Raw genomic sequence first — 60948 nt, forward strand, 5'->3', positions numbered from 1 at the left:
ATATCGTTCTGGAGTTTTATGCAGATAAAATGATTCCTTAGTTGGAGAACTCAAGAGAATCTGTTGAAAAAGTACTATGAAGAGTGAAAGAATCCCGTATGGAACAAAACATAATATGGAAAAATCAATAGTCTTCATGCATAAACAAAATAACCAGAAGATATAACAGAAGGAATCACTCTATTTACCAAAAACAAAAAGATAAAAATTCCTTGAGATAAACATAACAGTTATTTTTAAAAAGACCAAAATGGGGGCCAGCCTGGTGGCGCAGCGGTTAAGTGTGCATGTTCTGCTTCTCAGCGGCCGGGGGTTCACCAGTTTGGATCCCAGGTGCAGACATGGTGCTGCTTGGCATGCCATGCTGTGGTAGGCGTCCCGCGTATAAAGTAGAGGAAGATGGGCATGGATGTTAGCTCAGGGCCAGTCTTCCTCAGCAAAAAGAGGAAGATTAGCAGTAGTTAGCTCAGGGCTAATCTTCCTCAAAAAAAAAGACAAAAACAAATGGAAAGGTGTATTATGTTTTTGGTTTAAAAGACTCAGCATCTTGAGATATCAATTCTTTCAAAGTTAATTTATAAATATTGGGTATCCCACTCACAAACTTATTATAGGATTTTTTTTTTCAAACTAGACAAGTTAATTTTAAAGTTTTCATATAAAATTAAAGAAGCAATAAGATCCAGGAAAAAGCATTTCGGGAAAAACAAAAAGAAGAATGAAGAAGGACTGACTATACTAACTACTAAAACTGGAGGGAGAGAAGGGAGGGAAGGAGGGAGAGAGGAAATGTAAACCTATCTAATTGCTTGTGTCTGCGCTGAACATCTCAGAAGAAACTGGCTGTATTGGTCGGCTCTGTGGAACAGAATTAGACGCCTTTTGTACCATTTAAAAATTTGATATCACATGTGTGTATAATCTATTCAAAAATAAATAAAATAATTTTAACATATAGACATTAATTGGATAAATGAAGAGTGTAATTATTTTCTGCTCTATGAAACTCAGGGAAGCATACCAACTGCATCTGAATGTGAGTACCCATTTCTGTGCGCCGGCTTACAGTCTCAACCAGGGGTTCGTGATACCCCTGTGATAGCAAATAGCTTCTACTGTGGTATATTTTGAAAACCTCATCCTAGAATGTAGGACAGTCAAGGCTTCCAAAACCATTTAACATTAAGCCATAACATTCAGTCCAGTCATTATAAAGAAGAAGAAGAAGAAGAAGAAGAAGAAGAAAGAAAAGGAAAGGAACCAGTTTCTATAACTGCTACCTAGGAAATATATTTAAATACAGTTTTTTGTTTTGTTTTGTGGAAGATTAGCCCTGAGCTAACTACTGCCAATCCTCTTTTTGCTGAGGAAGACTGGCCCTGAGCTAACATCCATACCCATCTTCCTCTACTTTATATGTGGGACGCCTACCACAGCATGGCTTTTGCCAAGAGGTGCCATGTCCATACCTGGGATCCAAACCGGTGAACCCCAGACCGCTGAGAAGCGGAACGTGTGAACTTAACCAGTGCGCCACCGGGCCGGCCCCTAAATACAGTTTTAATACAAACATATTTATTATCTTTCCCCTGCTCTCCATCTCACTTTATACAAATGTCTTGTTATAACTTTAATGTAATAAATGAGCAATTATCTAATGAATAGTTCCTAGTATTAAATTTCAGCAGAATTTCAATGATACGAGGAGGCATAAAATCTACTAAAACTCCTAATATTATCCCTGGTACATAGAGGAACTCCAGAAATATTTGTTGAGTAAACACTAACTACTAGAGATATTTGGCAAGTTATCTTTTCAGATCCTAATGCCATTAAATGGATTTTAAAACTATGCTAATTGGGATTTTTTTAAAGGGTAATTGAAATTATTTTTTAAACTCAATTTTGAAAGGTTAAAATTATAGGAATTGGGACTGAAATGGTTTCATTACAAAAGTAACCAGAAAAGAAAACAAAACCATATTTTTCATAAATACAGCGAAAGTATTCTCATTGTTCTCCTTACAGCCACTTGGTCATGCAAGGTCCCCAAAATGTATTATTATAAAAAGACACATCATTCCTTGCAGCATTATAACAGTGGTAGCAATCTGAAAACAATCTAACTCTTTCTCATAGAGGACTGGTTTTGAACGAACTCTAGTCCACTTATGTAATGAAATACTATGTAGCTATTTAAAAGAATAAAGCTGATGTCTCTATGTTGGTGTAGAACAACCAAGATATCTTGTTAACTTTTTTAAAAGCATGAAACAGAACGAGGAGCAGTGGAGCCCACCTTCCATGCGGTTCTCAAGTCAGTGTGTGAGGCTGGAGCTGCACCCAGCCCAACGGCCCTCGTAGATGCCTTGGAGCAATGCCGGCATGGAGGCTCACAAACCCTCTCTCGGCGAATCCTGCACAGTGCCGGCGTTTCCTCTGCCACTGAAGGCATTTCTAGTTCTTGAGTTGCACATCAGATGAAGCTGGCTTCCATTTGGAGGCCATGTTGTATGATACATAGTCTTTAAAAGCTAGCCTCTCTTCAGCCATAAAAGAAAAGGAAATCCTGCCACATGTGACAATATGGATGAACCTTGAGGACATTATACTAAGTGAAAGAAGCCAGTCACAGAGGAACGAATACTGCATGATTCCACTTATATGAGGTATCTAAAATAGCCAAATTCCTAGAAGCAAAGAATAGAAAGGTGGTTGCCAGAGCGGCCGGCAGGACAGGGCAAGGGGGAGTTGCTAATCAATAGGTTAAAATTTCAGTTATACAGGATGAGTAAGTTCTGGAGACCTGCTGTTCACCACTGTGGCTGTGGTTAACAACATTGAACTGTACACTCTAAAGCCTGTGGAGACAGTAGACCTCATGTTAATTGTTCTTACCACAATAAAATAAAAAGAAAAAGCCAGGCTTACCCTCGACCCACACGCTGAGAGCAGGTCCCAGTGAAGGAACAGGGGGTTGGTGTGCCCATCTCCTTGCTCGCGCAGTGACCACCAGCACTGATTCTCTTTTGCTTTTGGTTTCTTTTGTTTTGTCTTTTTGCTATTTTTGTTTTGCCGGTATATGTAGTTGTTTTTTTTTATCATTTCGGGTACTTGCAGTTGATTCGAGTCTAATTCACTTATGGCACACTTCCTCTGCAAAACTCTCCTACTTGTGTAAACCAATTCAATAAAACTACACAGACGCACATATATACTTACCAGGACCTAGACTATCTGGAGACATACTCAAGAAACTGGGAATGCAGGTTACTTTTGCCAAGGACAGGGGACCTGGAGAAGTAGAGTCAGAAGGACGCTTTTTGTCCTGTAATATTTTTGTATTATTTGAATGTTTTACCATGTATATGTGCTACTTAAAAAAAAAAAACCTACAAGTGAAAGTACTATATTTAAAAATGCACAAAATATTTAATGGTTTAAGAAGACCTTAAGAGTAGACCAAATACCTATTAACCTGCTCTAATAATGACTTCCCCCTTCTCTACCTCAATTCTTAATGTTTGGGGCTCACAGAATCTTTGGCAATTTGATAAAAACTAAAAAGCCTCCCCCCAGTAGAATACAGACACACACACACACACACACATAAACCCATGAAGATCATGAACCCTAGATTTTAAGCTGTTATACTACAACATCTGGTTGTGGGATTCTTGCCAAGATGTTTAACCTGAATCTATTCACGAAGATATAATCAAATAAATCCAACATATGGGTAATTCTTCAATATAACCAACCTAAACTCTTCAAAAATTCAATGTCATGAAACAAAGCAAAACAAAAACATAAATCCAAAGAGACTAAGAGACACAACAACTAAATGCAACACTGGAATCTTGATCAAATTATGAATTGGGGAGAAAAAATCTATAAAAGGCATATGTAGGACATCTAAGGAATTTGAATATAGATTCTATATGAGATGATATTATGGAATTATTGTTTATTTTAAGGGTGTGATCATGCCAGTGAAATGACTGAGGGTAAAATGTCATGAGGTCTGCAACTTTTATAGTTCAAAAAAATACACACACAGTGCAAACGAATGTGTCAAAATGTTAACAGTTGGTAAGTCTATGTAAAGGGGATATGGGTACTCATTGTACAATTTTCCAACTTTTCTCTAAGTCTCAAATTTTTCAGTATAAAAAATTGAAGGGGAAAAATTTTCTTCACTCTCCTATAATTCTAACACAGCACCCCCACCAAATTTCCCCCTCCCTCCTACTTACCCATTTGGCTTTCCCTCGCCATCTTTCTTGCAGAAATGGATTGTTAGTATTGTTCAAGAAATCTAGCACTTGATTCGTTTCTTCCAAAAATATCATGCAGCATAGACAGTGTCTCAGCCTGAGCCCATGTTTCCTTTGCCTCTCTCTCTCTTGGCCAACATGTGAGCTTGGAGAGGTCAGCAATTGTGCTTTTATCATCTTTATAACCCCAGAGTTGAAATACAATAAAGGCAGGCCATAAAAATGAACTGAACTGAGCCTTTGGACCAGTTCACTGATCTTTACTACCTATTGTGTTACTCTTTAGCAAAGCAGGTAACAGATTACACGAGAGGATGAAAAAAACGCTGAAACCAAATCACTAAAATGAAATTCCAGGGTTGCCTCTCCCACAAGATGGATAAAAAGAGCCTTGCTTATAGTAGCTTTGTGCCACATTAGCAAGAGTATGGAAATACAAAGCATGCCCCAAGAAGAAAAAAGTTAAGGTTTTTGCACTGCCATCTGTGCATTATGCTGGCTTCATCCGACTTCCACCTGTTTGCTTTTTATTCTCTAATACTATGCTGACAGCATTTTCGGTGATGATGCAGAGCCTGTCACTGGCAACATAGCACCATCTTCCTTTAGAGTAAATAAAACTATTTCAAGTAAATTGGGAACTAAATGAGAGAAAGTGCTACAGATGGAACACACTGGGAAGCGGAGGGGATGCTTCATTGCTCATCGGCCCCACAGTCCAGGAAAGGAGGTGACTCTGAAACGCTGGCAGTAGACCCGGGCTGACTATTACCATGTGTATGCAGAACAAGCCAACTGAATTGTACTTATCTTTGGGAATAAGGAGCAGCTCTTGTACTCTCCTTTACAACAAAAATCAAATCTATCCATTGCAATCAGTGTTTCACTTTCTAAAAAATGTTTCCTCTTAACTCTACTCATTGCCAATTATTTTTCCTTCTCTCTTTTCCTGTACCTTCTTTTCTCTTCAGAGATGTCTCTAGAAAGGAAACAGGAGGCCCTCAACCAGCTGACACTTCAATTCTGAAGAACTCTCTGAAATAAAGTTATCCTATTTACAGTAAGGTTTAGGAGAACCAATGCGGTCTCTTTACTAAAGTTACAATGATTAGTAAAAACAGAATTAAATTTAAATAAAAGCATTGTTAAAAGTATCATGAATGGCAAAAGTCGGTCTCATGACTTTTTCTTTCTAGAATGAAAGAACTTAGAATTAACACTATGTTGCCTGCCTTTAGGAAATGGTTATTCTTTTCACAACCAAGTATTCCTTTATTTCTTGTTCTCCTTCTTTCTTTCTACTAGTTCAGGAAGACATCAGAGTAAAATGAAAGAAGAAAGGTTTATGAAAACAGAAAATGCAAAGCCATTTCTTACAAAGTGGAGCCCAGGCGAGAGCCCATCTTGTTGAAATCACTGGGAGATTATATGTAGCTGTGCAGTAGGTCTACCCCAGCCTGCTCTGGATAAAATATGGAAATCCCTCCAAACTGAAGTAGGACCTGTTGCATAATGACCCCTCATTCCCCTCTCTCCTGCCAGCCTCTCCCAACCACCACTATCAGCTGTTCTGTGTCTGAGAGATCAGATATACAGATGTACCATCTCCAGCTTCCTCTAGTACCGAAACTCTTGACCTGACTAAAGGAAGAAAAATAGTGACACACTTTTCACTGCCTAATAGTTTCAGTCTCCACCTCTTTCTGATTTGAGAGCCCCGTAAAATCCATTCTCTTGATTAAGTGTTAAAAAAAAAATTAAATGAAAATGTCTGTAGCTGGGGTAATGACAGAGCACACGGGCCCGAGACAGGGTTGGGCACTGGGAGAAATAACTGATGATGCAAAGGACATTTCCTATCTTAGCTCCCTCTTTTTTATCTTCAGGTCCTTTCTTCTGCATCTTTCTGCCCTCTGCCTCTTGTTCTCTCTCTTTTGATCCCTTCTGCACCCTATATTGGTGTCAACTAGTGACTGCCAAAGGTGCTCAACTTGCCAACATTATTTCTGTCTCCTGGAGTCAAGACTATGAGCTTTCTTCTCCTTTTCATTCATTTGTCACATTAGTGGCCAGCAAGAGGTTTAGCCCAAATTAATACACAGAGCTCCACCAGCTCTACATGTTTACTGAGCAGTGCTCTGTCCTGGGTGCAGAAGGGAGGAAAAGGAAGCCTGCTCCAACAGAGGAAAACAAACATGCAAACAACTAAATCTAATGTAAGGGGGAATCACAGAGATGGAAACACGGAAGCAAAAGAGATTAAATACCATGAATGGTGATTTCACTAATCCCTACCAGGTCATACTGCAGAGAAACTTTTTTCTAAAAACACTTAAAAAGTCAAGAATGCAACATCAAGATTTATTGGATGTCACGCAAAGAAACATTCAACTTCAAACAGCATCTCTGCTCCCAAATTTTTGCAAGGGGTGGGGAGTTGCACAGCACAATTGCTTATTCTTTAGCAGAAAAGGAGCTGAATAGATGGAAGACCAGAGAAACGGCTTGTAAGTGTTAAGTTTCTGCCGTTGGTGACTCACACTCAAGAATAGCACTTATTTTGCCTCTCCCACAAGATGCTACAAATGAAGCTGCGTCAACTGACTAGGGTTGTGCAGACAAGCTAAGCATCCAGGTCTATACAACATGAAAGGAGCAAGAGGCAGGGATATCTGACTGGCAGGTTATCCCCCTTCCCCTCTTTTAGTTATCCAGGGAATTGAGTTCACAGAAACTGGATATCGGCGAGTGACCTAACTGAACATTTTTCTAGAGTTGGGCAGCCATGACCCATGGAAAGGGCAACCCCATTGGGAGAAGGCAGGAATGCAGTAGGGAGAAGAGAGCCAATTAGAGGCAGCATCTGAGGCCCCGACTATAAATAACTGCTTATCCCCACGTCCCTGTCACCTCCTCTCAAAGTTAGAGTTAGATTCCTGGCCAAAGGCTAAACCTGAATCCACACCCTCCTTTCCCACAAAGCAACCCTGAATGCAGCAGAGGAGCGGGCTGTCCATGCCCAGAGGGGTTTAAAGTCAGGGGCCTCTTTGTTTGATTCCTGCCTTCTATCTTCTATTTCCCAGCTTTTTGGATCTTTGAGCCCTCACTTCTTCATCTGAAAAATAGGGACAATGACGATGATGCTAATAACTACCAATCATAAAATAGGCCCTGTGCTAAGGGCCTTACATGTATTCCATTTTTTTTTGCTAAGGAAGATTTTCCCTGCGTTACATCCATGCCAATCTTCCTCTATTTTTTTTCCTTTTTTTCTTTTGTACTGTGTGGGCCGCCAGCGTAGCATGGCTGCTAAGAGTGGTGTAGGTTCACGCCCAGGATCTGAACCCAGGGCGCCAAAGTGCAGCGTGCCAAACTTAACCACTAGGCCACTGGGGCTGCCCCTTTACATGCATTCTTCATTTCATCTTCAGAAGAAAACTTCAAGGCAGTATTAATAATAATTATTATTATAAGTAATAATACTTCCTCTTTTACAGATGAAGAAATTGTAATTCCTAGAAGAGTTACCCATGGTCTAACCTCACTGTCTGAACTCTTGACCCCTTATACTATTGTAATAATATCTGTCTGAATGGGGTATTGAAAGGGTTAACATTAATAGATCTGGACACTAATTAATGCTATTGTCATTATTTTTGGTGCTGTTGTTTTTGTTGCTTTTCTCTCTTCCCAGATGCTGGGAGTTCTGAGGTCTATTAAGCACAAATCATCAGCCTGTACACTGGCAAGTCAGAACCCATGCTTTGGGGACATGTTTGAGCACCAAATACCAAAACTAGTAGACCTCTTAGATGTTTCATTGTTAAAATATAGCTGCTGAGGATCAATGAGAGATCAAGAGATAAGGAAATGGGATTCAGTAGCAGTATTTCAACTTGCTACCTAAAATGATCCCCAAAGCTTATGTTTTAAAAGTTCAGAATAACAAACTATAAGGTACGTTGTTCTTACATGTTTCACTTAGATTCCCTAAGTTAAAATTAGGTATCATGTGCTAACTTTTGACTATTCAAACTGCACTTTTGCTCCATTCTTATTTTCTAATTCACTTTTCATTGTCATGAAATAACTATGGTCAGTGTTTAAATCTCTGACATGCTAAGATGCCAACCAGATTAAACACAGTAAGCATTTGACATACACCTGGAGATTTTCCTGAGTAAAATAAAATTATTATTGCATTTCATCACTTCCTTCCCATTGCCAACTAATGTCCCCATGTCTGGACGGGTCATTTTCAAGCTACACATCTATTTATAATGGTGTGTTCACTGTCTTCCTTCCTCTGGCACATTGTCTGTGACCTTGACTGTTTCAGGACTGATAAAATAGTGCCATCAACATATGTTTATGAAGCTCTAGACATCTTGTAAGAGATTTCATAGTTATTAAAAGCAATAAAGAGTGACAAGGACAGTTCTACACTATAATAGTGCTTGTCAAGAGAAAAATGTCACCCTTACCATAAAGTACCCAGAGGCGTACTTAGGAGGTGGAAAAGGGAATGATTTCCTGGGCACGGTGATGCGAGGGCTGGGGTAAAACACGGCAGCAATGGAAGCTGCCTTCTCTCCAATATGCCTGAGGGGAACCTCGGTCCACACAAAAGGGTCCAGGTAATAGTGACGACCCCACGTCTAAACGTGGAGCACCGAAGAATGCCAGGTTAGTGGCGCTCATGAAGAGATGCCAGCAGGAATTTCTGTGAGGACTTGAGATAGCTGAATTTTCTGACTTTTCCTAATAGCATCAGTATGAAAACTAAAATAATGAATCCTCCCAGGCACCGACGAGAACATTAAAGGAATTTAAACTTTCCAGTTCCTGAGTGCTCACACCCGTAAACACAAATCCATACACTCCACACAGCTATAAATAAGTCCCGCCTGAAGGTCTCCTTCCTGTTCACGTTTCTCCATAAAATCTGGTCGGATCGCCTCCCTTTTGTACTAACTTTTGTCCTTGTCATATCTGTCTGTCAGGAACAGGAGGTGAAGAAAGATACAAATAAACTGGGCTCCAGATGCCCGCTCAGTTAACTGCCTCCCTGGAAAAGTCCGCTTTCCTAGGACCAAAGAAAAGATGACCCCGTAACCCAACAGTAGGTCTATGTGGCACTTCAGGGCCCTCTCAGTAGACTGGGGGAGTCTACTGTCCTCCAGCCATCCCTTCAAACATTTTATGATTCTGGGATGTACGGCCACAGACGAGGAGAATCTCAGCGGTGGCCCCATACAGCCTCTGACCAGGTCCTTGGCCCTTGTCGTGGTGGGGCAGAGCCTGAGCAGCTGCAAAGCCCTGGAGCTGGGCAGGCGACCTCACTCTCTCTCCTCAGGGTTAGCGGTGGCTTCAAAGATGGAGCAGCTTTTTCCTAAGTGCCTTTTTTCACTTTACAGAAAAATCTTATCTTCCTCACTTCTTTTTTTCCTCACTGTTACTACTACTATCATTCACCTATCAGCACTAACTCTGTCCCAGCTCCCGAACTTCTCAGTGTGCGAGCTCTCTGAGCCTCAGTTTCCTCATCTGTAAAAGGAGGGTAGTAATGATATCGATTGCTGTTGTGCAGATTAAATTGGTTAATGAATGGAAGGTGCTTAAAACAGTCCCTAGAACATAGTAAGTACCAGGTCATTGCTATTGTTTGTATTATTATTACTGGTAGTAGTAGGGCGAGTAGTATTCCCTGTCACCAACACAAGGGATCCCAACACTGTTATCTTTCCCTCCCTTATATTAAGTCTGGGGTGAATAGTTCAGATCCCCATGTTAGGAGTCTGTGCTAGGGGACGGACAGACTTAGGACAAACCCTACTGCCTGTGCCCCGGGGACTTTACCGGAAGGTTTTCATCTTCTCTTGACAGGAGGCACTGTATTGAAAGTGTCCTTGTCACCTCTATAGTATTAATAACTACCAAATGTGACTAGAGAATCATAAACATGTCAGTAATTTGATTCCATGGGTTTACGTCATGATTGAAATAGTCAAGGTCACAAACAATGGGATAAAGGAAGTCGGCAGCTCCATGATGCCAAGCCAGATTTTCTCCAACTTTTCTGTAACGTGTAGTTTTCAGGATTTTAGAGTCCTATATGTAGCGCCTCGGTTTGACGGATTAATTCCTCCCCGGCAACATGTTGTATTTTGAATAACATCCCAGTTAATGGATTGAATCAGGGTGATAAGAGCAAATGGCTGAAAAATGATGGCCTAAAAAAATTCCCAAACCGGGGCTGGCCCCGTGGTCGAGTGGTTAAGTTTGCGCGCTCCGCTGCAGGCGGCCCAGTGTTTCATTGGTTCGAATCCTGGGCGCGGACATGGCACTGCTCATCAGACCACGCTGAGGCAGCGTCCCACATGCCACAACTAGAAGAACCCACAACGAAGAGTGCACAACTATGTACCGGGGGGCTTTGGGGAGAAAAGGGAAAAAATAATATCTTTTAAAAAAAAAAAAATTCCCAAACCTAAACCTCTTCTCTCAGAATGAGGTCCAGAGCTGTGGCAAGCAGACTAGCACACTGCTCGCTTCTTCTGCCCACAGTATCTAGTAACACTCAAAGGCTGTAGTTTTGAAATGATATTTTACCTAAGGTTTTAAAAAAAAAGATAATAGAGGCAATCATCTAAATTCTTTTTTGCCCATCCAATAGTTGAAATCTTCATAAGCTCTAAAATGATGGTATGTTCCAATCACTGAAGGTTTTACTTTATGGGATCCTGTAATTTCAACACGTCATAAACTAATTTATCCTTGTTTACCAGAAATCTAGAGGAACATCCTAGCACCAGCCAAAGTAGATGTGGTTAGAATCACTAACACAAACTGATTTACTTAACATTGTACACATTCTTCACGGGAGGGGAGGAGATGTGTTCAGAAATGAGTGACTGAAAAATGAGAATAATATTACAATATACAATTTTCTTAAAAATTAAGTATATCCTTACCTTGGCATGGATGGAGTAGAACGGTCAGAAGAGAAAGTCTCGCTGGTGGGAGACTGACCCCGAGGCAACTCTGTTCTCAATCCATCATCCCCACTGGAGGGATCCAGGAAACTCCCTGTGGATGGTGAGGGAGGATCATGTCCTACCATTACCTCAAACAGACCCACCCAAAACCCAGAAGACTGTGCAATTGGTTCTTCACTCAAGTCCAAGTGAGGTAATCCATCTCATACCGTGATGTAATCCATCTGCACAACACTCAAAGTGAGGTGGGGAATTGAGAGTGGCATCCCTAGACTAGTTAACTCATTCCTAGTACAAACTATGGGAGAGAGGCTCAATCCCTTACTTTTGGGAGCCCCATATGGCCACCCCATCAGTGGTCAGTGAGTGACTCCCCCTTGCCATTCTTCCATACATTATCTCCCTGAAGCTTCTTCTCCTCTGGTGTCCTGGCCATCAAGGTGGGTTTTCGATTATACTCATTATCTATTCCACATGGTTCTGCTGCTAGATGGGGAAGATTCAGATGTCTGTGAGTGGAAGGCAGGTCGGGGGCAGGGGAAGAGTCCCTCACAATGACCTCGTCTCTGGATGAGACCACCTTACACTGCAAAGGTTAATTTCCCGCTAGTATAATTTTTCTACCTTATTAAGCTAAAAGAGGGTAATCTCCTTACAAGCTTTGAGTTCTATTTCAGATAGCTGCCTTCAGTTACCATACTACCCTAGATAAAGTAGCTGTCCAAACCCTCCCTATCTCACTAATTAGATTTATTTTATTCTTGGCATTTAATATTAGCTGAAACTTACACAAACTTTTTTACATTGTAATTGTCTCTCTCTCGGTCTTCCCCCTGTCCCCAACCCCACTAGAATGTAAGTTCCATGGGTACACAGGCATCACCTCTCTTAGGATATTCACTGCTTTATACCCAATTCCTATGAAGGTGCCTGGCACAAGGTAATAAGTTCCAGATCTTCATTTCTAATTCTTTATTGGTTTTATCACATGGGCACCTCAATGACAACTTGGAAAAAAACTCAATACTAGAAAGATGTTTCCAGAAAACCTACTCTTCCTCCTTTCTACCATTCTCGCCAGCTAGAAAATTCAGTCATCCTGGAATTATCTTCTCTTTCTTCTCCTTTCTCCAATTCCCCACATTTCTATCTTCTTTCACCAATTCCTCCTCATTCCCCTGTGCCCATCTCACCCCCAGAACCCCCTCACCACATCTAATTGGCTTCCAACTCAAGCCAATTCCTCCTCCTCAGTCATTCCCCCTTCCCATGTGTAAGTATTACTACTTCTCTGAAGTCTTTTCCTTACCACCAAAGTTAGCAGCTGTCATCTCTGCGCATCGCACCATTGTGTGTCTTGATTCATTCAGTGCTTTTTAGGTCCTTTCAGGGTCTCACACTTTCTCAAGAACCTGATAAAAGGCATGGGTCCAAGAAAATCTATATGCATTCAAACCTTTACATAAAACATTTAAATCCTTTACTGTAACATGCGTCATGGTTATTTTGTTATAACTGTTTATTTATACACCTGTCTCCCTCACTAGATTGTAAGCAGTTCTAGGACAAGTTTGCATCATGTTTTATCTTTTTCCTTTAATTCCTTTGTGCATAGCACTGTGCTTAGTATGTACAAGGTACTGAGAAATACCAACAGACTGTCTAGTGCAATAGACTAATACAACATCTTCCAACTATCAACCTTGAGTAACATCTTCACAATTTTTGATATATCTGCTACAATTTATCTTATTATTACTTACCATTTGTGGTAGATTGTTTGCAAAATTATTGCCAAAGTTTCCTTCCACCTCAAAACACATGTGCCATTAACCTCCCCAAAAGATGTGAAGTGTATTTCTCCTCACCTTGAATCTAGACTTGTCCTCTCACTTGCTTTGACCAACAGAATGGGGCAGGAGTGATGTTTTGTGACTGCCAGGTCTAAGCCTTAAGAGACTTTGCAGCTTTCTTCTTCACTCTCTTGGGATCCATCCAATATGAAAAAGCCCAGACTACTGAATGATGACAGATCACACGGAGAGAGAGGCTCAGCCAGCTGCAGCCGTTCTAGCCACTCCAGCTGGGCTGCCAGACATAGGAGTGAAGCCATCTTGGACCTTCCAGCCCCAGCCACGTTCTCAAGTCACAGGAATAACCCCAGGAGACATCACATGGAGAAGAGTTGCCCACCCAAGCCCAGCCAACCCACAGAATCTTCATAAGTCATGGTTTTCTAAGCCACTATGTTTTGGGGTAGTTTGTTACACAGCAATAGATAACTGATGCACTGCTTTTTTAAAAAATAAACTCTTTGTTTTAACTTAAATATATGTTAAAAGAAAATTTTTTCTCACTTCCATAAATAGAAAATTAGTGTCACTTTTTACAAAACTAAACACAATGAAAGAAAAACAAAGCAATGGTATTCACTTCTATCCAGATGCCTAGAGAAGCCTCTATATTAGTTCCTCCAAATGTCAGGGGCATTAAAGATACGTCAGAAGTAAACTGGAACACTCTCCTTGGTGTAAGCTGGACTGAAAGAAAATGGAATGAAAATAACATGCTCATTCTGAAACATGATATTATTTAGTGCTCTGTCACCAAAAATCATTATCTTGCAGCCCTAGATAGTAATTAGTAATATAAGTGGTAAACAGCTATGGCAAAAATTGTGGGGAAGCTACTCAAATGACTGACATTTGGAAGATGCTGCATTAACCTAACACCTAAATATTGAGACAGGCAGCAGGCAGTCAACATTTTTAGTGCCTTCTATACAACACCACACTGCTAAACAGAGAGGGTCTGAATAAAAGATGAACGATAACGCAATCCTGTCCTAGAAATGCTTATATTCTAGTAGAGAAGACAGTATGTAAGCAAATAGTTATAACACATTAACCATGGTAAATGTAATTGTATTAGATTTAAACTATAAAGCCCATGGACTCAGAGTCCAAATCCGTAACATTTTGTGTAAAAGTTTGAGGGTAGATGGCTATTTCTGAGCCCACAACTTTCATCAGATTCTCAGAGCAGTCCAGTGGAAAACATTCCATAATTTAGGAAACATTGTGTTAAATAATGCATAGTATTGTGCTTGGTTCAATTGTTTCTACCTCAGGACTTTTCCAGATTGCCTAGACATTCTTTTTTAGTTTATAATTTTGAAATCAAAACTCTGAGCTTCTCTTTCCTCTATGCTTTTACACCTTTCTCACATAGCTATACAAAGGTTCTCTTAAATTCCCTGATGACCAGACTCCCTAAAGAGCTCTACCACATTTTAAACTCTTTGAAGCTAGAGACATGTCATATAACTTCCTGCCTTCCATTATCAATAAACATCTGTTAAAGGAAGAATAAACCTCCTTGAACTCTGGCAGGAAGTTTTTCCTGCTGTCTAGGACTGATTAAAAACGTACTTTCTATTGCTCAGACTATGAACACTGAACGTGTATTTAATTTCAAATGTGTGCATGATAAAATATTTGGAAGAAAAAGCACCAAGTCCTTCTTGCCATGTGTTCTGTGTGTATATTCATAAATGTCTGCCTGGACTGGCATTTGACGTCTATCCCCGTTTAGGTCAATGTTGACTATTTTAAACGGTGTGGGGACCGTGTTTATTTACATGCTGCATAAAGCAGCCATTGCAATGTTGTTCACACACGGGGCCTGGGGCCTCTCCTGGGCACGCAAGAGCTGCTGCTGATTTATGTTTTTCTCAGTGTTTCTTCTTTTATCCTATTCCTCCAACAAAGCAAATTTGTTTCTCTCTGGAACTTAAATTCAGTGGAAAATATAGACCTGTAAAATTTTAGTACTGTCATCATCAGAATTTTTTTTTAAATTTTTTAGCCATGTTGTCCACTGAGTGAGCTGAAGTCTCCTCTGTTCAAAGTTCTGGAAGGTTTGACATTTAAATTTATTCTAAAATAGTTTTTGCATGAAAAACCAAGAAACGGAGGATTGTGGTTTGTACCTTGGCATGGAATTTTATGTGAGTGGGAGAGAAATAGAGTGTGGTATGGAAGCTGTCTGCGGGATGTACTGGCACTGACTGGGGCAGGACTGGCCGAGTGGCCAAACAAACACATAATTCATATGATGAATTCTAGGTTTTGCCTAATCCTCCACCCCCACCCTCCTCACACACGACCAACATATATGGAAATGTTAGTAAAGCCGTCACCTCATTCTCTTCAAAATGACTGATTCGCCTCATCCCCATGCCGGAACTTTTCCACAAAGGAAGGAGACCTTCAGGGCAGGAGGGTGCAAAGGGCAGCCAGTCAAAGTGAGAACCCCCGCAAAACTTTCTGTGAGGGGATAGAATTCAACATCTTTCATTCCATAATGTTTTCTAGTGGGAGTGCTTCTGAGCCATAGGAGCATCAGTGGTTTGGCTCTGAAAACATTTTACTTACATATATATAATTTTATGTACATATATGTATGCATATATGGTATATTACATGTGTATATGTATATATATGCATATACATATCCATATGTACATACATATATATACCCTCCAAACTTGATTTTTTCCTAAATACTTTTTAACCTAAACATTAACTTTTAAGGCATGTTTAAGTATCATCTAAATATACTCCTTGGTTACAGGTGTCCTACTTTAGTCCTTGAAACACCCTGTTCATTCATCTATATCTCTGAACCATTTTAATAACACTTCATTATAATTCAGAATTTGAACTGATTAGCCATGGTGTGACACAATAGTTTATGAAGACCTAATACACATCATGTGTGTGTAATAGAAAACACCTGACACTCGGAATGTATAGATCATCTAATACAAAGTAGCACATTTTCAGGAGAATGCATCATAATTGGGTAACTGCCAGATGGATGCGAATGCCTACCTCCAGTGGCCACTCACAATGATTGCAACGACAGCCCTTGAAACAGCAGGCAGAGTTGTTTTCAGCCTAAACCTCACATCTTTTCTCTTAGAGCTTCTTCCAAAAGGGAGCAAAGTAGATGTGTACATGTGTGTGTGGGTTTCCTGCATTGAGGGTAGAAATTCTCGAAGTAAATGTTAGGCGGTGCCTGAGATGCTAGCACAGCAGGTGAAGAAAGCAGCGTACATATAGAGAGGGTTAAACTAGAGGTCCTGGAATGGTTCCTTCCAACTTCAAAATTCTACTATCCTCTGGTTAGGGGCAACTCAATGAGCACAAAAACCTGCTTCTCCCAGATCTAAAGAGCGAAAGGAACAAGTGGAGTGTTCACCAAAAGGGGGTTAGAGGCTGAACAGGCAGGAAGGTGCTGTTCACGTGCAGCCCCTCCTAGGCTGTGGTGGGAGGAGCAGGCTCCGGGTGCCCTATCCCTCCACTGAGTGAACAGTGTAACAAGGCCATCTGTGCGCAGCACGCTACTGGAGATCCCCTCCACCTGGGGAGGACCCTGTGCTCCTAAAGGGGCTGTGCGTTCACAGAATCTTCACACACAAGAGCAGGAGAAAGACACCAAACTGGAGTTTGGGGAAGTAATACATCCCTTCCCTGTTTCTTCCATCCAACCTGAAAACGGTGGGGAAGAAGCCAGAACCAGTCAAAATGCTGATTCAGTTCTCTGCTCTATCATTTATCTGTGCGTGACCTTCTGTTAGTGGCTAAACCAGTCTAAGCCCAAGTTTTTTTAAACTGCAAAATGGACAAAAATGTAGTATTTACTTTACCAAAACGAAGGGGTGAGGACAAGAACACACCTATACGCGTGCGCCTATGAGGGGAGAGGCAGACGGCTGGCCTTTCATGGAGTGCTGTAGTGCACATGGTACAAAGCACAGCAGATGGAACCTAAGTCTGTCAAATATACCAACTGCTGGCGAGAGGCCAGCTGAGCCACACTGAGTGGATGTCTGTGCTCCCACCCACATAGGTCCCTCTGTGCCCACACCCCAGCCTCCCTCCTGTAGCCACAACTGAAGGGTTCGTGTTCTTGCCACTGTGCACTGGAGCCCATCCGCTCTCACCTACTCCTAGACATTGCTCCCCCAGGAATTGTCCACTCGCTCTTGAATCCTTGAGTTGTTATTCTCTCCCAGATCATTCCCAGCATACAAATGTGCTGTAATAATTCTTCCCATTTAACAATAAAAAAACTTTCCTGGTCCCACATCCTCCTCCAGCTCCCACCCCATTTTCTTCCTTTTAAGAGTAAAACTCCTCTGAAGAGTTGCCTATAGTCTGCCTCCTGTCCAACTCCTCCCATTCTTTCTGGAATCCATCCCAAACAGCTTTCACCGTCATGACTTCACCACAACAGTTCCTGTCGAAGTCACGAGTGACCTCCATGGGGCCGCACGTAACAGTCAGCTCTCAGTCCTCCTCTCACTCACCCCGTCAGCCACACTTGACATGCTTGGCCACTCCCTCTGTCTTCAAACACTTGATTCACTCAGCTTCAGGGACTTCATTCTGCTCAGAACCCTAGAATGGCATCCTATCCCACTTGGAATAAAAGCCAAAAGCCTTATAACGGCTTAAAAGGCCTGCTTTGATTCCTCTTCTGGAAATGCTCTTCTTCCAGATAACCATAGAACTCCTGCCCTCAATTCCATCAGCTCAAATATTACCTGACCAGTCTGGAGGTCTTTCCCTAGATCCCTGGGTAAAAGAACTGGCTCCCTGACCTCCTAACTCCCTTACCAGAAGATGAATATTATCCTCTACATTATACAACCACAGGGTAACTTATTTTATATAAGCTTGTTTTGTTCACTGCCCTATCCCAGCACCTACAACAGTGTCTGCACCTAGTAGGGATTCAAGTGTTTATGGGTTGATTGAGTGATGGAATCCTAAGCCCTGGAAACTGGATAGAAGCTGTGCACATAACCAGCCTTCAGTGTTTAGTTCAGAGAGGAGAAGTTGTCAGACTACAAGTGGACAGTGCGAGGGACGTTCTGTACACACTATTTATAATGAGCTGCATAGATCTCTCCCCATCTGAGGACGAGGCAGGGCAAAAGCAACATGGCGCCTTTGAAAAGATTCCACAACACCAAAGAAAATTTTGATGTCTTGTTTGGTGTCCTAAACAGAGATGTATGAAAACACGATCTCTAGGAAATAAGAGGAAATTCAAGAATGAATAGACTAAGATGAAAGGAGAAAAGAGTATGAAGCCACTGGAAGAAAAAAAATTGCACAGAAACTCAAAATGCCGTACCAAAATTAAAGTATTCCTTTGAAGCAATATGATCATAACTGGTACTGCAGAAAATCGTTTGCAGTGTGGATGGATAACGTGAGTGGCTCTTCTAAAATGCAGGACAAAGGTGAAAAAATGCATAAATAAGATTAAAAGAAATTTTCCAATAATATTAACATTAGTATCTTCAGTGATTTTTTTCTTGCTCCTATAAACTTTTTGCTGTTTGTAAACTTTCTATATGTGTAGAATCATAACAATTATGGAAAAAAGGGAAAGGAAAAATTTTGAATATACATCTTAAATTGTTTGTTCATACTCCTTTTTTTGAGAGGACAGGAAATTACTCCCTAACCTGCTGTGCCCCTGCAGTCCAGCAGTGCTAGTCTTTCCCTCTAGCACTCAACTACCTAATTCTGAAGTTCCCATAAAATTCATTCTGTTGGAAATTACCAAAGGATTTGGCTTTTTTCATACGACTGGATCCCAGGAAGGTCCCAATACTCTGGGTGAAATTAGGAGCGCTGAGAAACAAGCAGGAAACTTAGGACACTGTTTCTTCATATTCCTCTACCTCTCATGGTGATGTGTGCACAACCATTTTGTTTAAATGCCTGTTAGGATGGAGAGTGCCAATTCCACCTAAAAGTACACATTTCGAGTAAGGGATAAGAAAATGTTCCTAGGCTACCGGGCCTATGTGAATATTAGAGTTCTAATGGAAAATCTGCCTCACAATTCTACACCCCTAATGTGGTGGCCTTGGCTGCTGCGGGCATGTTTCCAAGACTGCAGTTAGGGCTTTTAAACTTCAATTGGCTCTGTGAGCATGTAGTGCTATTACCTTCCCTCCTTCCCCAAATTTGCAAGCTCGTTTCTTCTTAAATGCTCCATGAGATGACGCATGAATGCATTTTATTTCCTCAATGGAAATGTAGATGCTGCACAGCTGTTGGATGTGAAATCACCAGGTGGTACTTGGAATCAGGAATCAAGATGCCGTTGCCAGGGTAACCACACATTCTTCTAGCTATGGGAAGAGCTGCCATGTTTTCTATGCTCTTAGGAATATATGTTATAAAAGGAATGGCTTAGTGCGTATGATTACTTGCTATTTAAAAAGAATGCCCATTTCTTCCTAAACCAGTGGAATATTTTTTGATTATTCATATGCCTGAAAAAAAGCATTTTATCTTTTCAGGCCATCAGGTCTTATCTTTCTTTGGCAATAGAATTGTAAGGATCCAGTAATAAGTAATATTTTATGCTACCCATAATGTACTGGCACATCTCATTTTATATATTAGATAGATTCATTTAAAATACACAGCGAGAGCTTAGTATTTATACCACTGTGAATTCTGTATAAGGAAATACATTTATAGAATGTATTCAAGTCATCAGTTATGAAAATCATTATTTCCATTCACAGGAGAATCTCAGCAATCAGAAGCTAGTCTTCTGAGATCCCCAAAGGTGTACTGGAATTGTCAGACCTGTGGGGTGGTTTGGGACCACCGTGGCAAGGAAGAAGCAGTCCCACAACACCCAGAGCAAAGCAAAAAGAAGCCAATGGCACAAATATTCTCCCTCCCTCCCTTCTTTTAAGAGCAGCGTACTGATCTCCTACTCTGTACCAGGACTGTGGCAGGTGCTATGCGAGTTTCCCTAGGGAATTAACCAGCAGTGGAGGTGCAGGTAGTAAGACAGCCTCATTTTCAACTCTACTAGATTTTGTCAAATTGTTTTCCAAAGTGCTAGGGTCAGTGAAATTCTCCCATGAGCAGTGCATAAGATTGCTCTTTGTTCTATATCCTCACCAACACTTGGTCTCTGGTGAATGTAAAATCCCATCTTCTCATGGTTTTAATTTTGCATCGCCCTGATGTTCTCACAATTACTGGCCATTTGGGTTTCTTTTCTGTGCACTGCCTGTTCATATCCTTCACCCATTTTTCTTTTGGGTTGTCTTTTCTTTACTGATTTATGGGGATTCTTTATATAGTCTGTGCATGAATTTCTTTTATGTTTAAATCTCTTGCTCACTTCTCTTTCACTTATAAGTTTTTTAACTACAGAAGTTTCTAATTCTAATATAGTCAAGTTTATTTATCCATGTTTTTAAATTTTTTATTACATTTTGTAAGAAATCACTACCTAACCCAAGTTCATAAAATATTTTCTTTTAGATGTTTAAAAATTGTGCTTTTCACATTTCTGTCTTTATCTATAACTGATTTTTGTGTATGGTATGATATAGGAATCTAATTTTACTTTTTTTCCTGTTATAAAAAAATCCATCATGAGCCATCAAACTTTTCCCTAGTAAGACCTCTTATATATAGCAAATGTTCACGTATGTGTAGATCTGTTTCTAAACTTTCCATTCTGTCTCATCAGCATGTATATCTAAGCCTTAGCCATTACTATCCCGCCTTGATTACCACAGCTTCATAAGTCTTGATATCTATCAAAGAAAAATTCTGCACCTTGTTCTTTTTCAAAATTATCTTACCTATGTTTGGCCCTTTGCTATTCTATGTAAAATTTAGGATAGTTTGTTGAGTTGCTATCATCATCATAAGTATTTTATGCGATGGATTATGCAGCTGATTTTTACATACAAAGGTTAGTCAGATAATCTACAATCTAATCACTGGGAACTGGACTGCTGACTAAGTTATATACACAAATTCTGAAAATGCCGTAATCCCAAATCATATGAAAAATGATTGCTGTATGACTTTGGTTGGTTATGAATATTGACAGACTCTGAGTAGGAGACCTGGCCACCTCACACGTCTTTGTATAAGGCCATCATCAGCAATCAGTGGCTAATAATTCTTTCCTCTCCTGGTCAGTGTCAGGAGCTGGTAGTAGCTTCCACATTTCCTGAAGACACAAGAGGAAGTGCCACCACTGGCTCACTGGCCCATGTGCAAGGTGAGTTTGAAAACTGTCCCACCTCATCTACACTGCTCCCTAGCACCTGCATGCTGCCTGCCCCTCAGAGTCCTCAACATTAATTGCACTTCTCAGATGGGATTTAAATTAGTCTTTGCACATCTTCAGAAACTCTGGACTTGTCACTGCCTCAATACCACAATGCAGGAATCTTACAGAGCTAGGATAATGCTATATGCATGTTCACATTCCTCTCGTATGTTTCTACATAACGGCACTCAGAAGTATCTTTTTAAAATTACAGTAACTCAGAGCCACAATCGCTATCTCTGTCTTCAACAAATGCTGGGCATGAACTTTAAGCATATTTTATGCATCAAGCATAGTGTTGGATGCTTTGTATACATTATTTCAGATGATCCTTACAGCAATCATGCAAGGTAGATAACATAACCTCGAACTCGTAGGTGAGGAGACTGAAGATCAGAGAAGTGACTGCCTAAGGAAGGCGGAGTAACGAGCAGGAAGTGCTCGGGTGAAGATTCGAACCCAGATGTTTTCAGGTTCCGAAGCCCTTGCTCCTTCCTATACCACTTCAGTCTATGTCGAAACCTTCTGGTTTAAAACAATAAACATAATGTGACTATTTGCACTTACGGATACTTATTTACAAATTGCCATTTGCCCACATGGTGAACAACTCAACCATTTATTTGAAATGTATTAAATGCCAGGCACGGGATATTCTTCAAGTAGCTCAAAATTAACCTAAGTGTCAACATACCCTGGAAAAAAGTTAGAAAAAGTGAAAATGTCAGATTAGCTGGGGCACATGATAAACAAAACAGATATTCAAGGTTCTCTGACTGATTCCTTTGAAAGGCTGCAGATATGCTAACTACTGTAAATTTTGCCCAAGAGTTATTTACTGTCCTTTTGTCTAGTCTAAGTTGAAAACCCTAAGCACTTTAAATCATTCCAAAAGATTATGTAAATAAGTTGGGACAAATTCACAGGCTAGCTACCAGTGTAGATATTTCCTACCACATGAGCCATGCTACACATAATTAAGCAAGCAAAAAGATGTTTCAAAATTGTAGTGCTGGCTAATCTCATAGAAAATATGGGGCCAAACCTCTCTTTTTAATCAATAAAAGGTGAACAGCCTGGTTCTCTTTCTATATCTTTTAGGTAGAACAGTATGTGGATCTCTGAACTTCAGTTTTCCACTGTGTAAAAATGGAGAAAATCATAACAGCCATCTCAAAAGCTCAGGTGGATTAAATGTGATAATGCATTTGGCGAGTACCTGAGAAATTGTAATGTGCTCAGTGCGTGTTAGTTATTATTAGACAGAAGTTTGATAAGCAAAACAACTGTTTCTAGAGCTATGCTTACACTATAAGAGAGCTAACAAGCAGAGTTCCTACTCATTTCAAAATGGAAAAAACCAAGGACAGGGGATGGGAATGGAATTGAAAGGTTTCTAAATGAGTAGGGATAAGAATAGAACAATAGAAGCTATTTCAAGTTTCCCTGAGAATGAGAGTAAATATATTTGAAACAATAAAACTTCAAAGTGCCTTTCTACAGGTGGCACTCTGTGGGAGATAGGAGAGCTTTTACCTGAGCCACATCTTCCAAAGTTCAGAACCACGGAAACTGTAATAGAAGAGTCTGGGAGGTAATGTCAAAGAATCAAGACTTTCTGCTGTGTTTGGTTGAAGTCCAAACTTTAATGTGATTTTAATCTATTGCACGTCCAATGAGTAATTTTAACTGTGGATAATACTGAAAATATTGGATGAGAAACAAGAGAGGCCAAAACCCACAAATCTGATGAGGCCATTCCTGACATGATTCCATGTCAATAGACTGACTGGTTTTTAGCCAGGGCCTTTTCCAAGCACTTGGGTCTTTCAGTTACAGCTTGCAAACCATTGGAAATAAAGGAAAATGCATCATCTTAAATCATAAGTACATTAGAAAATAAGGAGCAGTGGCATTGCAGAAATATGGTTTATGGCTAAAAGGTTCTAATATTCTGGTGCCTTTCTCGTTTTTAGACTCATATAAGGTTCAGCAGGACCTTAATCCTAAATTAAGTGCCTTAATAAAACCTCTAATAGAAAACAGTCTTAGACCGTCAGCAAGATGCTTGTGGATTATCTTACATAGCAATTAGCAATTGCCCATTGGATTCAATGACAAAAAACACTGACCCATCTCTTCCCCAACTTCAACTACTTCGGTAGACTGACTGAACAGAATGAACACTTCTCCCAAGCTGAAGCATAGGAAGTAATATTTCAAAACCCTGCCTTCAGGGCTAACACATTGAATGTGCAGTTTGTGAACTGCACCAAATCCTGGGTGGAGGAGCTGCAGGGGGCGGGGGGGGGGGGGGGGGGGGGGGGGGAGGGGCTGAAACCCCACCTGTACTCCACTTGTCAAGCCCTGCACCCTGGGATGGGACGGCGCCAGCCAGGAGAAAGAGGAGCCTTCTCCAAGCGGCAGGCCCCAGGAGTCTGAAGAGCTGCAATAGCACAAGGCTAATTGTCATTAATAATGGACTAGTGGGCCCTACCTGGCTGACTCAGTAGTGATGCCCTAACTGACTTAGGGAAAATCACAACTTTTGCATTTCCTCCAGAGGAAGCCCTTGACATTATTAAACTACAAACGCTTGACAATCCACACGCTGACTATAGTCCATCTCCCCTTGATGGGTAACACCAAGAGTCTTTATCTCCAATAGGAAATAATGTAAACAAATCATTATCTAGCGAGACCCCAGCCTGAGGCTTTAAGTAATGGCATCCCCCTGCTCCACTTTCCTCACCTTCTTGCCCTCCAACTTTAACCCCATTTGGATTAGCCCCAGTTCAGCACCCTGAAGATGTTTCACGAGAGGATTAATCCCAAGAATCATGTTTCCTTTAACTTTAACTAGTGATATGTTGCTTAAGCTGCCACTTGATATTAGCATTTCTGACATAGCAAGGACGCATTTTGAGATTTTTTAATTTGTTTAAGCTTATACTTGCACAGTGCTTACTATGTGCTGAGCAAGGTTGTAAGTGCTTTCTTTACAAGTACAGACTCATTAAATCCTCACCAGTTATTACTCATCCTCTAACATTTATGAAAACTGAATCACGTGGCTGGTAAAAAGCAGAGCCAGGAATCAAGCTAGGCAGTCTGGACCCAGAGTCCCTGCTCCTACCTAGATTGCTTGACTGAAGTTGCCACCCTCATTGCAACAAAACAGGACCCTATGAAGACTATGTTTTCCACTATTTCTTCCCAGTGATTAATGCCCTAGGTTAAAGTCTTTGGCGAATAAATGCTGTGGTCCTTGAAGCCAGATATAATACTTAAATTTTTAAAAATATTTTTTAATATCATATCAAAAGAGTGTCTTAGGATGGAATGTTCTCAACTAAAGTAAGCAAACACCAGCTAAGAAGGTTTCCTTTATATTCAACAGAAAACATAATTTCTGTAGACAAATCTGAAATATTTTAAAGCAAAATGAAATGCCCACCCTCAGCTCACCACCTTCCAGGGCCCAGTGATACAAAAATCCCATACTCTTAATAATAATCTGAGTCATTAGAGAAGGCATTCAGCACCTTTTCTCTTCAATTCTTCTTTGTAAATTCAGGTTACAAACTTAGAAGTAAGAAATTTCGCATTTAAAAAGGCGAGGGAGGGGGGTCTTTAACCAGCACTCCCCATGAAGTTTACTCTTCAGAATCACACGCAGCTTGATCGGTCAGAAGAAGGAAACTAGAATACTACTTCTTAGATACAGATTCTCATAACTCTTCTAAATGAAATTTCCAGGACAAAGGAACTTAATGATCGTTAAACCAGTACTCAAAATGAACTTCTAATCATTGTGAAAGATACATGCATGTGTGAATACATGTGTGTATGTGTAAATATAAATGTTTTATATAGTTATCATTAGCTAACTTGAAGCATACTGCAAATTAAAGCCAATTTAGAAACAACTTTATAAAGTAACCAGGAATGACTAGTTAATTAACTAACTTCTGGCTTCTCCAAAATTCAGAGAGTGAATTTCAGCCTAATGGGTTAAAACCATAAGTACTAGGTCCTTGCTGAGAGCACATCTGGAATCACTTTATCCTGGAACTGTTGTATAATGAGGTGCTAACATAGCCAACTACGGCTCACCCCCCACCGAAATGAGTGTGTGTGTCCTGGACTTAACCCCTTTTCGGTAGCAAGGTCAAATTCCAAAACAGCTTGCCAGGGATCATGTTGGCAGGAATGTGCTTGTTTTGGAAACCTGTAAACCAAAATATGCTCATCCTCAAGAAAAGCACATCCTGCAGATAACAGGGACCAGCCAATCAGTGTTCTCAGATATCTCAGAACCGCTGGTTCTCATATTCTTCCCCTCTTCCCCATATCAAGTCCATCTTCTCTTCAGCACTACTCGAGAAACAAAAGGCAATAAGCAAGAGGTTGTAACGAGTCTGAACAAAATACCAAACAGACCAAGACATTTTAGGGAGAGGCAATCTGGGAAGGAGAAGGGCGATTTTTCACAATGGCATTGATGAAGCACGGATTTACTATAGATTTTATGGTTGTTAACTCACAAGTGTTCTAGTAGAAACAGATTTATCTAATGGTTGAATAATTAGATTTATTAATTCCTATAACGTGACACTCTGAAATGGAATGAGGAGGCAAGAAACCTGGGTTCTGCCACTAGTCTTGCCACTAACCAATAGTTCAACCAGCAGAAAGTCATGTTCCTGCCTGGCCTCAGCTGCTTCCCTCCATAAAATAAGATTAGTCAAACAATCTCTAAAATCCCTGCCAATTCAGAAACTATCCTAGACTCAAAGTCTCTCACTGAACCTCAAATATATATAGGTGTGTGTGTGCGTGTGTGTGTATAAGTGTATGTGCACATGGAGAGAAAGGGTGAGAGAGAGAATCCAAGCCACCTATTGAGGACTGAAGCAGGCATGCAGATCCAGATGCTGCTCCACGCTATTCAGAGACAGTTCTTTAGTTATCATTTCTTCCTCACACAGGCCTCACAGGGTGCTCACTGCGACAGTTCCCATCATCTACACCCATCAGTCTCTCTCATTTCTTCCCTCTTCTTAACCACTGTCACACCAAAAGACACATGGTACAGTGCAGAAATCTGCAAAACTGTAAAAATGATGGCATTCTTCTGCCTAAATTTTTTTCGTTTTGAGAAATACAGCTATTCTCACTTTAAAATGTTATCTGTGTTAGCATAATATGAGTTCATTATTTTTAAATGAATTAAATATGACTCAATTTCTACTATGGTAACTATCAATAGATATAACCCACCCAAACAAAACTCTTTGTGGTCCTCAATTATACCCACATAAATAGATATAACCCTCAAGCAGGGGCAGGGGGGCTCCTAAGACCAAGAAGTTTGAGAACTGCTAGTGTAGTGGTTAAGATCACACACTCCAGGGTCAGACTGGCTGAGTTCAAGTCCCACTTCTACCACTTAGGAGTTGTGACATTGTGAATAGTTGCTCAACATCTCCATGTCTCAATTTCCTCATCTATCAGATAGAGATAATAATAATAATAATAGTGCTTACTACATTGCCATGATTACCATGAGGCTTAAAGGAGATGATACATGTTCTGTGCTTAGAACTCCTGATGTTATCCATCCTTCCCTGATGGCCTTCCCTGCCTCTTCACCCACCTCCACTGCCCTGTTCTCTCTCTCTCTTTCTCTCCCCGCTCCCTCTTGTTGGTTTGTTTGTGCTTGGTTTGGTTTGATTTGGTCTGATCTAACTACTGCTGCCTCTGCCTTAGGTCAGCTAATGCCTATGACTGGCACTGCTTCTCTGACAGCTAAAGCCTAGGTCCCCCCACGACCACAACCACCACTTCCCTACCCCTGTGCTGGGGCAGCCAACTGTATTTCGAATTTGCCCTTCACAGAAGCTCCATCAGCAAAAGACAACTGGAAAATCAGAGCAAGCAACACTAAGTTTTTAAAAACATGCCATGTCAGACGAATTAGAATGTAAAGTAGAAACTTTAGCCTTAGGAATAATCAATGAATCACAAAAAGGAAGTAGAGAGAAAATGCAAGGACTTACATTCATTCCTTAAAGGAAAAGGTGGTATTTACCCAACCTGCTTCCAAATTTGAACTATTTTTTCACAGCCTTCCATCTCCTTTTTCAAATTTTTCTTCCACCTCCCACAACACCCACCCTCCACCCCAGCAAGGAACCTTCAAACCATCAACTGGCTTAACTATTCTGACGAACCTGATTCCCATTAAGGGCATGTGACTGATGGCCATTTGATTTGTAGGATGTCTTTGAGTTTTATTACTATAAATAATCATAATCTTTTGTTTTCATATTAGTTTTCAAACCTATAAAGTATTTTCACATAAATTTTCCTTTAATTCTTGACAATCGGCATGTTATTATTCCTATTTTACAGTTTAGGAAACTGAGGCTCAGAGAAGCGCTAGCAAGCCTGCCCAAGGCCACAAAAGTTTGAATGGACAGAACTGGAACTGGAGTACAAATGAAACTGGAGAATTTTAAAAGACGAGGAGAGTGGGAGAGATGTTCAGCAAGGAGGGGCGGGGCCTGGTGGGGAGAGATGGAACTGGACTATTTTTGTCAGGGGGTTACCACTTAAGCAAATTTGCACGACTGTGGAAATAACCTCGACTAACTCCCCAGGGTTTTCACAGCTTCTTTATCACCTCCACAACTCAAGCTATACATCCTCCGAGAATTCCACAATTTATTTATTTATTTATTAATTTGTTTGTACAACAGCTACCTTGATATTGTTCTAAGGAGGAGTTTAAAGAAGGTACACCAGGATGTTTTATATTTGGGCCACTTCTGAATAGAGTGTTTGTAAATGGAGAACTGTCTGTATTGCATGTGTGATGTCATTAAATATATATTTCGTCAGTCCAAAACTATCTGGCATTTGTCCTTTACCAACATTACTGAGTGTTCTAGTTTCCCAATCGTGGGAGCTTAAAACATACAGCCGAATCTAATGAATGTCAAAGTTGAGAAGTGACTCAAAGATTAGAGTGTTTTTAAACAGAAAAAAATTAAAATTCACAAAGGATCAACTGGGATAAACAGTCACTTTTGGGAAATACAAGAGGAATGCTTTTGAACCATCAGTACTTCTGAATATGTTTAAATGTCTATTAACTTAAACACAACTGTTAAGTAAGAAAATTTCCTCATATATGAAATAACAGAAAGTGAAATATGAAAATGATGTTCTTTGTACATAAAAGAACAATCTTATGCTAAGGAATATGAAATATTTTTTAATAATAATGATACAGGGGCTGGCCCCATGGCCGAGTGGTTAAATTCACACGTTCTGCTGCAGGCAGCCCAGTGTTTCATTGGTTCAAATCCTGGGCGCGGACATGGCACTGCTCATCAAACCATGCTGAGGCAGCGTCCCACATGCCACAACTAGAAGGACCCACAGCAAAGAATATACAACTATGTACCAGGGGGCTTTGGGGAGAAAAAGGAAAAAAATAAAATCTTAAAAAAAAATGATACAGTTAAGCTAATAAAACTGCTCTTTTATCTAATTTTTTGTAACTTCTCAGCTCTGTCCAATAAAACTTCCTGCAATAATGGAAATAACTATATCAGTGCTGTCCAATAGACTAGTCACACATGGCTATTGAGCACTTGAAATTTAGCTAATGCTACTGAGGAACTTAATTGTTAATTTCATTTAATTTTAATTTAAATAGCCTTGTGTGGCTAGTGGCTGTGTATTGGACAGAGCAATTAGAAGGTCTCCTTCAGCAATAAAAAAACAAGTCCTGACTCTCTCATTCTAAAAAACCCAAATTGTAAGATCAGGATTAAGGCCGTGGTTATTAAACCTCTCACCATTCATTGGGTGCTGAAATCAAGTTAGCTAACAGGACACAGAATTTTTCAGAGGTGGTTTTTGTTCTTACTTAATAAACATCAAAAAACTACTTTGTGCAAAATAACAATTGGGGCAATGGGATATATACACACTCAAAGAAAATGTACATCCCTGGCCTTGGGCAGTTTATATCTAGTGGTAGAGACAGACAGGTATGTAAAAAGAATGCAAGGAAATGTAAGAAAGGAGGAAAGGGGAGGGAGTTCAGTATGGACCAAGAGTGGACAGAGACTGTGTTTCCAAGGTTACACTGGTCTCACTGTTTCTGTTAAATCCCAATTCAGTACATCCTAACAAGATAAGGCTGACAAGTAAACTCATCCTTTTAACCAGTATTGCTGAATTCCTATTTCAGCATAAACAACTGTGCTGAGCTCTGGGGACACACTGTTGAGCAGGACAGCATGGCCACCCTTCAGGAAACTTAAGAATCTCCTGGGAGGCAGAGCCACGTGAACCACCAATGAGAATACAATGTGGTGTCACCACAGGTGCAGACTCTGAGAGCCACACAAGAACACAGAAGGCTTCTAACCCAGTCTTGGGTGTGTCGGGGAAGATTTCAAGGACAGAAAAGAACGTTCCAGAAAGGCAGGAAAAAAAAGTCTTGTAGCATCTTCCTATTGAATTGATCCTATGTTTATGTTTCTTTTGGAAATTTCCTTTCATTTGACATTATGTCATCGACCACTTCAAGGTACACTTCTTGATCACTTCTTGAGTACATTTGAATCAATTTATATTTATCGAACACTGACGATTAAAAGCCTCATCATCAGGGTATTATGTTGAGTGAAATAAGCCAGACCGAGAAAGACGAACTCTGTATGACTCCACTCATAGGTGGTAGTTAACATATGGATAAAGAGAACTGATCGGTGGTTACCAGGGGAAAGGGGGGGTGGGGGGAGGGCACTAGGGGTGAAGTGGTGTACCTACAACATGACTAATAATGATGTACAACTGTAATTTCACAAGGTTGTTAACTATCATAATCTTAATTAAAAAAAAAAAAGCCTCATCGTCATTTTCCTAGAGAGCTTACCATATACCAGGGCTAAAGGTATATGAAGACAGACCTTTCTCCTGATTAAAATGAGTTCCTAGGTCAAATATTTCAATAATCTTCCACGTCAGAAAAATGTAATGCTGCCTTGGATGCATGATTTCTTCATAAGAGTTTCTTTTCTAAGTTGTGTGTGGTTTTTCTATCCAAACTAAATTTAGACATCTCTCCAAAATAAACTTCAGGAAGGCTAAATAAATAAAAGGGAACAAACCTACCAAAATGTAAATTTAACATTTCAATACAATTATGTTTGTTAATAGGGAATTTCTATAGCATAGTGACCACAGCATGGGATTTACCTCCCACAGCCTGGGTTGGATTCCAGTTCCTCTACCTGCAGGCTGGATGGCCCTGGGGAAGTTATCTAACTTATCCTTGCCTCAGTTTCCTTATGAACGGAATGAACGAAGATGGAAAAAGACACAATAATAGCCCCTGCCTCACAGAGTGGATGACAAAATTCAATATTCACATGTTTATAAAGAACTTAAAATAGTGCCTGCCCTAAGCACTACATGAATATTAGCTATTCTTAGTAATTACAATAATTCTAATTGCAGAAACCTAGGAGAAAACGATACACACAGTTCTAGTGAAAAAGTTTAAACCAGTGTGGAAAATAAGGGACATCAGCAGGTTCGCCGGCTTCCTCTAGTCTGTACTTTGGCCTCCAGGTTGGGGGGAGAGAGCGCCCCCCGGAAGAGGTTTGAGGAAACCTCAAGGGCAAAGCCACAACGCTTCTTCCCACACAACGCAGTTGGTAAACAAAGACCTTAACGTTCTAATTCAGGCTAGTTTTTTTTTTTTTTAATTCACTTCGCAGGCTTTGATGGAATGACTCGAGGAAAAGGAAAAGGTCACAATTACTAGAAAGAACCCAAAAGGACACGAGAGATGAAATAGTTGGAAGACTTCTGTAATAAATGTTTCCTTACAAGAGCAGAGATCCGGGCGCCGTGTCTGGGTAATGTCTGCTCAACACAGCAGAAGGATAAGAGGAAATCTTTGGGATGCCGATTTGCCAAAGTCTGAAGGAGGAACCATCTGGAACCAGCGGCACTACAAATCCCACGTTCCCCGAAGCCTCAAGGATTTCCTCGTGGGTCTGGGGGGTTAATCTGACAAATAGCAGTGGCTTTGGGACTCCCAGGGCACAGAGGTTGGGCCAAGGCCTCATCCTTTCGTCCCTCCCTCCGGTGCACGCTGTCCACAGGCACAGCTCTCCACGTCGAGAGCCACGTACACAGGCGCGGACAGATGCCAACAGAGTGTGAGCGGCCCCCAGGCTGCGGCCTCCCGAGCGGGGCATCCCGACGCGGCCTGGTGCGTCCCCAAAAACTCCGCGGGACCCCGAGGCCCCCGTGCGGCGTTCCCCAAAGCACCTCGCGATTCGCCCTGACGTCTTAAAACTCTCGAGGTTTTCCACGTCGCCGGCGAGCGCTGGGCGCGCCCGGGGCGAGCCCGGCGGGCGCGCACTTGGCAGCCTTCCAGCTGGCCCACCTCGGCGGGAGGAGGCGTTGGCGGGGCTGAGAAAGGCCAGTGCCTCCGCACCTCCAGGATCCTCTCTCCTCCACCTCTCCTCTCGGGCCCCCCCATCACCTCCATCCCCCCACCCCATCACTTATCACTTCTCTCCTCTCCTTCCACCCCTCCCCCTTCCTCTTCCTCTCCTCCGGTTTCCCTCCGATCCCCTCCTCCCCCTCCTCCTTCGCTTCTGCCTCCCTCCTCTCCCCTCCGCTTCCCCGCCCCGGGGCTCCGGAGGCGGCGCCTGTGACTCACGGTCACGTGGGCCCCGGGCGCGCAGAGGCTGGTTGCGCCTCGGCAGCCCCGGCGCTCCGAAACTGAGTGGAAAATTTCCTGAGACCTACTGCGGCTGCGCACCCGAGGCCCCGCCTCCCCGCCCCGTCGCCCCCCTCCCGTCCGCGCCCCCGCCCCGCCTTCCGGCCGAGGCCCGGCCCCGCCCCTGCGGAGGTGCCTTCCTCCCCCGGCGCCGAGCCGCGCGCGCCCCGCCCGCTGCAGCCCTCCAGGCTGGCGCCGCCCGCGCTGCGAGCCCGCAGGCTGGCCGCCCTCGTTTCCTTCGCGCCGCGTCTGGAAGCGCCGCGCCGCCGCGCGGCCTTGCCCCCGACCTTGCGTGCCTGGCTGGCATCCTGAGGGGCGAGGAGCGGCGTCCTGGCGCCTCCGCCTTCTCCTCTGGGGCGCCGCAGCCCCCTCAGGCCCGCCAACCTCAGCTCTGCATGACACCGGGCCGCGCCGCCTCCCTGGTGGAGTGGAAGACAAAGGGACAGGACAGTTCTGATGGGCGCCTGTCTTCTACTCGTTTAACGCCCTGTGTCGTCGTTCACACAAAGCATTTACACGGCCCCATTGTGTTTTACTTAACCCCACTTCACCACCAGGAAAATAAACGAGTTATTTACCCTGTCCCATAACATTCCCCACTTAGTTTTTCCAAACACGAATAAAATTTATTCCTGAAACAGCAACTCTGGGGAGTTTGTTGACCTCATCCACCCAGGGGTGACAAATGGCTACACAATGACATTATTTCATTCAAAAGGGGTGTGTTATGCACGTGGTTCACCTCAAGAAAACAAACATATTTAACAGTTTCAGAGCCTGGCTGGTTCTAGACTGTCCCTTTGGGCGGGTGTCACTGAAAGCAGAGAGGGTGGAGAAGTGGTATTAGCGCCAAGTGCCCTAAAATGAGATTGCTTGGAACCGGATGCTGGCGTCTTCATCAGACACAAGGTGCCAAAGATTCCAGACAAAACAGTGGGAATTTTACCTGAGTAAAGATCCCAGAACCAAGCCCAGATATTAAAATGCTTTCCATCTAAGAACCAGAATGGCAGGTATATTTTAATAAATCCCTATTTCAGTATCTTAGCCCTGGGCAAACAACGATCCAGAAACGGACTGAAGGCCAGGAATGAAAGTCCACTGTGGACCAGGAGGGTTTTGAATGAAACACATCATTCAGTCCCTGTCATTTCCCTTTGGACAAAAAAACAGACCACTATTAAGAAGTGTAAAAATAAAGGTATTTTTAAATCACCGTATTTTCGAAAATTGTAAAAGCCTGAAAATGTTAATTTTTCAAAAGAACGGAGCATAGTTTACTATTCGATAAAACGTATCAATCTTTTCTCTAAGTATATATACATCTTGTTTTCTAGGTTAATTCTTGATCCTTAGTGTAACCTTGGCACATTCCGAATAAACCATAAGCATGTATGTGAGAGCTCACATCTATGATTTTGCTTTCGCATTTCACTTTCCAAGCCACTTATTGCTAATTAGCAGGTGTCAATTTACTCAGTGAAAGAATCATGGTCAATAAATCCTTCATCTTTCTGACGCTGTTTTCATTCACATTCGTTAGTATTATACCACACCTAGCAAAATGGACCATTCCCAGGTCACATGAAAAGACCAGTGGATAAATACTACAAAAAGTTCACTAGTTAAGCCATTCCTTCCCTCTTTTTTGGGGGAGGAGATGAGAAAAACAAACTACTGACACTCTCGGAAGTTCTACAATCCTGATAGATTTGAATAAATTTATATTAAAATGTCTGTAAAACTATCTAAATATTTCTAAAGTTTTTTTTAAAGTTGAGTTTCTGTGGGCACCATAATTTTCTTTTTCTAGCTGAGAAATGAGGTGTGCACTTACAAAACATGAATGCTTGCCAACGTATGGATTCAAATACAATGTATTTTTTATGCATGACTGTGTTACCTACTTCAGGACAATAGGATCTGAGACCTCTACAGCAGTATTTCCAGGAAATGTTCTCTCTCATAATATAATTGACTCACAGAATTGACACCCCTTTCGTTTTCAGTGGATGTGTTCCTGTCTGCACATGAGTCCTGAAACCACAGCAGCCAATGTGTGACTGTGACAGGAGACATCTCCAGCATGCCAAAGATGTCAGAGTGAAAAGATGGTGAGCTCTCAATCTTTGAGGAGATTATCAAGGCCAAGAATTAACCCTAGGACTGCCCTATCTGTAGATTTCCCATTATATGAGCTAGAAAATGTGCTTATTATTAATTGTATATTGTGTTTCTTGCAATAAAAAGTTTTCTTCTGCTGACAACTTTGCTATGATAGCCAGCCTCCAGAATGGCCCCTAATGATCCCCACTTCCTGGTATTTACGTCTTTGTATAGTCCACTCCTACGCTGACTCAGGGCTTGCCTTTGTGACTAAGAATGCGGTGGAAATATAAAGTGTGATTTCCAAGGCTAGTTTATAAAGGCATTACAGCTTCTGCCTTGATGTTTCTTGGATCACTTGCTCTGGGCTAAACCAGCTGCCATGTCATGAGGACACTCAATCAGGCTTGTGAAGAAGCTTTCTTGGAGAGGAACCAACTAGCCAGCACCAACTTGCCAGCATGTGAGTGAGTGACCCTGGAAACAGATCTTCCAGCTGCAGTCAGGCCATCAGATAACTACAGACCTAGCTGTCTGCTGACAACAACCTCTTAAGAGACTCCAAGCCAAAACACACAACTGAACAGCTCTTGAATTATTGATTCATAGAAACTTTGAGAGTTTCAGTCGCTACATTTTGGAATAATTTGTTACACAGCAATTGCTACCTAACAGAGTATACCTCAACACCAGAAAAACATACTAATGGCACCAGTGTGCTGACGAAGTTAATACTATGGCTTTGGGCTTTGGGAGCTGTCTTACAAATATAAATACAACCCTTCATTTGTTGAGCACATATTAAACATAATCCCAAGAATAAAATGTACAAAATGATAAGAAGGAAAAAAAAAGACTATAAAGAGGCTTTTGTTGAGGAACCTGGAAAAGATTAATACTAAGAAAACATGGAAGTCATTGGAATAAAGGGAAGGGTGTGGTTTGAAGGGAGATGGGCGGGAGGCAGTGGGAAGAATTTCACTTTTTCTCCATAATGCCAATGTCCATACTTGAATTTTGAATAACACTGTGTGGACAAGAATGTCAGGCTGTGTATATAGCAAATGGGCATATCAATTAGGTGAAAGGAAGCCATTAGAAAGCAAGTCTTGAAATCAGTTCTCATGCTTGTGGCTTACGGAAGACTGGGCTCGAGAAAAACCTGTCCTTTTCCACCATCAAGCCATTGCAACAGACACTTAGTCAGTTTATTACGTGCTAGGCACGGAGGGATAAAGTTAAATGTACTAATTCAACTAACACTTAGTGAACTTGTTGGGGCCCAGGGCAGGCCACCCCAAAATATCCCACAATGGCATATTGATTATTTTGAATTAAAGTTACTTGAGAAGAAGCCAATGCAAAAAAGACCAAAATTTTGACACTCCTGTCTCTGTTCCCCCTAAAAGCAGGAAATAACTCTACCATGTGAAACGTGCTCTCCTGGCATCCTTATCCCCAGAGCTGGAGGATTCAGGGCCAAGAATCCTGCATAAACAAACCTTCCTAATTTACTGCCTCAAGCCTAAACTCTGTTTAACTTCCTCTCTTATTACATACCTCAAACCTAAGTTTCATTCCTCACCAATTTATTGTTTTTTGGTGTAAGAGAGATATATACCGCCTGCTTTGTTCACTCTCTGAGCACCATTTCTCTATGATCTCCAATACATATAGATTAAATTGGGTTTTCTCCTATTACTCTGGTCTTCTGTCAATTTTTTTAGTAGTCCAGCCATAAGAACACAAGAAGCGTAGAAGGGAAGAATTTTCCCCTCCCCAACAAACTCCTTCTATGTCTTGGGCACTGTTCTAGGCACTGAAGATTCAATGGTGAGCAAAACAAAAGATTTTCCCTCATGGAGTTAACATTCCAGAAAGGGGTTTGGAAGGGAAGATGTGGTAAGGGGTGGGGAGATCATAAGCGAATAAACAAATGATTAAATAATATGTTTTCATACCATGAAAAAATGCAATAAAACATTAAATAGGACAATGAGGAAATGGAGATTACATGCAAGTGGCAACTTTTGCTGAGACGGTCAAGGAAAATTTTTTTTTGAGGAGGTGATATTTGAGCTGAGACCTAAATGAAGGCAGCCACACAAAGATATAGGCAAGGAGATTTCTAGGTGGAAGAAACAGCAAGTGCGGAGTCCTGAAAAGGGAATAACTTAGTGTGTTTTAGGGACAGAAAGGAAATCAATGTGGAAAGTACATAGCGAAAAGGGAAAGAGCGGTAGGTGATGAGGTTGAGGAGGTAGGCAGGAGCACAACCAAGTAAGACCAGGATGAGTGAGGAATATAGATCTTATTCTGAATCCAGTTAGAAGTCACTGGAGGGCTTTAAGTCAGGGAAATAATTTATCCCTTTAAACGGGTATGTGATTTATGTTCTGAGATCTTTCTGACAGCTGGGTGGAGAATGGACTGAGCACCAAGAATGGGAGTCCAGAGATGAGCTAGGCTGTGGCTCTTGCAGTGATCCAGGAGACGGGTGCTGGTCGCTTGGACTGGGAGCAGAGCAGTGGAGATGGTAAGAAGTGGCAGGATTCTGAATATATTTGGAGGCAGAGTCCTTAAGACTTACTGATGGATTAGATATTTGAGGAAGAGGAGGGCACAAGATGACTCCTTGATCTGGAGCCTAAGCTTCCTCGTGAATAGTGGTGTTATTCTTCTAAATTGGAAAAGCTGAGAGAGGAACAGTTTTGCTAGGGAAGTCAAGAGTTCTGCTCTGGCCAGTAAGGGATGATATTAGATAATACGTTCATTTATCATATAAGGCATATTAGATAACATATTTCCTCCTGGTCCTAGAGAAACTCAAAACTATTTACTCCTGCATTTATTCATTCAACAAAAATTACTGTCAGGCACTGTTGTAGGTACTGGAGCTAACAGTGATCAAAGCAGATTAAACCCCTGCCCTCATGGAGTTTACATTCTAGTGAGGGAGACAATAAACAAGTAAATAAATAAATATATTTAACAAAATTTCAGGTGGTGATAGGTACTATAAAGAAAAAACATATTTAATTCATCCATATATTCAAAAAGTACCCTCTTTTTCCAAGTGACAAGGCTGGGTGTGATTAGCCAGATTCTACCCTGAAAAGATCCTAACATAATATCTAGTACATAGACAACACAAAAAGAAGTGCCACAAAACGATACATAAACAGCAGTAAGTTCAAAGCAGAATGAGATCAGTTTCAAATGGAAGTATCAAATAAAGAAAACTTAGTGAAAGGTGTGGTATTTAAGTTGGGCCTCAAAGGAAAGATACAGTTTAGATATATAGCAATGACCGGGAAAAGGAGGTACGAAAAACATTCCAAGCAGCAGGAAGAGTTTGAATGGGAAATGGTTTGTGTTGAGAACACGGAACAATACTTTTTGGCAAAAGCATAGGGTATACAAAAGAGAATGTATTTATGATCTCTGGCCAAGTGCCAAAATTTAGCAGCTTAAAACAACAAACATTTATCATCACGTCTTTCTTTGGGTCAGGAATCCAGGCTGCGCTTTAGGTCTTCTCACTAAGGTATCAGCTGGGGCCAGAGTCATCTCAAGGTTCAACTCTACGAGATCAGCTTATAAACTTACTCATGTGACTCTTGGCAGGCCTCAGATCCTCTCTCGCTGTTGCCAGAGACAATAGTTCCTTGCCACATGAGCCTTTCCAGAGGACAGTCCACAAGATGGCAGCTGGTTTCCCTCAAGGCAAAGGAGGGAGAAAATAAGATGGAAGCCAGAGTCTTTTTGTAACCTAATCCTAGAAGTCATATGCCATCACTTTTGCTGACTAGAAGCACAGCACTAGTCCAACCCATATACAGGAAAAGGGGATTACAAATGGGCATGACTACCAGGAGGTGGCATTCTTTGGGAGCCGTCTCAGCAGCTGCCTACCACAAGAAACAAGGAGGGATAAGGGTGGAGAGAGAGGCTAGGGCAGATCAAAGGAAGCCGTGAAAGCCCACCTGAGAGCGAACTATTCAGTTGGAAATGGAGGGTAGAGAAAAGCAAATTTAATGTTTAAGGCCACTTCAGGCAAACTGAGATGTTGCATAAATAGAATTTTGAGGAGCATCCTAAAGACCAGCTGTCTAACAAAAGTTTGGGAAGGTTAACTCATTGTAGCCCCCAGGAAATGAAATATCTTATCAGGTGATAATGATCAAATAATTCTACAGAAGATAGCTATCTACCCTCACTAAAAACTTCTAACAACCTACCTTGACAATGCATTCCTGAAAATCCAGAGCTGACAATGGATATTTGCGATTATTTTTCTATCTAAGGATAGTTTTGCTCTCAGGAGCTTTCAAAATTCTTTGATCCTAACCCACAGAGAGAAATACATTTTACATCATAACTCAGAATATACACATATGCATAATCAAAATTAAAGTTTTACAGAACAGTGCTTAGCATTACTATATATGGCATACTGATATCTTTTATTACATTTTATTTTATTGCATTCAAGAAAGAAGCTCACAGTACCCACTAAATTCATCACTAGCCACTACTGGGTCCCATTCTGCAGTTTGAAAAATGCTATTCTTCTAAAACATTAGTTTGAAATAAAGCAAAATCGTAGCTCTTCTGACCAACAAGCGCTTGGTGGTACAGTTCCCCAGAAATTGGGTAAGGGCACTGTGTCCCCTGCATTCTAGCTCAGTGCATAACAGCAAAAATCCAAGCACATCAGGCTTCAGTTGGATGCCACTTGAGTTAGCAGCAATGCCTCAGATTGGCCTTTGAAAACAAGAATCAAACTGGCAATAGAAAAACAGACATTTCAATGCCTGCCCCTCTTTTTTGTCACTTACTGTTCAGGTTCTTATCAGGCAGAGGTCAGAACAAGATTACAGCCCTCTCCCCCAGCACACACAGACACACATACACTTGTCCTGAATTTTACAGGGTCTCTTATGCATGCTTTGCAATACAAACCACCAGAAAGTCCAAAGGACAAGAGATCTAGTTGTGAGAGACTTGCCAATCACAACCACCAACCCTGAGGGCTTCCTTAGCACCTCTTACTGAGCTGGAGACTCACCTGGATGAAAAAGTGGTTTAAGACCTTTTGATCCTTATCAGTTGAACCTGACATAAAGGAACTTCCCTGGAGTCCTCTAACCCCTACTAAGATTGTTCTCCTGACAAGAGGAGTGGATGGGTGTTTAAAGGGAATCTAAGTGGAAAAAAGATAAGGTTTTTCAGCCCCCGTTCTGTGTCAAATGGCAAACCTGCCTTCGGAGAGTTCACAGTCTCCCTGGGGAGAAAGGACTACAAACTTGAACAATTTTAAGTCAAGACAGCGGAGGTTTTAAAAAGTCCTGCACCACACGGTTTGGAAAACGGTACTTGCAAAAAGAGGGGTTAGACCGGAGGGATGAAGGCGGAGGGAGGTTTTCCTGAGGCTCAGTGACTAAGCCTTGAGGGATGGTGAGGGGAAATTGGGCACTAACGCCAGAAAGAGCATTGTTTAGGTGAGACTGGTCTGACCAGTAGAAGGGGTGGGGAACATAAGGAAGTAAAGGGGAAATCGGGTCCTCCCTTGGCAATCAACTCCGGTGCAGGCCCAGGGCACACGCAGCCTCATGTGCCACGGAAATAAGACAGTTGTACAGATTTCCTCAGGAAAACATTGAAAGCAAAAATTGTGATCACACCCAACCCTTTCCTCTGTGCCCTGCCCAATGTCTCCCACGTCCTCAAAAGGAAGAGAGCAGTAGGTCAAACTCGTTTGTTTATTCATTCATTCAACAAACAATTCTTTCTCGGAAGGGGCCTTTGTTTTCAGCAAGGGACGGACTCTTGCCTTTCCGGCCGCACCGAGTATTCCACGGCGAAGGGGCCCCCTAGTTGCAAGAGCACATCGCCACTGGAGGGGAAGCACCAGGCTCGGGAGAAAGTCTCTCAGACCAGCATTCCAACGGAGGCAGCACCTCTGTAAATACAAGGAAAGAAAGGCGAGGAGAGCGAGAGGAGCTCTCAAATTGGGGTGGGGGTGGGGTGGAAGGAGTGAAATGTGTCCGCAAAGGGAAAACTGGGGACTCATACACCTCCTCAGAAGAGCCGGTCCCCCCAAGCTGAGGCCCAACCGCGGCTTGGGGTCTGGCTTGCTGGTCAGGATGTAGCTTTTCCCCTAGTAGCGTTTTACATGTTCAGACAAAAAGGATATCCCGAAACGGAGCTGCCAACCGACCTAATCAGGCTAGTTTGGAAGAGTTGAAAGCAGGTCTAGGTGGAGAAGAAAGAACGAGAACAGGAACTGGTCATGGAGACACGTTGCTGCGTTAGCCCAAGTTTGCTAGGGAACCCCCCCCCCCCCGTGCAAATCACAAAAAGAACAGGCAGGAAAGGGTAGGGTGGGCGGGATGCGTCCCCAAAAAACCTTGAGGTTTTAGAAAGCAAAGAGTGCTGGTAACTCGGGAGGAAGGGAATTTGAAGGAGAAGGCTCCTGGGACACAACCGCATGTGTTGGGCACCGTCGGGGCTGAAATGGATAGGTGAGGGGCGCGCGGGGCTCTCTCCAGGTGGGCTACGAAACTGGGAAGGGGATTCGGTTTTGCGGCAAGGAGGGGTGGGGTGGGGCGGGCGCCAAACCCCGAGCCGGCCGGGGAGGGGAGGGGAGAGGAGAGGAGGGGCAGGGAGGAGAGGGAGAGGAGGGGAGAGGAGGGGAGGGGAGGGGAGGGGAGGGGAGGGAGGGGGCGGGCGGGGGCGGAGCCTGCGGGCCGGGCGGGCGGGGGCGGAGCCCAGGTGGTGGTGATACACAAAGAGAAGGCCCCCGGCGGCCGGGCCCGCCCACTGACGCGTCCGCCCGGGCTCCGCTATAACCCGCCGCTCGCCCGGCCGCTCCAGAGTCGCGCGACACCGCCGTTCCCGAGCGCCTTTGCCCGCACCGCCGCCCGCCCGACCACGCGTTCCCCCACACTCGCGCCTTTCCCCCGAGACGGCGGACGCCGGACCATTGGGGCGGCAACTTGCCATTTCCTTTTGTTATTAAAATTGTTTTTCCTGTCCATTGTTGGGGGTTTTTTTGTTTTGGTTTTTTTTACGATTTTTGTTTGACTGAGGGAAATCCACCGGAGGCGTTTGCCAGACGTTTCCGGGACACAGGAGGGGAGACCACAGAGGTGAGGCGCGCGGAGGGGGTCTGTGCAAAGGGCGGGGGGCGCAAGGCGCGGGCGGGAGTGGGGGAGGGGCCGCGAGAGGGGCCGCGGCGGGAAGGCGCCTGCTGGGGTCGTTTCCGCCCGGGAAGGGCGTTTGCGGTCGGCAGGGCCCGCCTTCGACCCTGACCGCGCAGGGGTCTCCGCCCTCGGGCGGGGGAGGGGCGGGGGCCTCGTCCCCGCCCGGAGCGGAGCCGCATCCTCCCGTTAGGGGGAGGGGAGCCAGGCCGACCCGCGGCTCCTCTGCGGCAAGTCTTGTGACTCATTTGCATTAATAAAAAACATTAAATCCAAGGGGCTTGGGATTTGGGGGCGGCGGAGATGGGTTTTGGCTTTTAGTGTAGCCGAGACCAAGATTGGGGAAGACGGGCCGGGAACGTTTGACAATCGGCGATCGATGTTGCATCAGTTTCCTTTCCGGGCATAGGAGGGGCCGGCCGGGCGAAGCGCTAGCGAGCCGCATGCCTCTGGACTAGTGTGTCGAGGGCACGGGCGTGCGCATGTAAACAAACCCTGGGCGCCTATGCGCGCCCGAGAACAGGCGTTCTCTCCTTTTCTAGAGAGGAGGACTTATGTCAGCTGTTTCTGCCCTCTTCGAGTCTGCTGTGTGCCGCAGAAGCATGTCCCCACCTGGGGACTCTGGGCATGAAAGGACGGATTACGCGGCATTGCTATTGCAAATGCTCGAAAGGGGCAGCTGTGCGCCTGGGCTGCATGCACACCTAGCCAGTGCCCGGGTGGGATGTGTGCCCTGCGTGCCTGTGCACGACCAAAGAGGCTGGGGGCGGGGAGCAAAACAGAGTCCCCCGCACCCTTGCTCTCAGACTTGGGATAACCGAGTGGGTGCAGTGCTCAGATCCGCTGGAGAAGGGCCTCGGCGTCCGGCGGGCGCAGCGCCGCGGTGGGACCATCTTTGTTCTCCGCGGCTCCGCTGTCTGTACTTTTCCGCCGCTCCGCGCGCCCCCGCCCCTCGCGCTCGGCTGGTACTTTTCCACTCGCCTGGCCGGGGATGAATCAGCCGCGCTGCGCCGCCCGGCGGCGTCACGTGACCAGGGCGGGCGCTGCAGTCCTGACGTGCCGCCTCTACCTTCGCAGGCAGCCGCGCGGGCCAGTGCACGCCAAGGACAAAAGGAACCCAGTGTTCGCTGCACCCGAGTCCTCCAGGTGCCCAGCATGAAGAAAGCCGAAATGGGAAGGTTCAGTATTTCCCCGGATGAGGACAGCAGCAGCTACAGCTCGAACAGCGACTTCAACTACTCCTACCCCACCAAGCAAGCTGCCCTGAAAAGGTGGGAGAAGTTGCTCCTTTTAAGACGGGTTGTGCGGATCGGGGTTCTTTACCTAGGACTTGACTTCTTTTGCTTTAATTTACTGTAGCATTTGGAGAGAGAGTGTTCTCTCTGTCTCCGGTTGTCATATTGCAGTGACAGAACCTCGTGTGAAAATCGACTCCTGCTTAATACATTCCGTTGTACATTTCAATCCAATTTAGGACTTTTCTGGGATTTTTTTTTTGCAGCCATTATGCAGATGTAGATCCTGAAAACCAGAACTTTTTACTTGAATCGAATTTGGGGAAGAAGAAGTATGAAACAGACTTTGTAAGTGAAACATCGTAATTTGTGTGTCTGTCGCATTATGGAGTAAAAGAATAGTTTTACTTCAGATTTCAAATCTAACTTGCCCAAAGCTGGTTTTCTCCATTTAATTATTGTTATATGTTTGGTTATCGTTTTCCCTCTATGTAGCATCCAGGTACTACTTCCTTTGGAATGTCAGTATTTAATCTGAGCAATGCGATTGTGGGCAGTGGAATCCTTGGGCTTTCTTATGCCATGGCTAATACTGGAATTGCTCTTTTTATGTAAGTATGTGTAAGTAGTGAGTCTGCCATGCAGGGCAGTTAATATGATGGTACAACATATATTTTGGCTCCAGAGACAGAGTTTACACTTGAAGTGGTTGACTTAATCATTTCCTTAAAACTTAAAATATGAGAAATCCAGAAATTTCATTATTCTAGTACATAACTGCATGATATCAAGAAAGCCAATTACATAGGGAAAAATAGAACAACACTTTAAACTCATAATTAAGCCAAAAGTCTTTAAGTCAGTGGGTCTAGTTAAAACAGTTGTAACAGGGGTTGGATGTTAAAAAAGGACTATTGATAAATCCAGGGTAGTTAAATATTTTGTTCTGGCAAAATCAGAAGCAAAAAAATATTAATCAGCGTAATACCTCCAAATCAGTTTGGTCAGTTGACGTAGTCACCCCAAGGACTGTGGCCTCTTCTGTGCATAAGGAAAACAGCTAATTTTTTTTTAACGTATAGTGGTGTGGTGGTATTTACCTAACCTGGAACATGTTTGTTTTACGAAAAGTGAGTCATAATTTTCTGGACACTGAAATGCAACCCGTAGCTGTTTTTGTTTTTTTAATATTTTTTCTTCCAGGTCTATCTCATTGCCATATGCCATAGCAAAAAAGTGAACATTTTAATAAGTATCTGCTTTTGAACTTTTTTTCCCCCCTAGTTGCCCAGTTAGAATTGGTTCTGTACTTTTCTGGCATACATAGCTAGAGTAAAATTTTGGAGCTGTAGAAGACTTTAGAGCAGTGCTTCTTAACCATTGTGGAGTCACTGCCTCTTGGAGAATATAATAGAAAAGTATAAACCTTATTTCCAGGGTAAAAGCACAAAACAAAAGTACATGGAAATTTGAGCATGCATTTTCAATGATGTTGGCATCATAGCAATTAAGTACCCCTGGGCTCCTGACTAAGGCAATTTCTGTGGAAGATAGTGTGGTTTATTGTAAATGAAGAAACCACAGGTACCTGTAGCATGGAATTGTCCCTTTGTGACAGACGTATTTCAGTTAGCTGACTGGTGCCTTCTACTCAAGTTATTTTCTCCAGTAGAGTGGAATGTTCATGAAAAGAAAAGCAGATCTTTGCAAAGCTCTGCTTTGTGGTGAAATTCCACACTAAAGTGAAGCCTGGCTCTGAGCCTTGGAAGCCCGATTCAGTCCGCAGGCCTCATTAGCATGAGGCTTTTCGAGACCTCTTACTAAGGTGAAGGACCAGGAATTTAAACAGAAAGGACCCTAGAGTTTCACATCTTTTAGTGGGGAACATGAATGGCATGATTGTTAAACATTTGAAACTCTTCCTAACTCTGAGTATAAAAACTGGAGGCAGTCTTTAAATGCTGCCAGTGTGGTTATAGTGCAGAATTTACATTGAGATTAAATGGCACCTCTGTTTCATAAGTGAAAGCAAAATTCTGACATGTTGCCCTTGCGCTGGTCTATGTGTTTGACGATTAACCATTTTAATAAATGGTTAAATAACATCGAAAGTGCTAAAGTGCGTTTTTAATCCACCATATTTTACATGGTATATTTGGAGGTAGAGAGATAAATGGGCAAAGCCACCTGGCTGTCATGGTCTTGTTAACAACTCTGTAGCTAACCTTTTTAATAGAATCAGTCATGAGTTGAAAGTGACCTCAAAGGTTGTGAAGTCCATTCATCCCTCTTTGTCATTTCAGTGTAAGAGAAAGAAGGACTGAATTTGTCAGCACACTTTGAAAATTGTTTTTGATTAAACCAACAACTTTGTCCAGTTAGAGGTGAGGCTGATGGTGTCGTTTTCCACCTCAGACTAGACCCCATAAAACTTTTGGCATTAGAATGGCAGCTTAATGCCACCACCTGTGCTTAACCAACAGGCATCAGTTTCTTTGCCAGACCTTATTTAGTACTGTATTCAGTTTGCCCATACAAATTAAAAAAGATGTATCTGTCGTCTTGTTGGTAGTTTTCTGTGAGTTTCCCTGCTTTTGACTTTTTGTTCCTTTTAGTAAAAATAAATCCATATTTTTCTTGGCTTGCCTATAGTGGGGAGGAAAATAAAGCTGGAATGAGAGAGAATCCGTGCCCTAAAGGAAAACCAAGTGACGTTAGGGAACCTTTAGTCCCTTTCTATTTTTCTTTTTTTCTCCTGTTCTATCTAAGTAAAAGGATTGAGGGAGGGACAGCCCAGACAGACTGATAGCCTGCTTGTTTTAGCACGGGCATTGTTCAACTTTGTGACAATGGTAGGCCTGTATTCCACAACATGGGCTGCAATATAGTATATCGTCACGGTGCTTACGTCTCTGATTTGTGCCCAGTTGTTTGTAAAACTGGCTGACACTTAATGGTGTTAGTATCTTTCCCCCTGACTTTACAGTCCCATTCTTCTCCTTATCTGTATAGCCCAGTTGGTCTCAAGACCTTTCCTGAACCCATCTCAATTGGATTTCACGTTAGCTTGGAGGCTGGGTTTACTGGCAGGTAGTACCACCATTTTACAGATAAAAGGAACTATTAAAATGCAGAGGAGTAGCAAATATACAGCTAATTATAATGGTGCCAGAATCAGATCATAAGACTCATAATTCTACCACTTTAAAGTTAGGCTTTCCAGTGTCTCCTGGCTCCTTTGGTTCAGTGGGTAAACCCCTGTTCTTCTCCAGTACTGTAGATCTATTACCGAAGACATGATACAGGTTTTCAGTACCATGTAAAAGATGTCGACACTGGCCAGGAGAGTGAACACCAGTTCTTGGGGGCGTTCTGCCTAGTGCCAGAAATCTTAGGGCAGGTTCCATGTTTAATGTTTAAATAACCAGAAAGAATTGTGTTTAAATACAGCCGTGTTTGTTTATGACCCTGTGCCTTTTCTTTCTCTCATCAGAATTCTCTTGACGTTTGTGTCAATATTTTCCCTGTATTCTGTTCATCTCCTTTTGAAGACTGCCAATGAAGGAGGTATGGCAGCATTCTTGGTATTTCTAAAACAATTATGTCTTATGACTTGCTTCCTCACGTAAAATCCTTGCTTCATGCTTCTGTGTTCTTCAAATTATAGGGTCTTTATTATATGAACAATTGGGACATAAGGCATTTGGATTGGTTGGAAAGCTTGCAGCCTCTGGATCAATTACAATGCAGAACATTGGAGGTAAGAACTTTTAAAAGGCAATTTGGGTAGACTTTTTGCTCTTTGTGTAGCACAGAGTGGTGACACATTGCTTTTGGTGTCCCATGCCACATTTTGCACTTGTAATGGTATAATTTTGTTTTCCTCCAGCTATGTCAAGCTACCTCTTCATAGTGAAATATGAGTTACCTTTGGTGATCCAGGCATTAATGAACATTGAAGATACAACTGGGTAGGTGCTAAGTGAGATTACTCATAAGAAACAATTATAGTCTGAAATGGTTAGAAACATTTTATCAAAGTTGGATACAAAATGATTATCAGTAAATTATTTTTAATAAATGTTCCTATTGAAACTGACCAAGAAGTCCCCCATAAACTGATTTGAACTTCTGAGAAGGAAAGGCCAAAGATGATAGCTAGTCTTATAACTGTGGCTAATTTCTAACCTGCATGTGAAAACAGATTTTCCAGAACTTCACATCTCTTCATATTCACTCTCTAAGAAGTTATAGCTGTGTAACACATAGCCCAACCTAAGTTAAGACTGAACCTTTGAATTACTTTAAAAATCATTGCCTTTCTGATTTTCATAAATTTGAAGTTCTTGAAACTTATTCTATTTTAAATACATAATACCAGAAAATGTATGGCCATGCTGTGGAAACCTTATCCTAGCAAAGTTATTCATCTCAGCGGACTAACAGGTTTTTATCTAAAGTAAACACGGAGAGGGATAATTTGCTTCCCCACTTACATGTAGCTTATCTCAAAGTACAGAGGTGTGGTTATCTCTGCAGCTTTAGAAATTGAATTTGACGAGCTGATCTTTAAATATTAGTTTTCTGTGGGGTCTTTGTTGCTGAAGTGAGTGGAGTGGGATTCACAGGGCAATTAGAGTTTGAAAATAGTGATTTAAAGAGGGTATAGTTGGTTACCTAAAGAGGAAAGACATTCTAGAACTCTTAGGAGATGTGTAATATTTCCTCTGAATTCAGAGAGGATCTTTTGACTACTTTTGGAGTCAAGGTGGGTCAAGATGTCACAACATACTCTTAACACCCCGGAATGAGTCCTGGTTTGGGGGATTGGGTTTTCTTGTTTTGTTTTTGCCTTTGTATTTTAAGTATGAAAAAACTTCCTTGTTGAAGTGCTTAATAAGTACATTTGCTAACAAACGTCTGAAAGAAACTTGTTTTAAAATTTCCTTGTTTCTAGCATTAAAAATTGCAAGCTAAAGCTATGACAAAGTTGGTGTACAATTTTTCTAAAAATGCTTAACGATAAGATTGCTGGCTTAACAATGCTGCTTTGTTGCCTACGTTAGTATCAAGCCTTTAAGAAGCATTTTATGTTATGAATCTGCTGGCAGCCTTCCCAGAGCAAACAGTGGGACAAGAGTTACACTGTTTCCTACCCCGTTTCTAACCTGAGGGAATACTCATCTAGTGAACAGTTGGAAATTTATTCCTATCTGTAGGCTTTATGAAATAAGCAATACTTTTTCCAAACCTGTTTGTTTGTTTGTTTATTGTTATAGTATTTCTATACAGTGAGTCCTGTGAAAAGATGCATATGTTGTTCATGACTGGCTTTAACCTTGTTTTTCTTTTCTTTAATTCAGATTGTGGTATTTGAACGGTGACTATTTGGTTCTGTTGGTGTCATTGGTGCTCATCCTTCCTTTATCACTGCTGAGAAATTTAGGTGAGCAAACCTGGCTCTAAAGAGAGTTGCACTAAGCCTCTCACCAGCCAGTTGGCTTTCTCTTAATAAAAACTGAGAGCTAAAAAGCCCTAGAAACATACTTTTGGGAGTTATAGCTTACAAACCTGTAGGTTTTTCAAAATCCTAGCAGGATCGCTACTATGGGGCCAAAATATTTTCGTTGACATTTTATGATATCTTGTGCTTTGTAACTAATAGTAAAAAAAATAAAAGTTTTTATTATGTTAGTTATTAGCAATTATTTTTAAGTAATTTTATATATATCCTAGTGTGTAAGAATTAAATTTCAAAATCCTAGCAGGATCGCTACTATGGGGCCAAAATATTTTCGTTGACATTTTATGATATCTTGTGCTTTGTAACTAATAGTAAAAAAAATGAAAGTTTTTATTATGTTAGTTATTAGCAATTATTTTTAAGTAATTTTATATATATCCTAGTGTGTAAGAATTAAAAATTCAGTATTGTATGCACACTAAAATCTTCCAAGGAGAATTGAGTTATTTAGTGGAGAAAATATATTTTCCCTAAACCTATTTCATGAAACTAATCCTGATTTTTCCCTCCTCCATTGTAGGATATTTGGGATATACCAGTGGCCTTTCTTTGATGTGTATGATGTTCTTTCTGATCGTGGTGGGTATAACTTTTCTCTCAAGCTAGTGGTTTTTTTTGTTTTTTTTTTTTTAAAGATTTTATTTTTTCCTTTTTCTCCCCAAAGCCCCCCGGTACATAGTTGTGTATTCTTCGTTGTGGGTTCCTCTAGTTGTGGCATGTGGGACGCTGCCTCAGCGTGGTCTGACGAGCAGTGCCATGTCCGCGCCCAGGATTCGAACCGACGAAACACTGGGCCGCCTGCAGCGGAGCGTGCGAACTTAACCACTCGGCCACAGGGCCAGCCCCAAGCTAGTGGTTTTTTTTATAAGCCCTGTTACATTGTTCAGTTTAACAAGTGCAAAATAATATATTTTCAGGTGATTTGCAAGAAATTTCAGATTCCTTGTCCTATGGAACTTGCTTTGATAATTAATGAAACAGTCAACAGCAGCCTGACACAACCAGCGGCTTTTCCACCTGCTGTGCCATTTAACATGACTGAGGGTGACTCTTGCAGACCACGTTACTTTATCTTCAACTCACAGGTAACTGAATGGAATCTTTATTTTCTCAAAGGAAGATTTTGGGGAAGAAAAGAGGTAAACCCCCCTGGAAATTGAAAAATAACTCCCAAAGTAAAAGGCGGAGGGGTGATAGCTGCTCTTTAGAAATCACGATTGGCTCATTATTGAAGACTGAACAGAAAGCGTTGGTTTATATCTTAAAATAGATTGAGAAGTGAAATACTCACGATGTTAATAATTGCACATGCAGAAGTTAGGATATTGGTCATAGTGAACGATTTAGAAGAATGGGAAACTAATTATTTAGGTTTTGATTCTAAGATTAGTTACTATAAAATAGAAATTGCAGAACTGTGGTAACACGAGTTTGTTGCATTAAGGTATTAAGTCAGATTTTACATTTTTTGCAGACTGTCTATGCTGTGCCAATTCTGACCTTTTCATTTGTCTGTCATCCTGCTATTCTTCCCATTTACGAAGAGCTGAAAGAGTGAGTACATTACCTATTTGTATAAAAATTTATTGGAAAAACTGCAAACATATTAGGTTACTGCTATGACTACGGCTAAAGTATATATTTGTATTTTCCTTTGAATTTATGTAGGCGCAGCCGTAGAAGAATGATGAATGTGTCCAAGATTTCGTTTTTTGCTATGTTTCTCATGTACCTGCTTGCTGCTCTCTTTGGCTACCTGACATTTTACGGTAAATAATGTCTAGTTTACAAAAAAAGAAAAACCTTAGTAGGATGAAATTGACACTTTTGTATAATGAAATTGATGCTTTTGTATGTATAGTTTGTCACTTTAAAAATTCAGTTTGTTTTTTAGTGTATTTCATATTTGTAATGAGAAATTGAATTTAGAGCTTAGAATTTCCTATGTATATTTAATCAGTAATTTCTAGAATCCAGGTTCAAAAAGATACCATTGGCCATTTGATGGCATTTTTATATAATGTGCTTGCATCTAAGTTCGTTCTGCCTATCTCCTGTCCAGTCACCTTCATGTTACACAACACACCCAAACTGTAAGCCAAACCGTGGGATTTAGCTATTTAGCTCATGTTGTTTTTAATGGGGGTCATGTGGCTAAATCTCTACTTGGAATTTAGAAAAGTTTTCCTTCAATGTTATTTTAATTGCATTAACCCTAATTCCATATTAATCTTATTAGCCTCTTAGTTCACAGTCATTTTATGAGTAGCTAATAACTTTGGTGCAAATTGTACCATAAGTTAGATTTCCTCCCTAATCTCCAGAGAAAACAGCACACTTGAAGCTTTTGTGTGTGTGTGTGTGTGTCTTTCCCCATAGAACGCGTGGAGTCAGAACTGCTTCATACCTACTCTTCTGTCGTGGGGACTGACATTCTTCTTCTCATCGTCCGTTTGGCTGTGTTAGTGGCTGTCACCCTGACAGTACCAGTAGTTATTTTCCCGGTAAGTATTCACCTGCTCTCCTTTCAATAGGAGTGAGTTTTTAAACATGTAATGATTTGTGAGATTTTCGTCTTCTGGGGGAAGAAAACACTACTGGAGCAATACCAAGTAGATAGCAGTTTTGAAGGGGCTTTTTAAAAATACTTTGTAGATTTTCAAAACATCCTGGGGCCTTGTTTCCATAATTAAAGATAGAAAATGATCTTTCAGTGTTTAGACATTAAGAAAAGAGCAGCAGAGGAGGGGCACAATTTTAGTATTTAAATAGCTGCTTGTTTTAGATGTATTTCCTATTATTTGGGTTTTCTTTGTTTGGCTTTTTCATTAATTAAAACTGGAGTTTTTATTTATTTATTTATTTTGGCAGATCCGGAGTTCCTTAACTCAGTTGTTGTGTCCAGCAAAAGATTTCAGTTGGTGGCGTCATACTGTCATCACAGTGTCTATCTTGGCATTTACCAATTTGCTTGTCATCTTTGTCCCAACTATTAGAGATATCTTTGGTTTCATTGGTAAGTTTTACAAAGTATCAAAGTTGATTCAAATATCAGGGATTTCAGATTTAAAAAATAACAAATGATTTATTGAATTCTCAAGAAACGGTCAATGTTCTTTTACAGGTGCGTCTGCAGCTGCCATGTTGATCTTTATTCTTCCATCTGCCTTCTATATCAAGTTGGTGAAGAAAGAACCTATGAAATCTATACAAAAGATTGGGGTGAGTGAGAGATTATGACTGTAGAAACAGTAATAATCCTGCAATACCAGAATTTCCTCAACTGATTTTAATTTAAGTCTCTTAGCTGTCACTTATTGTCATTTCACTTTAAGTTTCTAATAAATATTTCTGTGACAGTGGAAGATTGGGGGAGGGGAGATGAAAGACAGTTGCCATCAGATATGTGCTTAAGTTAATTGCAAGAAAGACATTAGATATTTTAGAGATAGGAATAGAGATTAAGAGCGTAAAGACACTGACTCAGCTTTTCAACATTTGTTTAACCAATATTTGTTGGGCTGCTTACTGTGTGACAGGCACTTAAATGGGCTTTGAGCGTATAAAAGAGAAAAAGATGGAGTGTTCAGTCAAACAAGGCTAACCATCTTCAAAGCAAAGCTCTGGGAGACAGTTGTACTTTCAAGCACATCCTAGTACTTTAAAGTGTCGTAACGACTGATTTTAGAGAGAGTATAATATGTGAACCACAAATGATCCTAGTGGTGGGGATGTTTAGGAACAAGACTGCTTTCCACGTCCTTATTCTCCACTAGCATTCTATTCCGACTGAAGTACTAGAATTGTTTATAAACCAACAATTGTCATTTTGTTTCACTCAAATATAGAGTGGCAGTAATTGAAGGGTTGCATGAAGAGTAAACTTACTAGTGTCTCTTAGAAAGATCTCTGGCTTTGACTCAGGCTGCCTTTTAGGATGACTTGGGTATCTCTAGCAAGGTAAAACTGTAGCTCTATAAAATAGTGGTGACATAATGTTAGTAATTATAAGCCCATTTTTAAAAGTAGGAAGAGGAGTTTTAGGCAGATGCGTTTTGTTGCTTGCTGATCAGTTTTCTCTGTGTGCTCATTGCAGGCTGTGTGCTTCCTGTTGAGTGGCATCGTGGTGATGACTGGAAGCATGGCCTTGATTGTTTTGGATTGGGTACACAATGCGCCTGGAGGTGGCCATTAACTGTCACCACTAAAACTCCGATAGTCCATTTGATGCCAGTGTTGAGTCAACTCTCAACTATTATGAAATTTCACCTAATATTTTCAGTTTCACTTCCTTTTGAAGTGCAGATTCCTCGCTGGTTCTTCTGAGTGCAGAATAAATGAACTTTTTTTTTTTTTTTTAAAGAAACTGTTCTGTATGATAGAAATGGATATTAACAACCAAACCACGAGTCTCGGGTTAACGGAAGTGACAATTTTATTCCATTCCAGAGAATGGACGAACTCTTTTATCAAGCCACATGTTTGGCTCTGTCATTGTTTAACTTGGATATTTTATGATTTTACTTGAATGTGCCTAATGGAACCATTCGATGTGAGAAACAATTCTTAATTCATAGCAAAGTATTGAAATAACCATTGAGAAAAACACTATAATTCTTTTGTACCAAAAATATTTAAAGACCTCAAAAGCACTCTTTTGCTTTTAAAAAATTGAATTGCTTTTTCTGAACTTTATCCGAAAACGGTTGTCAGTAAATTCCATTAAAAAAATATCATTAATATGTAAAAACAGGTATTCGTGTTACAAAATGATCTGCCTTTTTGTAGGCATAATAAGCCAAATACTTTTTTTACCCAAAATAGCTTTTAGAGAAAATGATGTCATGAAAAATTGTACCACGAATAGGAGCGTAGTTTTTTCCATTCAAACGTCACCATTAAGGATAATCGATTGGTTATTGCTATACCCAAATCAGGTGAACTCTGTTCATCATTTTTCTTCTCTGTGTCCAAATAATTTGATTCATTCAGACTGAAATATTAATGGCTTCAATCTCTTAGAATGGAAGATAATGCAGATATTTTCGTGGGGAGTAAAATAACTAATTTTGAGGTACCAAATAGTGCAATTGGGTAAAACAGGGTTTATTCAGTTGCATCTGTCTCCAGAGTTGTCTTGACAGCTCCGGGTTTTTTGGGCCAGCCCTTTTTTGACATTGCTTCCAGCAGTGGAAAATGGGCATTTGATGGCTATAGGCCAAAACTATTCTATCCAGAGTACAGCTTTTCAAAATGCTCATTTGCTACTGGAAGTGTGAATTACTTGATTCTGTATGGCTTAGTCGTGTTTGTGTTTTGTCTACAGTAGAGGTCTAATCCACAGTTAAACCGATATTTGGTATAAGTTCTCTTCATATAGGCCACTGGGTTTCTCATGCAGTAAGCTTTTTAAGAAACTCATTTGCACTGGATTGTCATCTCATTCTTGTACAACATAGAATTATTTGTTTACATCCAACATGTGGTTAGCTAGGGAAAACAGTGCAACTTGAGTGTAAGTAGTTGGTCCAGCTGCATGTTCACCCTTCCATTTCATCCCAGTTAGAAGTGAAAAAATTACTTGGCTTTAAGAGCACATTTATTGTATGTTATAGTGTATGGTGAATATATTATTAAATAATGTGGTACTTTGCTCATCAGGCATAATGTCTAAAATCGAATATACGTAATTCCATTAGTGGTTGAGGGAAGCAAATAATGGAATCATCAATTGGTCATCTGGCTCTAAGGTTTTCTCTTGAACTAAATATTTTGAGCTTTAGGCAAGGGCCAGAAACGTGGCAGACATGGTTTTTGTTACGCATTCTTGTAATATATGTGACTAAATTACAGAAAAGATGTGTCTGTAATTAGACCCTTGTGGAACTGGAAGACGTCTTGTAGTGCTACATTGGGTGAAACCAATGGTCCATTTTTTGTTTGTTCCTACGAAAATAAAGTCATCGGGGACCATCTAGAAAGGCAGTGAAGATGGATTCTACGGCACTGCTTTCATTTAATTGGGTTTTTGGCACTCCCTTCAAGTCCAGAACCTCACCCCTAGTTCAGACCAAGAATCGGCGCTTCTGCTTGAGTTCCTGGAGAGAGTTGCTGATTTTATATCTAAGATATAAACAAGTAGAGAGTTGTTTTCTACAGTTTACATCCTTTCATACGGAAGAAAATACCATGGCAACCAGGAAAGAATGGAAAAAAGAACCCTCCTCTCACAGCATATGGATGTGGGGAGGCCCCTCCAGTCCTCTTGGCTGTTGGAGATTCAAAGTCAACAGCCTGGGGTAAATTCCACTGCATGATTTTCTTGGAGCTATCTTGTCTGCCTTGAGGTTCCTAAACAGTGAATTCCCATGAATGAGCAGTCTTCAGTATTAAAACCACTGTCTTGTCACCTCATTTTGCATTACTGTCTTCCGTGGATGTTTCAGTTATAACTGTAATGTTATTTATAGAACAGCATTAATCCATTAAAGCTAACCTATTTTTCAATATTTATGATAATCTATGTACATACATTGTCTGTCCATATGTATTTGTAAATAGGTTGTATATAATGTCAGGTTTGGGTCTTGGGTTTAAGTGTATATATTCCTGTAAGTTTCTTAACTGCATTTTGATGAATTCACATTATGTATCTATAAGAATTGTCCCAAAAGTACCTGTACAGAAACTTCAATATTAACAAATTGACAGATTGTGTAAACACTAAAAATTTAAAATATTTAAATTGTATTTGCAATAAACAGACTGGTTAAACATATTTTTTCATGAAAACTTGGTGCAAGTTAAGATCTCTGATTTAAATTTTAAATAAGGTCTAAATTTTCAAAATGCAGTAGTTATCAGAATGTGATCTAGTGTAATGAAATCAAATGTGATCTAGTGTAATGAAAGACCTTTGAGAACCTGGGTGTGTTGACTCTCTGTATACAGTGTAAATATCCCCACTGTACTGTTAGAGGCCAACAATTCAGTGTGACTTGTTGGCAAAGAGTGCTACACCGTTTCAATGAAACAATGTATGTTTGTTTTAACGGAACTAAAATAAATACATGCTTAATCCTGAGGAGCAGTGTTTTCTTTGAGGTAGTGGGATGAGTGGGGTCTCATGTATTTTGTATTTTAAATACAGCATCTGGCACTTAGTAGGTGTCACATAATGTTAGTAATTATAAAGAATGGTCAGAAAAAAAGTGTATTTTGCTTTTAAGTTCTTAAAGTTTACCAAGTGTGAGGAGGAATGGAAAAAAACTGCGAAGAGGCATCTCCAGGACCCAGGCTTAGGTCTGCTCCAAGGAGGCCAGTAGTGCATCGGGATCTTGGGGAACTTTTCTGAAATGCAGCTTTCTGGAGCACATGCTTATGTAGTCTGATTCCATAGATCGCGAGGGCGGCCCAGGATTTCGTCTCATAAAGCTACCCAGGTGATTCTGATGCACAGTTAGAATTAAGGGATGCTGAAACAGGCCTGGGAAAAGGATTAGTTCAGGCTTGGTGAACTAGTCAGGGAAAGGAGAGGTAGTGCTTCTAGCTGGAGAGGAATTAGCAGATGAACTGACGGATGCGCAGGCTTACCCGAGTGGCAGCAGGTGTGAAAAGAATTACTGAGAGAAACAGGATAGTTCAGGTATGGCCTGCTGAGAGCCTTAAAAGCTTAGGGCTTGTAAAGTGAGATGCCTAAAGCTGAATCAAAAAGGAAGTTGGAACAGCAGGTGTGCTTGAGAGTGGTTCCAAAGCAAGGGAACTTTTCTGTAAGAAACTAATAGCCAGTTATTAAGGATGGTCAAGTGGGAAGAAATTTTTTGTGAAAGTGCAGCAGAATTTCTAACAAACGTGAATTGAAGAACGAGGCTAGTGGAATTTTCAGTTGTTCATCTGAGAAGCTTTAATTGAACACTACCATGTGTAACTAACACAGCCATGGGGAAGAGGGTGGGGTTACGTGTCAGACTGGGTTTTGACAGAACTGGTACACTTTCAATTAAGCCATTAAAAAAATTGACACTGAAATAAAAATGCCAATTTATTTGAAATTAAAAATATATTTGGTGGGTAGGTCCACTCAAGAGATGAAAATACAGTTCCATAACCAGGGAGCCAGCTATTCCCAAGAGATGTTTCCGGTTAGCCTGAGGCATATTCTAGGAACATTTCTCACTAAAGAACCAGAGCTGTTGGTCCTGACTTGGAAATACAGTACCCTCACCTGGAGAATTGGCTTAGTTAAGTTTCTGGTAACAGTACAGGAAATACATGTAAATTAGCTTAAGCAAAAATGGTAGCAGAGGGAGAGAATTTAGGAGATTAGGGTACCTCAGAGAATTAAAAGATAAACGGGCTTCCAAAAGGTCAAACACTGGATTTGTTCTAGAGACCTCACTGAGGGAAGTGTGTGAGACTTCACTACAGAGATTTGCAATTAGCTTTTTTTTTTTTTTAGGAAGATCACCTCTGAGCTAACATCTGCCACAAATCCTTTTTTTTTTTTTTTTTTTGCTGAGGAAAATTGACCCTGAGCTAACATCTGTGCCCATCTTCCTCTACTTTATATGTGGGATGCCTGCCACAGCATGGCTTGACAAGCGGTGCCATGTCCGCACCCAGGATCCGAACTGATGAACCCCAGGTCGCTGAAGCGGAACGTGCAAACTTAACCGTTGCGCCACCTGGCCGGCCCCTGCAGTTAGATGCTGAGCAATTTCTTCAGCCACATTCTCGAGGTGCACGTTGGCTAATAATGGGTCCTGATCTCTAATACAGCCACATGGGCAGGGTGACAGCACAAACATGACTGCTAGGCCCTACTGCTGTGTTTGGGAGAATAGTTCTCAGAGAAGGAGTGAAATGGTCACGGGCTGGAAATAGGGTCAACAACTGCGCCAGTTTTAGTATGGGAAGACCTGCATCCTGGGAAGCCCGTCAGTCCCAGGCAAACTGGTTACTGTAGTTAGGAAGTGTTTCATAGAACAGCCTAGAAATACCAATAAACTCATTTTCTTTGGATTTCCTTTTTCTAGACGTCCAGGTAGAATATCAGTCTTTTATGACTTTGCCTCAGCTATGGGTTAGAGCTTCTCGAATCACATTTTTTCTGATTTCCCCCCAGAAGAGCTGTAAGCTTCATAAGAGCAAACATCTACCCGTCTTTTCATTAACTTAGCCCCAACACTCACTACAGTATCTAGCAAACAGAACATACATATTCAATATAATTGAGTGAATAAATATGCTCTTCATTTCCTGCAGCATAGTTGAGGTGAGGCTCAAACTTTTAAGCAAGAGTTCACTAAATGCTTGCAAAATAAATACAGCAAGTACCGTGAAATTAAAAATTCTGACTTAAAAGCTATAGTTAATTTATCTTCAACTGGAAGCCTACGACAGGAAGGCTCTCTTGCCTAGTCCATCATCCGCCTCCAGGTGGCAGAAGCCGTCTTTAACCTCTGCCACATAAGTGATTTTGTGGTGAAGAAAGCCTTTTTCAAATCCTAACCAGATAGGATTGTGAGGACAAAATGAACACAGCAATTCTGATTGCTTACAACTTACGTCTTCAAGGGAACTATGAGTGACCCTTGGCCAACTCCCGGGAATGTGGCCCTCAGAATGTTCCTTATGTTAGTGACTGATGATTTTATTATATATACCTGAAGAAATCGTCCATGCTGAAAAAGCCATGCGTTACTGGCTTTTCAGGTTACTTTACACAAACACCAAGATTAATGATGTGCACCTGGTTTCATTGTTGGGGTCCTGAGTTTTGTCACCAAGGCTGGTTGCAGAGCAGAATATGCCCACCAGACAGAATATGACCAGCCCCCCATTAAAGCCCCGGACCTTGAGACTCATTTGGGCTTCCCGGGATCTAGACTGTAGAGTCCCTGTAGTTCACTGCTAGGAAAAGAGCCCATCTGTTTGGCCTTGGACAAGGAAGATCTCAGAAGCCTGTGCTGGACCTCTCTGAGCTCCACTGTTGCGTGTCTTTTTCCTGTTGCTTTTGCTCTGTGTCCTTTGCTGTATAAGTCTTAGCAGCAAGTATTAGCTTTTATTGAGTTTTGGGAGTCCTTCCGGTGAATCACCAAATGAAACATGCGTGGCTCTGCTTCTTCTCTACACCATCAGTTTGCAAACCTCACCATCTCTTGCCTTCACCTAAAAGGATTTATTCACAATGAAAGCCCCAAAGCATTATTATTTATTAAATACTAAATGCTATCTGGGGTGTTGGCAGGGTTAGATAGCAAAGGAGACTTTTGCATGGCACAGCCCACTGTGTGCAGCTTCGTAAAATCCCATTTGACATATTTCTTCTCCCAAGTTGCTCTGGCTGTGCTGTGGACTGGAGATTCTTTCTGTCTGCCCTTCCTCCCATACTGTACACAGCCTGTGCCCTATTCCCGTGTGTTGTTCAACTCTGTCCTCAAAGCTGCCTATCCCTCTCAGACAAACAGAAGTTTTGAAGTCATCAGGACTCGCTCTCCTGCCATGGCAGGTTACTGGCCATATATTTTTATTTTCATTCTGCTTTTGAAGATCTCACTTCTACTCCCACCCTTTCTAAATGCCTTATCTTAGTATTCTTTCTAACCACTTACAGTACTTTTCCTGAAAGGAGTTCTGATAAGTTCAACTTTTTCATCTGATTATATTAAAAATATCTGACGTAAAGTCTAATCTATACAGCGGATAAAAGCAGAGCTGTGCTGGTTGAAACGTCAGGGGTGGGGTCTACAGCCTTACAGCTCAGCCTCCCAACCTCCTTCCACCTGCTTCACTTCTCCGCAATGGCCCAGGAGTGCTGCCTTAACCCAGGGCCCTACTGAACATGGTTTTAAAAACATGGCTCTAAATTCTTCCCAGAGAACAAGACCCCAAAGATAACAAGAATTCTGACAGCCTGAAGTTTAGTTACTGAGTCACTGTTTTTTGATACTCACCTTTTTCTCTCCTTATGACAGGTTAGTGGGTCTACAACCCAATCATCTTTATATCAGAACAGTCCAATAACCTCAAGATTGACAGTAAGTTGACATAGAGGTCAAGTCTCCTTAAATGTGTGGCTGAGGAGACACTCAAGTCCTTCCAGGTAACTCTAAGGTGGAGCAGGTGAAGAAATCAGAGTGGAAGACAGACATGGATGTCAAACAAGCCATTTCCTGTCCCCTAGCTAACAAGGATGCCATTGAATTGCCTGAAAAAGAAATTGTAATCTTTTAATTAGGGGAAGAAACCTTAAAAAAAAAAAAAAAAAAAAAAAAGCTGACCTTTGGTTAAACTTAGTTCTACAGGTCTTTAATTTTAAAAGGATAAGTGATCAATTTTAAGTTCATATAATTTAATTAATTTGAATTTAAATAGCCTCATGCCGCTAGTGGCTACCATATTGCTCAGTGTGTTTCTAGAGAAATCGCTAATTCACTTGACCTCAAATTAAACTTCCTCTTCCTACACGGTTGGATATGTCCTCCAATATTCTCAAAAATAATTGATGTTTTAATGCAAAAGCCAAAAGATACATTGCATATTTTACCGGTGGATATACTTGTGTTCAGGAAGGATTGTATCAAATTGAGGGTTATATTTGAGGTGATAATCGTTGCTCTGTTTCACTGCTGATCCTCAACTTTTCAATGAAGGAATAGTCAAATAAAAAAATAAAAATAAAAGGACAAGTGGTCATAAACCAATCCTCTGAATCATCTGTTTCTCAGAGATTTGGGGAATTATTCCTCGGTCTTCAAAGTATAACTTTAAACTTCCAAAGTTACGTACATTCTTACTGAAAATGTGGCAAAATCAAGCGTCAATATAATTTTTAGAAGTGAGGTATCTGGTCTAAACAGACAATAAAAGGCACCAAATATATTGAAGATGCCTATTTAAAGGATGCACTTCCAGCAAGCAACTGGTTATTTTTCTTGAGGGGAAAAGCACCCCTTAAGTTTGGTAAGTGGTGAATTTTCTTCCAGTGTCTCCATCCGCTGTAGCCTATCATAGAATTATGCAGTATTCCAAGCCAAAGATAAGCTATATTTCTTTTTTATTTCCTTTCATTTTCTTTGTATTTCCCCTTTAAAGTGACGGAAACTCTCAAGAGATGTGGGACTCATGGTTCACGACCCTTCTGCTCCAGATAGAGGGACTGTATTTTTCAACTGATCCCTAAGAAAGATCTAAAGAAAAAAAATATGTGGAATATGAAAATCCCTTCTCAAAAGGCATAAGAGCCCCATAAATTAGAAAAATCCTTCTCTCATAAACTACTCCAAAAAGAAATGTTTAGTACTTACTGCCTCTATCAGAGGCAATGAAGCAAGCAAGAGAACATTTCTTCTTGCTGTAGGGGAGAGACTAGTGAATTGCATTTTAAACAAGCATTCTTTCTTCTTAAAAACAAAAAAAAAAGCAATAATACACTTAATAGGTTATCACAGATTTTACTACACTATTTGCTGAAGAAGAGTTAATAATCAACAATGCCAGTAATTGCTGCACACCAGTTGTCACTATGCCACACTGTTTATGGAAAGCTCTCCGGGTCTGGGGGAAAATGCGTGACCGTGTAGTTCTGCAGAGAT

General features: G+C 41.4%; 1 protein-coding gene across 2 annotated transcripts; it reads left to right on the top strand.

Moving 5' to 3' along the window:
• Positions 1–41258: 41258 nt before the first annotated feature.
• SLC38A2 (solute carrier family 38 member 2) lies at positions 41259–55436 on the top strand. Of its 2 annotated transcripts, XM_046660626.1 has the most exons (16): positions 41259–41542; positions 42671–42864; positions 43095–43176; positions 43324–43439; positions 46322–46395; positions 46496–46588; positions 46718–46799; positions 48192–48274; positions 48873–48931; positions 49270–49437; positions 49827–49906; positions 50021–50121; positions 50732–50856; positions 51224–51368; positions 51477–51574; positions 52449–55436. In XM_046660626.1, the coding sequence occupies exons 2-16, from the start codon at positions 42749–42751 to the stop codon at positions 52545–52547; spliced, it is 1521 nt and encodes a 506-aa protein (XP_046516582.1). In that variant the 5' UTR covers positions 41259–41542; positions 42671–42748; the 3' UTR covers positions 52548–55436. The 2 variants fall into 2 exon arrangements, with proteins under 2 accessions (XP_046516582.1, XP_046516591.1); XM_046660635.1 differs by lacking the exons at positions 41259–41542; positions 43324–43439 and having other exon boundaries at positions 42722–42864.
• Positions 55437–60948: the final 5512 nt, after the last annotated feature.

Source organism: Equus quagga, chromosome 1, assembly GCF_021613505.1.
Source record: "Equus quagga isolate Etosha38 chromosome 1, UCLA_HA_Equagga_1.0, whole genome shotgun sequence".
NCBI lineage: Eukaryota > Metazoa > Chordata > Mammalia > Perissodactyla > Equidae > Equus > Equus quagga.

What these genes read in the sequence shown, in the direction of transcription:
- SLC38A2 (XM_046660626.1), top strand. Translation starts at nt 42,749, where the DNA reads ATGAAGAAAGCCGAAATGGGAAGGTTCAGTATTTCCCCGGATGAGGAC. An exon ending in ATCACTGCTGAGAAATTTAG is followed by an intron (nt 48,275 to 48,872) that starts GTGAGCAAACCT and finishes CCTCCATTGTAG; the next exon opens with GATATTTGGGATATACCAGT. An exon ending in TACCAGTAGTTATTTTCCCG is followed by an intron (nt 50,857 to 51,223) that starts GTAAGTATTCAC and finishes TTATTTTGGCAG; the next exon opens with ATCCGGAGTTCCTTAACTCA.